This window comes from Bufo gargarizans, unplaced genomic scaffold (assembly GCF_014858855.1).
Source record: "Bufo gargarizans isolate SCDJY-AF-19 unplaced genomic scaffold, ASM1485885v1 original_scaffold_1054_pilon, whole genome shotgun sequence".
In the NCBI taxonomy this organism is placed as follows: Eukaryota; Metazoa; Chordata; class Amphibia; order Anura; family Bufonidae; genus Bufo; species Bufo gargarizans.
In genome coordinates this window covers 1-71156 of record NW_025334213.1, presented here as the reverse complement: position 1 = coordinate 71156, position 71156 = coordinate 1, and the positions used below count along the sequence as shown (strand labels likewise).

Sequence of the window (71156 nt, the reverse complement as noted above, 5' to 3'; positions counted from 1 at the left end):
TCGGCACCCAGGCAGAGGAGAGAGGTCCCGTAACAGAGAATCAGTTTTCATGTCAGCAGAAATCAGTCTACATTATATAGCAGAGAATCTGGCTTCACGTCACCCACCACTGGAACATTCCATTGTCAGATGATTAGGCCCAGGCACCCAGGCAGAGGAGAGAGGTCCCATAGCAGAGAATCTGGCCTCATATCATAGCAGAGAATCAGGCTTCACGTCAGCCACCACTGTAACAGTCCATTGTCATATATTTAGGCCCCGGCACCAAGGCAGAGGAGAGAGGTCCCGTAACAGAGAATCTGGCTTCATGTCAGCAGAGAATCAGTCTTCATATCATAGCATAGAATCAGGCTTCACATCACCCACCACTGTAACAGTCCATTGTCATATATTTAGGCCCCGGCACCCAGGCAGAGAAGAGAGGTCCCGTATAGTGATGAGCAGCAGGGGTCATATTCGCATTCGCGATATTTCGCGAATATTTTTTAGAATATTCGCGAAAATTCGAAAATTCGCGATTATTTTTTTACTTGAAAAATCGGCAAGGTAATGATTGTATAATATGCGAATTTTCGTAATTCGAATTTCGAATTCGAATTTTTATTGCGAATTTTTCAACTTACAACTACTAGACAAAGAAGATTATAGCACTATATTAGCTAAATTGCTCTATATTCGATTTTTTTTCTAATATTCGCTATATTGCTATAACTTCGTTTTTTTGAATATTCGTAATATTCTAAAAATAATATATAGCTATATAGCGAATATTCGAAAAAAACGAATATAGAGCAAATTCGCAAACACTACTACTCCTAAAGTCAAGTATATTGCAGCCTTCTTATTGGCCCACAAGCTAGAAGCAGGGAGGGATCATGTGTACTGATTTAAAAAAAAAAAATTAATAAAAAAAAAAAAAATGAAAAAAAAAAATCGAATATTCGAAATTACGAATATATATAACTATATTCGAAATTTTCGCGAATTTTCGAAGTACCTATATTCGCGATAAAAATTCGAAATTCGAATATTCGTGATCAACACTAGTCCCGTAACAGAGAATCTGGCTTCATGTCAGCAGAGAATCAGTCTTCATATCATAGCAGAGAATCATGCTTCACGTCACCCAACACTGGAACAGTCCATTGTCATAATTTAGGTCCCCGGCACCCAGGCAGAGGAGAGAGGTCCCGTAACAGAGAATCTGGCTTCATGTCAGCAGAGAATCAGTCTTCATATCATAGCATAGAATTATGCTTTACGTCACCCAACACTGGTATAGTCCAGACTGTTGGCACCATCAGGAATGGGGAAGGGGTACTCCAATCCTACCTCTGGCCCCCGCATACCAACCCCATCTAAACCCCTTTAATAACGACACTGACATCGTTCAACTTTCAACCCTTTATTTTGTTGGGTGGTAATCGGCCACAGCTTTATTCAAACGGCAAACCGTAACTTTGAACCGTGCTCTCAGCGGGCGGATTCGCCCATTTTTCTCCAACACCTTTAAGCTGTAATAACTTGCCGCCACGGAGGAGAACCGCCCTCAAACGGGGCTCCGACCACCACCCAACAAAAACATGGCGTGCTCCACCCCATCTTGAAGACCTGAAAGGAAAATATCCAAGCCGATATCCGTCAGATGCACCCCGTCAGGCCTCATCAATGAGCGATTATCGCCCTCCAGCTGCCGGTGTCTGACCACCACACCACCCCGGGACCGAACAAAACGGGAGATACGGGCATTAATCGTCCTCCTACACCTCTCCACCGCCTCCCCACCCTGCCATACCACCCGAGGGACAACCTCGGACCACACCAGGACCACCTCACGGAAAAATGAAGGGAAACGCTCCAAATCCGACCTAATGAGGGCCAACAATTCCACCAGGGGCACAGAACCTATATCGTTTCCCCCTGCATGTAAAACCAGAATCACCGGGCCACTGGCCTGCAAACCAATGTCGACCACTTGGGACAGGAGCTGAGTCCATCGCAACCCACGGATTCCTCTCCAGGACACATCCACCTCACGGAAGCCGAGGGATCTCCCACCGGGCCGGCAATCGGCTCTCTGGGCCGCCCAGAACACATACGAATGGCCGAGAATCCACACGGCCGGACGCCCAGGACCATGGGCCTGCCAAGTAGCCGGGGAAATCGATGATCAGACCAACGACATCAGCTCCTGTCCACCAGGTCCCACAGGTACGACGGGCACGTCCTGCCCTCCAAATCCGCTCCCGGAAGAAAGGACCTGAAATCCTGCCAGCGAAAACGGGAGAGAGCATCAGCAATCTTGTTATCAACTCCTGGAACGTGACGAGCCCTAAAATAGATATTACATTCGAGGCACCGAAGGACGAGATGACGAAGCAAAGATAGAACCGGGAGGGAAGAGGAAGACAAGCTGTTGACAGCATAAACCACACTCAAATTGTCAGTCCAAAACGAAACATGCTTATTGGCCAACCGGTCCCCCCATAACTCCACCGACACAACAATCGGAAACAACTCCAACAACGTGAGGTTCTTGCACAAACCAGCGGATCGCCAAGTGGCAGGCCACTCACCGGCACACCACTCAAACCCCAAAATCGTACCAAAACCACACGACCCGGAAGCATCCGAAAACAGAGACAGCTCGGAATTAGGGGTCACCTCAGACATGTAGCAGGTATGACCATTGAAAGAGTGCAGAAAAGCCTTCCACACCCGCAAATCCTCCTTCAGAGACGCAGTGATCCGAATGCGATGACGGGGAGACTGCACACCCCTGGTAGCTAGAGACAAACGCCGGGCGAAAACCCGACCCATGGGCATCACCCTGCATGCAAAGCACAAGAGACCCAAGAGAGACTGCATCTGCAGGAGGGAAACCTTCCTGACCGCCAGGAACCCATCAATTAAACTCACAAGCTTCTGAAGCATATCACGTGGCAACCGGAAAACCATATTGACAGTGTCAATTTCAATACCCAGAAAAGACAAACACGTAACCGGGCCCTCCGTTTTCTCCATAGAAATCGGGACCCCAAACTGAGCCATCCGCTCCAAAAACAGATTCAGCAAGAACAAGCAACCATCCCCAGACCCTGGAGAAACAAAAAGAAAGTCGTCCAAATAATGCAAAACTGACGTAGAGCCCGACTCATAACGAACGACCCATTCCAGAAAGGAACCAAACAACTCAAAATAGTGACACGAAATGGAGCAACCCATAGGAAGACAGGTATCATAGTAAAACCTACCGTCCACACAGCAACCCAGCAAATGAAAACAATCTGGGTGAACAGGAAGCAGGCGGAAAGCCGACTCAATATCCGATTTGGCCAAGAGAGCCCCCTGGCCCGCCTCCCTAACCAAAGCGACCGCACGGTCAAAGGAGACGTAAGACACCGAAGCATTCTCTGGACTAATGGCGTCATTAACTGACGAACCCTTTGGGTGGGACAAATGATGAATCAACCTGAACTTACCCGGTTCTTTCTTAGGAACCACGCCAAGCGGAGAAACCCGCAAATTAGGGAAAGGCAACACCTCAAACGGACCCCTAATCCTACCCAACGAAACCTCCTTAGCGACCTTCTCCCGAAGAACCTCCGGTAACTCCCGGGCAGACTTCAAGTTATCAGAAAAAACCGGAAAGCGGTTAAGCACAAAAGGGATAAAAAACCCAAAGGAAAAGCCAAAACGGAGCTGAGCAGCAGCCCGTTTATTGGGATACCTGTCTAACCAGGGGCCCATCTCTGCCACGCTCACCGGGGTCCTTAACTCCCCCTTGGACAAACTGCCTGGAAGGCCCAATCGCGGGGCGGGAGCATTTACCAGCCGGGTGAGGGCCGCCACAGGCGGAGCACTCATGCTTGAATCTGCACAATCCGGCAAACCTGCAGTTCCCCTCGTTGAACAACCAACAAGACCCGGGGCGGCGGACGGCCACCGGTCCATGGGAAGGTGATCCCCCTGAACCAGCGGCCGCCGCTGGAAAGGGAGAGGGCCTCTGCGCGACCATTAACCGCAACCACACATCCGTCGCCTTCACCCCCCACCCCATCTCCGGATGTAACGCCAACCGACGCCGGAACTCCTCATCGTACCGCCACCATGCACTGCCCCCGTGCGATTTATAGGCACTATAAATAATATCCTGATAGACGAACAGCTCAGCACAACGCTCAGGATGACGCTGTCCCATAACACAACCCAAAACAGAAAAGGCCTGCAACCAATTGTTCATGGTCTTGGCCACCCGGGGTCTATGCTCAGAAGGTCTATCTGAGAAACGCCGTTCCTTATCAACCGTGTGTTGGTCAACCGATATGAGGGACCAAACATCCACATACTGGTTAGCCCACACCTTCTCCTTAACAGCCCCATCCAGGTGGGCCCCCAGGAGGCTAACCCCACAATAGCACGAATCCTTGTGCACCCCCGCCAGAACAGGCGCCTGCTTAACACTGGGAGGAGGGGGATCCGGAACCGGGGCAGGCGGCTGCAAACGATCCAACAACATCTGCAACAACTCGGCCGCGTTCGCATCCCCCACCCTCTTTGAGAAATCGCCCGTGCTCGCATCCCCTGCTCCCGCCCCCAACACACCCACAGAATGGTACTCACCGGACGCAGAAACAGGAACCACCGGAAGAACAGGCATCGGAACCTCAGACTGAACAGCCGCCGCAGGAGCCAGGCAACGGACCCTGGATGAGTGACGCCGCGACCGTCCACTGCGACGCGAACGTGCTACACGACCAGACTCCCCCGACGCAGCCAGCGACCCCTCAGAGGAGGACGGCGAGCGCCACCTGGAGGATCTGGAGCGCCTGCTCCACGCCGAGCCACCAGACCTGCGGCGGGAGTGACGTCTGCGGGAACCGCGGCGACCACGTCTCCTGCTCTCCGGAGAGGAGGACGACGAGCTGGACCGAACCCTGCGCCGGCGTGACCCCTGGGGAAGGGAGGGGGGGGTGGCAGGGAGAAAGAATTGACAGCAGGGGCAGAAGGAGGGTCCACCCGCACCACATCATCATTGTGAGCAGGGGGAGGGACCACTTCCACAACTGCCGCAGATGGCAGAGCCCCATCCACCTGCAGCTGCTCATGGGGGACAGGAGGGGGCAAGGGCTGAGAAGCTGGAGGAGTGGGAGGGAGACTATGGGAGGAGGAGCTGCTGGCCTGAGCTCCCATCACTAAACCGCCGCTCCACGCCGCAGTTACACAAGCGGCAGCAGGACGGGACACGAGGTGAGAGGGAACAGGAAGGGGCGGAGCCACCGCCGACTCGATAGCACAGGGGACCTGCCGGCGAGCCTGGGAAGCGCTAGCGCCGGCTGCAGCAGACAAGGTAAGGGGAACTGGAGGGGGGGGTGCGCCCGAACCGAGCGGGGGGGCGGATGTGCCGAGCAGACCGCCTGCCCCCCACCACAGTACCGGGATCCGGAGACATTACCTCCCCAGGGGGACACGCCGAGCCAGGGGAGGAGGGAGGCTGAGGGGAACCGAGGCTGCTCAAGAATGAGCGCAGCCATCCCTCACCCCCCTCCGCCATTCTCGCCCTCAAAGCCTCCATCAGGGGGACATCAGAGGCGGACATCTTCCTGCGGACAGAGCGCACCAAATTGCTTCCGCACAAAGAGGAAGAGGAGAGGCGGGACAGCGGCATATAAGCCCTCCTAGACGCCCGCCTCCTCTCCCAACCGGATCAGCAGATTAACCCCTAACTGCCCACACAAAACGGGTGCCAGTGGGAAAACCAGACAAAGGGGGATAAGAAAAAAAGGGGGGGGGGACCACCAGTCCCTGCCCACCCTCCCTAAGCTGTCGGGTGGCCACCAGACTGTTGGCACCATCAGGAATGGGGAAGGGGTACTCCAATCCTACCTCTGGCCCCCGCATACCAACCCCATCTAAACCCCTTTAATAACGACACTGACACCGTTCAACTTTCAACCCTTTATTTTGTTGGGTGGTAATCGGCCACAGCTTTATTCAAACGGCAAACCGTAACTTTGAACCGTGCTCTCCGCCAGCCGCTGGTCTCCCAGCGGGCGGATTCGCCCATTTTTCTCCAACACCTTTAAGCTGTAATAACTTGCCGCCACGGAGGAGAACCGCCCTCAAACGGGGCTCCGACCACCACCCAACAAAAACATGGCGTGCTCCACCCCATCTTGAAGACCTGAAAGGAAAATATCCAAGCCGATATCCGTCAGATGCACCCCGTCAGGCCTCATCAATGAGCGATTATCGCCCTCCAGCTGCCGGTGTCTGACCACCACACCACCCCGGGACCGAACAAAACGGGAGATACGGGCATTAATCGTCCTCCTACACCTCTCCACCGCCTCCCCACCCTGCCATACCACCCGAGGGACAACCTCGGACCACACCAGGACCACCTCACGGAAAAATGAAGGGAAACGCTCCAAATCCGACCTAATGAGGGCCAACAATTCCACCAGGGGCACAGAACCTATATCGTTTCCCCCTGCATGTAAAACCAGAATCACCGGGCCACTGGCCTGCAAACCAATGTCGACCACTTGGGACAGGAGCTGAGTCCATCGCAACCCACGGATTCCTCTCCAGGACACATCCACCTCACGGAAGCCGAGGGATCTCCCACCGGGCCGGCAATCGGCTCTCTGGGCCGCCCAGAACACATACGAATGGCCGAGAATCCACACGGCCGGACGCCCAGGACCATGGGCCTGCCAAGTAGCCGGGGAAATCGATGATCGGACCAACGACATCAGCTCCTGTCCACCAGGTCCCACAGGTACGACGGGCACGTCCTGCCCTCCAAATCCGCTCCCGGAAGAAAGGACCTGAAATCCTGCCAACGAAAACGGGAGAGAGCATCAGCAATCTTGTTATCAACTCCTGGAACGTGACGAGCCCTAAAATAGATATTACATTCGAGGCACCGAAGGACGAGATGACGAAGCAAAGATAGAACCGGGAGGGAAGAGGAAGACAAGCTGTTGACAGCATAAACCACACTCAAATTGTCAGTCCAAAACGAAACATGCTTATTGGCCAACCGGTCCCCCCATAACTCCACCGACACAACAATCGGAAACAACTCCAACAACGTGAGGTTCTTGCACAAACCAGCGGATCGCCAAGTGGCAGGCCACTCACCGGCACACCACTCAAACCCCAAAATCGTACCAAAACCACACGACCCGGAAGCATCCGAAAACAGAGACAGCTCGGAATTAGGGGTCACCTCAGACATGTAGCAGGTATGACCATTGAAAGAGTGCAGAAAAGCCTTCCACACCCGCAAATCCTCCTTCAGAGACGCAGTGATCCGAATGCGATGACGGGGAGACTGCACACCCCTGGTAGCTAGAGACAAACGCCGGGCGAAAACCCGACCCATGGGCATCACCCTGCATGCAAAGCACAAGAGACCCAAGAGAGACTGCATCTGCAGGAGGGAAACCTTCCTGACCGCCAGGAACCCATCAATTAAACTCACAAGCTTCTGAAGCATATCACGTGGCAACCGGAAAACCATATTGACAGTGTCAATTTCAATACCCAGAAAAGACAAACACGTAACCGGGCCCTCCGTTTTCTCCATAGAAATCGGGACCCCAAACTGAGCCATCCGCTCCAAAAACAGATTCAGCAAGAACAAGCAACCATCCCCAGACCCTGGAGAAACAAAAAGAAAGTCGTCCAAATAATGCAAAACTGACGTAGAGCCCGACTCATAACGAACGACCCATTCCAGAAAGGAACCAAACAACTCAAAATAGTGACACGAAATGGAGCAACCCATAGGAAGACAGGTATCATAGTAAAACCTACCGTCCACACAGCAACCCAGCAAATGAAAACAATCTGGGTGAACAGGAAGCAGGCGGAAAGCCGACTCAATATCCGATTTGGCCAAGAGAGCCCCCTGGCCCGCCTCCCTAACCAAAGCGACCGCACGGTCAAAGGAGACGTAAGACACCGAAGCATTCTCTGGACTAATGGCGTCATTAACTGACGAACCCTTTGGGTGGGACAAATGATGAATCAACCTGAACTTACCCGGTTCTTTCTTAGGAACCACGCCAAGCGGAGAAACCCGCAAATTAGGGAAAGGCAACACCTCAAACGGACCCCTAATCCTACCCAACGAAACCTCCTTAGCGACCTTCTCCCGAAGAACCTCCGGTAACTCCCGGGCAGACTTCAAGTTATCAGAAAAAACCGGAAAGCGGTTAAGCACAAAAGGGATAAAAAACCCAAAGGAAAAGCCAAAACGGAGCTGAGCAGCAGCCCGTTTATTGGGATACCTGTCTAACCAGGGGCCCATCTCTGCCACGCTCACCGGGGTCCTTAACTCCCCCTTGGACAAACTGCCTGGAAGGCCCAATCGCGGGGCGGGAGCATTTACCAGCCGGGTGAGGGCCGCCACAGGCGGAGCACTCATGCTTGAATCTGCACAATCCGGCAAACCTGCAGTTCCCCTCGTTGAACAACCAACAAGACCCGGGGCGGCGGACGGCCACCGGTCCATGGGAAGGTGATCCCCCTGAACCAGCGGCCGCCGCTGGAAAGGGAGAGGGCCTCTGCGCGACCATTAACCGCAACCACACATCCGTCGCCTTCACCCCCCACCCCATCTCCGGATGTAACGCCAACCGACGCCGGAACTCCTCATCGTACCGCCACCATGCACTGCCCCCGTGCGATTTATAGGCACTATAAATAATATCCTGATAGACGAACAGCTCAGCACAACGCTCAGGATGACGCTGTCCCATAACACAACCCAAAACAGAAAAGGCCTGCAACCAATTGTTCATGGTCTTGGCCACCCGGGGTCTATGCTCAGAAGGTCTATCTGAGAAACGCCGTTCCTTATCAACCGTGTGTTGGTCAACCGATATGAGGGACCAAACATCCACATACTGGTAGAGTTGAGCGAACACCTGGATGTTCGGGTTCGAGAAGTTCGGCCGAACATCCCGGAAATGTTCGGGTTCGGGATCCGAACCCGATCCGAACTTCGTCCCGAACCCGAACCCCATTGAAGTCAATGGGGACCCGAACTTTTCGGCACTAAAAAGGCTGTAAAACAGCCCAGGAAAGAGCTAGAGGGCTGCAAAAGGCAGCAACATGTAGGTAAATCCCCTGCAAACAAATGTGGATAGGGAAATGAATTAAAATAAAAATTAAATAAATAAAAATTAACCAAAATCAATTGGAGAGAGGTTCCATAGCAGAGAATCTGGCTTCCCGTCACCCACCACTGGAACAGTCCATTCTCAGATATTTAGGCCCCGGCACCCAGGCAGAGGAGAGAGGTCCCGTAACAGAGAATCTGGCTTCATGTCAGCAGAGAATCAGTCTTCATGTCATAGCAGAGAATGAGGCTTCACGTCAGCCACCACTGCAACAGTCCATTGGCATATATTTAGGCCCAGCACCCAGGCAGAGGAGAGGAGGTCCCGTAACAGAGAATCTGTCTTCATGTCAGCAGAGAATTAGTCTGCATGTCATAGCAGAGAATGAGGCTTCACGTCACCCAACACTGGTATAGTCCATTGGCATATATTTAGGCCCAGCACACACACAGGCAGAGGAGAGAGGTCCCGTAACAGAGAATCTGGCTTCATGTCAGCAGAGAATCAGTCTGCATGTCATAGCAGAGAATGAGGCTTCACGTCAGCCACCACTGTAACAGTCCATTGGCATATATTTAGGCCCAGCACACAGGCAGAGGAGAGAGGTCCCGTAACAGACAATCTGGCTTCATGTCAGCAGAGAATCAGTCTGCATGTCATAGCAGAGAATGAGGCTTCACGTCAGCCACCACTGCAACAGTCCATTGGCATATATTTAGGCCCAGCACACAGGCAGAGGAGAGAGGTCCCGTAACAGACAATCTGGCTTCATGTCAGCAGAGAATCAGTCTGCATGTCATAGCAGAGAATGAGGCTTCACGTCACCCACCACTGCAACAGTCCATTGGCATATATTTAGGCCTAGCACACAGGCAGAGGAGAGAGGTCCCGTAACAGACAATCTGGCTTCATGACAGCAGAGAATCAGTCTGCATGTCATAGCAGAGAATGAGGCTTCACGTCACCCACCACTGCAACAGTCCATTGGCATATATTTAGGCCTAGCACACAGGCAGAGCAGAGAGGTCCCGTAACAGACGATCTGGCTTCATGTCAGCAGAGAATTAGTCTGCATGTCATAGCAGAGAATGAGGCTTCACGTCACCCACCACTGCAACAGTCCATTGGCATATATTTAGGCCCAGCACCCAGGCAGAGGAGGGAGGTCCCGTAACAGAGAATCTGTCTTCATGTCAGCAGAGAATTAGTCTGCATGTCATAGCAGAGAATGAGGCTTCACGTCAGCCACCACTGCAACAGTCCATTGGCATATATTTAGGCCCAGCACCCAGGCAGAGGAGAGAGGTCCCGTAACAGACAATCTGGCTTCATGTCAGCAGAGAATCAGTCTGCATGTCATAGCAGAGAATGAGGCTTCACGTCAGCCACCACTGCAACAGTCCATTGTCATAAATTTAGGCCCAGCACCCAGGCAGAGGAGAGAGGTCCCGTAACAGACAATCTGGCTTCATGTCAGCAGAGAATCAGTCTGCATGTCATAGCAGAGAATCAGGCTTCACGTCAGCCACCACTGCAACAGTCCATTCTCAGATATTTAGGCCCCGGCACCCAGGCAGAGGAGAGAGGTCCCGTAACAGACAATCTGTCTTCATGTCAGCAGAGAATCAGTCTGCATGTCATAGCAGAGAATCAGGCTTCATGTCAGCCACCACTGCAACAGTCCATTGGCATATATTTAGGCCCCGGCACACAGGCAGAGGAGAGGTTCATTCAACTTTGGGTAGCCTCGCAATATAATGGTAAAATGAAAATAAAAATAGGATTGAATGAGGAAGTGCCCTGGAGTCCAATAATATATGGTTATGGGGAGGTAGTTAATGTCTAATCTGCACAAGGGACGGACAGGTCCTGTGGGATCCATGCCTGGTTCATTTTTATGAACGTCAGCTTGTCCACATTGGCTGTAGACAGGCGGCTGCGTTTGTCTGTAATGACGCCCCCTGCCGTGCTGAATACACGTTCAGACAAAACGCTGGCTGCCGGGCAGGCCAGCACCTCCAAGGCATAAAAGGCTAGCTCTGGCCACGTGGACAATTTAGAGACCCAGAAGTTGAATGGGGCCGAACCATCAGTCAGTACGTGGAGGGGTGTGCACACGTACTGTTCCACCATGTTAGTGAAATGTTGCCTCCTGCTAACACGTTGCGTATCAGGTGGTGGTGCAGTTAGCTGTGGCGTGTTGACAAAACTTTTCCACATCTCTGCCATGCTAACCCTGCCCTCAGAGGAGCTGGCCGTGACACAGCTGCCTTGGCGACCTCTTGCTCCTCCTCTGCCTTGGCCTTGGGCTTCCACTTGTTCCCCTGTGACATTTGGGAATGCTCTCAGTAGCGCGTCTACCAACGTGCGCTTGTACTCGCGCATCTTCCTATCACGCTCCAGTGCAGGAAGTAAGGTGGGCACATTGTCTTTGTAGCGTGGATCCAGCAGGGTGGCAACCCAGTAGTCCGCACAGGTTAAAATGTGGGCAACTCTGCTGTCGTTGCGCAGGCACTGCAGCATGTAGTCGCTCATGTGTGCCAGGCTGCCCAGGGGTAAGGACAAGCTGTCCTCTGTGGGAGGCGTATCGTCATCGTCCTGCCTTTCCCCCCAGCCACGCACCAGTGATGGACCCGAGCTGCGTTGGGTGCCACCCCGCTGTGACCATGCTTCATCCTCATCCTCCTCCACCTCCTCCTCATCCTCGTCCTCCTCGTCCTCCAGTAGTGGGCCCTGGCTGGCCACATTTGTACCTGGCCTCTGCTGTTGCCAAAAACCTCCCTCTGAGTCACTTCGAAGAGACTGGCCTGAAAGTGCTAAAAATGACCCCTCTTCCTCCTCCTTCTCCTCCTCCTCCTGGGCCACCTCCTCTTGCATCATCGCCCTAAGTGTTTTCTCAAGGAGACATAGAAGTGGTATTGTAACGCTGATAACGGTGTCATCGCCACTGGCCATGTTGGTGGAGTACTCGAAACAGCGCAACAGGGCACACAGGTCTCGCATGGAGGCCCAGTCATTGGTGGTGAAGTGGTGCTGTTCCGCAGTGCGACTGACCCGTGCGTGCTGCAGCTGAAACTCCACTATGGCCTGCTGCTGCTCGCACAGTCTGTCCAGCATGTGCAAGGTGGAGTTCCACCTGGTGGGCACGTCGCATATGAGGCGGTGAGCGGGAAGGCCGAAGTTACGCTGTAGCGCAGACAGGCGAGCAGCGGCAGGATGTGAACGCCGGAAGCGCGAACAGACGGCCCGCACTTTATGCAGCAGCTCTGACATGTCGGGGTAGTTGTGAATGAACTTCTGCACCACCAAATTCAGCACATGCGCCAAGCAAGGGATGTGCGTCAAACCGGCTAGTCCCAGAGCTGCAACGAGATTTCGCCCATTATCGCACACCACCAGGCCGGGCTTGAGGCCTCACCGGCAGCAACCACTCGTCGGTCTGTTGTTCAATACCCCGCCACAACTCCTGTGCGGTGTGGGGCCTGTCCCCCAAACATATGAGTTTCAGAATGGCCTGCTGACGTTTACCCCGGGCTGTGCTGAAGTTGGTGGTGAAGGTGTGTGGCTGACTGGATGAGCAGGTGGAAGAAGAGGAGGAGGAAGCCGAGAAGGAGGAGGTGGCAACAGGAGGCAAAGAATGTTGCCCTGCGATCCTTGGCGGCGGAAGGACGTGCGCCAAACAGCTCTCCGCCTGGGGCCCAGCCTGCCACTACATTTACCCAGTGTGCAGTTAGGGAGATATAGCGTCCCTGGCCGTGCTTACTGGTCCACGTATCTGTGGTTAGGTGGACCTTGCCACAGATGGCGTTGCGCAGTGCACACTTGATTTTATCGGATACTTGGTTGTGCAGGGAAGGCACGGCTCTCTTGGAGAAGTAGTGGCGGCTGGGAACAACATACTGTGGGACAGCAAGCGACATGAGCTGTTTGAAGCTGTCTGTGTCCACCAGCCTGAATGACAGCATTTCATAGGCCAGTAGTTTAGAAATGCTGGCATTCAGGGCCAGGGATCGAGGGTGGCTAGGTGGGAATTTACGCTTTCTCTCAAATGTTTGTGAGATGGAGAGCTGAACACTGCCGTGTGACATGGTGGAGATGCTTGGTGACGGAGGTGGTGGTGGTGGTGGTGGTACATCCCCTGTTTGCTGGGCGGCAGGTGCCAACGTTCCTCCAGAGGCGGAGGAAGAGGCCGAGGCGGCAGCAGCAGAATAGGCCGAGGCGCAGCAGCAGAAGAGGCCGAGGCGGCGGCAGCAGAAGAGGCCGAGGCGGCGGCAGCAGAAGAGGCCGAGGCGGCAGCAGCAGAAGAGGCCGAGGCGGCAGCAGCAGAAAAGGCCGAGGCGGCGGCAGCAGAAAAGGCCGAGGCGGCAGCAGCAGAAGAGGCCGAGGCGGCAGCAGCAGAAGAGGCCGAGGCGGCAGCAGCAGAAAAGGCCGAGGCGGCAGCAACAGAAGAGGCCGAGGCGGCAGCAGCAGAAGAGGCCGAGGCAGCAGCAGCAGAAGAGGTAGCAGGGGGAGCCTGAGTGACTTCCTTGGTTTTAAGGTGTTTACTCCACTGCAGTTCATGCTTTGCATGCAGGTGCCTGGTCATGCAGGTTGTGCTCAGGTTCAGAACGTTAATGCCTCGCTTCAGGCTCTGATGGCACAGCGTGCAAACCACTCGGGTCTTGTCGTCAGCACATTGTTTGAAGAAGTGCCATGCCAGGGAACTCCTTGAAGCTGCCTTTGGGGGTGCTCGGTCCCAGATGGCGGCGGTCAGTAGCAGGCGGAGTCTCTTGGCGGCGGGTGTTCTGCTTTTGCCCACTGCTCCCTCTTTTGCTACACTGTTGGCTCGGTCTCACCACTGCCTCTTCCTCCGAACTGTGAAAGTCAGTGGCACGACCTTCATTCCATGTGGGGTCTAGGACCTCATCGTCCCCTGCATCGTCTTCCACCCAGTCTTCCTCCCTGACCTCCTGTTCAGTCTGCACACTGCAGAAAGACGCAGCAGTTGGCACCTGTGTTTCGTCATCATCAGAGACGTGCTGAGGTGGTATTCCCATGTCCTCATCATCAGGAAACATAAGTGGTTGTGCGTCAGTGCATTCTATGTCTTCCACCGCTGGGGAAGGGCTAGGTGGATGCCCTTGGGAAACCCTGCCAGCGGAGTCTTCAAACAGCATAAGAGACTGCTGCATGACTTGAGGCTGAGACAGTTTCCCTGGTATGCATGGGGGTGATGTGACAGACTGATGGGCTTGGTTTTCAGGCGCCATCTGTGCGCTTTCTGCAGAAGACTGGGTGGGAGATAATGTGAACGTGCTGGATCCACTGTCGGCCACCCAATTGACTAATGCCTGTACCTGCTCAGGCCTTACCATCCTTAGAACGGCATTGGGCCCCACCAAATATCGCTGTAGATTATGGCGGCTACTGGGACCTGAGGTAGTTGGTACACTAGGACGTGTGGATGTGGCAGAACGGCCACGTCCTCTCCCAGCACCAGAGGCTCCACCAACACCACCACGACCATGTCCACGTCCGCGTCCCTTACTAGATGTTTTTCTCATTGTTATGGTTCACCAGAATAAGAAAAATATTATTTGGCCCAATGTATTGTATTCAAATTCAGCGGGATATAAATTTGAGGCCTAGTATTTAGGCGCTGGGTGACCGGTATGGATTTACTGACAGAATTAGACTTGGAAATGCACAGAAGCGTGTGTGTGAAGTTATTCTGAATGACCCTATGTGCACCTTGAATATTATATACCCTTTTAGGGATAGATTTCAAATAGCTCTGATATAGCAGAAACCACTAAATTATGAAATTGCTAAATTGGGAATTGTATTTCAACCCAGAACAAAAAATGTGCTTTGACGGACACTAAATAACTTTCCCAGCCACAACAGGACAGCGGTAACGAGAGATTTAGCGGGATATAAATTTGAGGCCTAGTATTTAGGCGCTGGGTGACAGGTATGGGTTTAGTGACAGAATTAGACTGGGATATGGCCAAAAAATAACCACACTATTGCTGGTTAAATGCACTTGGTGTGACAGCTTGACCAACCACACTACTGAGGGTTAAATGCACTTGGTGACGGGCGCAGCTTGCCCCTGATGTAGTATATGGCCAAAAAATGAACAGACTATTGCTGGTTAAATGCACTTGGTGTGATAGCTTGACCAACCACACTACTGAGGGTTAAATGCACTTGGTGTGACAGCTTCACCCTGATGTAGGCTTTAGCCAAAAAACAACCACACCATTGAGGGTTAAATGCACTTGGTCGCAGCTTGTGCTGGCGCACCACAAGACACAAAATGGCCGCCGATCACCCCAGAAAAATGTGACTGACAAACGGTCTGGGCAGCCTAAAAACAGTGAGCAATTGAGGATCAGCAGCTCAATGATCCACAGCTGCAGATCGATCAGTTAATCAAGTCCTTTGGAGGAGTTAATCTGCCTAATCTCGCCCTACTGTCGCAGCCGCAACCTCTCCCTACGCTAATCAGAGCAGAGTGACGGGCGGCGCTATGTGACTCCAGCTTAAAAAGAGGCGGGGTCACATGGTGCTCTGGCCAATCACAGCCATGCCAATAGTAGGCATGGCTGTGATGGCCTCTTGGGGCAAGTAGTATGACGCTTGTTGATTGGCTGCTTTGCAGCCTTTCAAAAAGCGCCAAGAAAGCGTCACAAAAGCGCGAAGAAAGCGACGAACACCGAACCCGAACCCGGACTTTTACGAAAATGTCCGGGTTCGGGTCCGTGTCACGGACACCCCAAAATTCGGTACGAACCCGAACTATACAGTTCGAGTTCGCTCATCCCTACATACTGGTTAGCCCACACCTTCTCCTTTACAGCCCCATCCAGGTGGGCCCCCAGGAGGCTAACCCCACAATAGCACGAATCCTTGTGCACCCCCGCCAGAACAGGCGCCTGCTTAACACTGGGAGGAGGGGGATCCGGAACCGGGGCAGGCGGCTGCAAACGATCCAATAACATCTGCAACAACTCGGCCGCGTTCGCATCCCCCACCCTCTTTGAGAAATCGCCCGTGCTCGCATCCCCTGCTCCCGCCCCCAACACACCCACAGAATGGTACTCACCGGACGCAGAAACAGGAACCACCGGAAGAACAGGCATCGGAACCGCAGACTGAACAGCCGCCGCAGGAGCCAGGCAACGGACCCTGGATGAGTGACGCCGTGACCGTCCACTGCGACGCAAACGTGCTACACGACCAGACTCCCCCGACGCAGCCAGCGACCCCTCAGAGGAGGACGGCGAGCGCCACCTGGAGGATCTGGAGCGCCTGCTCCACGCCGAGCCACCAGACCTGCGGCGGGAGTGACGTCTGCGGGAACCGCGGCGACCACGTCTCCTGCTCTCCGGAGAGGAGGACGACGAGCTGGACCGAACCCTGCGCCGGCGTGACCCCTGAGGAAGGGAGGGGGGGGTGGCAGGGAGAAAGATTCGACAGCAGGGGCAGAAGGAGGGTCCACCTGCACCACATCATCATTGTGAGCAGGGGGAGGGACCACTTCCACAACTGCCGCAGATGGCAGGGCCCCATCCACCTGCAGCTGCTCATGGGGGACAGGAGGGGGCAAGGGCTGAGAAGCTGGAGGAGTGGGAGGGAGACTATGGGAGGAAGAGCTGCTGGCCTGAGCTCCCATCACTAAACCGCCGCTCCACGCCGCAGTCACACAAGCGGCAGCAGGACGGGACACGAGGTGAGAGACAGGAAGGGGCGGAGCTACCGCCGACTCGGCAGCACAGGGGACCTGCCGGCGAGCCTGGGAAGCGCTAGCGCCGGCTGCAGCAGACAAGGTAAGGGGAACTGGAGGGGGGGGTGCGCCCGAACCGAGCGGGGGGGCGGATGTGCCGAGCAGACCGCCTGCCCCCCACCACAGTACCGGGATCCGGAGACATTACCTCCCCAGGGGGACACGCCGAGCCAGGGGAGGAGGGAGGCTGAGGGGAACCGAGGCTGCTCAAGAATGAGCGCAGCCATCCCTCACCCCCCTCCGCCATTCTCGCCCTCAAAGCCTCCATCAGGGGGACATCAGAGGCGGACATCTTCCTGCGGACAGAGCGCACCAAATCGCTTCCGCACAAAGAGGAAGAGGAGAGGCGGGACAGCGGCATATAAGCCCTCCTAGACGCCCGCCTCCTCTCCCAACCGGATCAGCAGATTAACCCCTAACTGCCCACACAAAACGGGTGCCAGTGGGAAAACCAGACAAAGGGGGATAAGAAAAAAAGGGGGGGGGACCACCAGTCCCTGCCCACCCTCCCTAAGCTGTCAGGTGGCCACCAGACTGTTGGCACCATCAGGAATGGGGAAGGGGTACTCCAATCCTACCTCTGGCCCCCGCATACCAACCCCATCTAAACCCCTTTAATAACGACACTGACACCGTTCAACTTTCAACCCTTTATTTTGTTGGGTGGTAATCGGCCACAGCTTTATTCAAACGGCAAACCCTAACTTTGAACCGTGCTCTCCGCCAGCCGCTGGTCTCCCAGCGGGCGGATTCGCCCATTTTTCTCCAACACCTTTAAGCTGTAATAACTTGCCGCCACGGAGGAGAACCGCCCTCAAACGGGGCTCCGACCACCACCCAACAAAAACATGGCGTGCTCCACCCCATCTTGAAGACCTGAAAGGAAAATATCCAAGCCGATATCCGTCAGATGCACCCCGTCAGGCCTCATCAATGAGCGATTATCGCCCTCCAGCTGCCGGTGTCTGACCACCACACCACCCCGGGACCGAACAAAACGGGAGATACGGGCATTAATCGTCCTCCTACACCTCTCCACCGCCTCCCCACCCTGCCATACCACCCGAGGGACAACCTCGGACCACACCAGGACCACCTCACGGAAAAATGAAGGGAAACGCTCCAAATCCGACCTAATGAGGGCCAACAATTCCACCAGGGGCACAGAACCTATATCGTTTCCCCCTGCATGTAAAACCAGAATCACCGGGCCACTGGCCTGCAAACCAATGTCGACCACTTGGGACAGGAGCTGAGTCCATCGCAACCCACGGATTCCTCTCCAGGACACATCCACCTCACGGAAGCCGAGGGATCTCCCACCGGGCCGGCAATCGGCTCTCTGGGCCGCCCAAAACACATACGAATGGCCGAGAATCCACACGGCCGGACGCCCAGGACCATGGGCCTGCCAAGTAGCCGGGGAAATCGATGATCGGACCAACGACATCAGCTCCTGTCCACCAGGTCCCACAGGTACGACGGGCACGTCCTGCCCTCCAAATCCGATCCCGGAAGAAAGGACCTGAAATCCTGCCAACGAAAACGGGAGAGAGCATCAGCAATCTTGTTATCAACTCCTGGAACGTGACGAGCCCTAAAATAGATATTACATTCGAGGCCCCGAAGGACGAGATGACGAAGCAAAGATAGAACCGGGAGGGAAGAGGAAGACAAGCTGTTGACAGCATAAACCACACTCAAATTGTCAGTCCAAAACGAAACATGCTTATTGGACAACCGGTCCCCCCATAACTCCACCGACACAACAATCGGAAACAACTCCAACAACGTGAGGTTCTTGCACAAACCAGCGGATCGCCAAGTGGCAGGCCACTCACCGGCACACCACTCAAACCCCAAAATCGTACCAAAACCACACGACCCGGAAGCATCCGAAAACAGAGACAGCTCGGAATTAGGGGTCACCTCAGACATGTAGCAGGTATGACCATTGAAAGAGTGCAGAAAAGCCTTCCACACCCTAAGCTGTCGGGTGGCCACCATTGTCATAAATTTAGGTCCCGGCACCCAGACAGAGGAGAGAGGTCCCGTAACAGAGAATCTGGCTTCATGTCAGCAGAGAATCAGTCTGCATGTCATAGAAGAGAATCATGCTTCACGTCACCCACCACTGGAACAGTCCATTGTCATAAATTTAGGCCCCTGCACCCAGGCAGAGGAGAGAGGTCCCGTTACAGAGGATCTGGCTTCATGTCAGCAGAGAATCAGTCTTCATATCATAGCAGAGAATCAGGCTTCACATCACCCACCACTGTAACAGTCCATTGTCAGATATTTAGGCCCCGGCACCAAGGCAGAGGAGAGAGGTCCCGTAACAGAGAATCTGGCTTCATGTCAGCAGAAAATCAGTCTGCATGTCATAGCAGAGAATCATGCTTCACGTCACCCAACACTGGAACAGTCCATTGTCAGATATTTAGGCCCAGGCACCCAGGCAGAGGAGAGAGGTACCGTAACAGAGAATCTGGCTTCATGTCAGCAGAGAATCAGGCTTCACGTCACCCACCACTGTAACAGTCCATTGTCATAAATTTAGGCCCCGGCACCCAGGCAGAGGAGAGAGGTCCCGTAACAGAGAATCTGGCTTCATGTCAGCAGAGATTCAGTCTTCATGTCATAGCAGAGAATCAGGCTTCACGTCACCCACCACTGTAACAGTCCATTGTCATAAATTTAGGCCCCGGCACCCAGGCAGAGGAGAGAGGTCCCATAACAGAGAATCTGGCTTCATGTCAGCAGAGATTCAGTCTTCATATCATAGCAGAGAATCATGCTTCACGTCACCCAACACTGGAACAGTCCATTGTCAGATATTTAGGCCCAGGCACCCAGGCAGAGGAGAGAGGTACCGTAACAGAGAATCTGGCTTCATGTCAGCAGAGAATCAGTCTTCATGTCATAGCATAGAATCAGGCTTCACATCACCCACCACTGTAACAGTCCATTGTCAGATATTTAGGCCCCGGCACCCAGGCAGAGGAGATAGGTCCCGTAACAGAGAATCTGGCTTCATGTCAGCAGAGAATCAGTCTTCATATCATAGCAGAGAATCAGGCTTCACGTCACCCAACACTGTAACAGTCCATTGTCAGATATTTAGGCCCAGGCACCCAGGCAGAGGAGAGAGGTCCTGTAACAGAGAATCTGGCTTCATGTCAGCAGAGAATCAGTCTTCATATCATAGCAGAGAATCAGGCTTCACGTCACCCACCACTGTAACAGTCCATTGTCAAATATTTAGGCCCGGCACCCAGGCAGAGGAGAGAGGTCCCGTAACAGAGAATCTGGCTTCATGTCAACAGAGAATCAGTCTTCATATCATAGAAGAGAATCATGCTTCACGTCACCCAACACTGGAACAGTCCATTGTCAGATATTTAGGCCCAGGCACCCAAGCAGAGGAGAGAGGTCCCGTAACAGAGAATCTGGCTTCATATCAGCAGAGAATCAGTCTTCATGTCATAGCAGAGAATCAGGCTTCACGTCAGCCACCACTGTAACAGTCCATTGTCATAAATTTAGGCCCCGGCACCCAGGCAGAGGAGAGAGGTCCCGTAACAGACAATCTGGCTTCATGTCAGCAGAGAATCAGTCTGCATGTCATAGCAGAGAATCAGGCTTCACGTCACCCACCACTGTAACAGTCCATTGTCATAAATTTAGGCCCCGGCACCCAAGCAGAGGAGAGAGGTCCCGTAACAGAGAATCTGGCTTCATGTCAGCAGAGAATCAGTCTTCATATCATAGCAGAGAATCAGGCTTCACGTCACCCAACACTGGAACAGTCCATTGTCAGATATTTAGGCCCAGGCACCCAGGCAGAGGAGAGAGGTCCCGTAACAGAGAATCTGGCTTCATGTCATAGCATAGAATCAGGCTTCACGTCACCCACCACTGTAACAGTCCATTGTCATAAATTTAGGCCCCGGCACCCAGGCAGAGGAGAGAGGTCCCATAACAGAGATTCAGTCTTCATGTCAGCAGAGAATCAGTCTTCATATCATAGCAGAGAATCATGCTTCACGTCACCCAACACTGGAACAGTCCATTGTCAGATATTTAGGCCCAGGCACCCAGGCAGAGGAGAGAGGTCCCGTAACAGAGAATCTGGCTTCATGTCATAGCATAGAATCATGCTTCACGTCACCCAACACTAGTACATTCCATTGTCATAAATTTAGGCCCCGGCACCCAGGCAGAGGAGAGAGGTCCTGTACCAGAGAATCTGGCTTTATGTTACCAGAGAATTAGTCTTCATGTCATAGCATAGAATCAGGCTTCACATCACCCACCACTGGAACAGTCCATTGTCAGATATTTAGGTCCCGGCACCTAGGCATAGGAGAGAGGTCCCGTAACAGAGAATCTGGCTTCATGTCAACAGAGAATCAGTCTTCATATCATAGCAGAGAATCTGGCTTCATGTCACCAGAGAATCAGTCTTCATATCATAGCAGAGAATCAGGCTTCACGTCAGCCACCACTGTAACAGTCCATTGTCATAAATTTAGGCCCCGGCACCCAGGCAGAGGAGAGAGGTCCCATAACAGAGATTCAGTCTTCATGTCAGCAGAGAATCAGTCTTCATGTCATAGCATAGAATCATGCTTTACGTCACCCAACACTGGTATAGTCCATTGTCATAAATTTAGGTCCCGGCACCCAGGCAGAGGAGAGAGGTCCCGTAACAGAGAATCTGGCTTCATGTCAGCAGAGAATCAGTCTTCATATCATAGCAGAGAATCATGCTTCACGTCACCCACCACTGTAACGATCCATTGTCAGATATTTAGGCCCCGGCACCCAGGCAGAGGAGAGAGGTCCCGTAACAGAGAATCTGGCTTCATGTCAGCAGAGAATCAGTCTTCATCTCATAGCATAGAATCATGCTTCACGTCACCCACCACTGTAACAGTCCATTGTCAGATATTTAGGGCCCGGCACCCAGGCAGAGGAGAGAGGTCCCGTAACAGAGAATCTGGCTTCATGTCAGCAGAGAATCAGTCTGCATGTCATTGCAGAGAATCAGGCTTCACGTCACCCACCACTGTAACAGTCCATTGGCATAAATTTAGGCCCCGGCACCCAGGCAGAGGAGAGAGGTCCCGTAACAGAGAATCTGGCTTCATGTCAGCAGAGAATCAGTCTTCATGTCATATCAGAGAATCAGGCTTCACGTCACCCAACACTGGAACAGTCCATTGTCATTAATTTAGGCCCAGGCAGAGGAGAGAGGTCCCGTAACAGAGAATCTGGCTTCATGTCAGCAGAGAATAAGTCTTCATGTCATAGCAAAGAATCAGGCTTCACGTCACCCAACACTGGAACAGTCCATTGTCATAAATTTAGGCCCCGGCACCCAGGCAGAAGAGAGAGGTCCCGTAACAGAGAATCTGGCTTCATGTCACCAGAGAATCAGTCTTCATGTCATAGCATAGAATCAGGCTTCACGTCACCCACCACTGTAACAGTCCATTGCCATAAATTTAGGCCCCGGCACCCAGGCAGAGGAGAGAGGTCCCGTAACAGAGAATCTGGCTTCATGTCAGCAGAGAATCAGTCTTCATGTCATAGCAGAGATTCAGGCTTCACGTCACCCAACACTGGAACAGTCCATTGTCAGATATTTAGGCCCAGGCACCCAGGCAGAGGAGAGAGGTCCCGTAACAGAGAATCAGTCTTCATGTCATAGCAGAGAATCAGGCTTCACGTCACCCAACACTGGAACAGTCCATTGTCATAAATTTAGGCCCCGGCACCCAGGCAGAGGAGAGAGGTCCCGTAACAGAGAATCTGGCTTCATGTCACCAGAGAATCAGTCTTCATGTCATAGCATAGAATCAGGCCTCACGTCACCCACCACTGTAACAGTCCATTGTCATAAATTTAGGCCCCGGCACCCAGGCAGAGGAGAGAGGTCCCGTAACAGAGAATCTGGCTTCATGTCAGCAGAGAATCAGTCTTCATGTCATAGCAGAGAATCAGGCTTCACGTCACCCAACACTGGAACAGTCCATTGTCATAAATTTAGGCCCCGGCACCCAGGCAGAGGAGAGAGGTCCCGTAACAGAGAATCTGGCTTCATGTCACCAGAGAATCAGTCTTCATGTCATAGCATAGAATCAGGCTTCACGTCACCCACCACTGTAACAGTCCATTGTCATAAATTTAGGCCCCGGCACCCAGGCAGAGGAGAGAGGTCCCGTAACAGAGAATCTGGCTTCATGTAAGCAGAGAATCAGTCTTCATATCATAGCAGAGAATCATGCTTCACGTCACCCAACACAGGAACAGTCCATTGTCAGATATTTAGGCCCAGGCACCCAGGCAGAGGAGAGAGGTACCGTAACAGAGAATCTGGCTTCATGTCAGCAGAGAATCAGTCTGCATGTCATAGCAGAGAATCAGGCTTGACGGCACCCACCACTGTAACAGTCCATTGTCATAAATTTAGGCCCCGGCACCCAGGCAGAGGACAGAGGTCCCGTAACAGAGAATCTGGCTTCATGTCAGCAGAGAATCAGTCTTCATGTCATAGCAGAGAATCAGGCTTCACGTCACCCAACACTGGAACAGTCCATTGTCATTAATTTAGGCCCCGGCACCCAGGCAGAGGAGAGAGGTCCCGTAACAGAGAATCTGGCTTTATGTCAGCAGAGAATAAGTCTTCATGTCATAGCAGAGAATCAGGCTTCACGTCACCCAACACTGGAACAGTCCATTGTCATAAATTTAGGCCCCGGCACCCAGGCAGAAGAGAGAGGTCCCGTAACAGAGAATCTGGCTTCATGTCACCAGAGAATCAGTCTTCATGTCATAGCATAGAATCAGGCTTCACGTCACCCACCACTGTAACAGTCCATTGTCATAAATTTAGGCCCCGGCACCCAGGCAGAGGAGAGAGGTCCCGTAACAGAGAATCTGGCTTCATGTCAGCAGAGAATCAGTCTTCATATCATAGCAGAGAATCATGCTTCACGTCACCCAACACAGGAACAGTCCATTGTCAGATATTTAGGCCCAGGCACCCAGGCAGAGGAGAGAGGTCCCGTAACAGAGAATCTGGCTTCATGTCAGCAGAGAATCAGTTTTCATGTCATAGCAGAGAATCAGGCTTCACGGCACCCAACACTGGAACAGTCCTTTGTCAGATATTTAGGCCCAGGCACTCAGGCAGAGGAGAGAGGTACCGTAACAGAGAATCTGGCTTCATGTCAGCAGAGAATCAGTCTTCATGTCATAGCAGAGAATCAGGCTTCACGTCACCCAACACTGGAACAGTCCATTGTCATTAATTTAGGCCCCGGCACCCAGGCAGAAGAGAGAGGTCCCGTAACAGAGAATCTGGCTTCATGTCAGCAGAGAATAAGTCTTCATGTCATAGCAGAGAATCAGGCTTCACGTCACCCAACACTGGAACAGTCCATTGTCATAAATTTAGGCCCCGGCACCCAGGCAGAAGAGAGAGGTCCCGTAACAGAGAATCTGGCTTCATGTCACCAGAGAATCAGTCTTCATATCATAGCATAGAATTATGCTTTACGTCACCCACCATTGGAACAGTCCATTGTCAGATATTTAGGCCCCGGCACCCAGACAGAGGAGAGAGGTCCCGTAACAGAGAATCTGGCTTCATGTCAGCAGAGAATCAGTCTGCATGTCATAGCAGAGAATCATGCTTAACGTCACCCACCACTGTAACAGTCCATTGTCATAAATTTAGGCCCCGGCACCCAGGCAGAGGAGAGAGGTCCCGTAACAGAGAATCTGGCTTCATGTCAGCAGAGAATCAGTCTTCATGTCATAGCAGAGAATCAGGCTTCACGTCACACAACACTGGAACAGTCCATTGTCATTAATTTAGGCCCCGGCACCCAGGCAGAAGAGAGAGGTCCCGTAACAGAGAATCTGGCTTCATGTCAGCAGAGAATAAGTCTTCATGTCATAGCAGAGAATCAGGCTTCACGTCACCCAACACTGGAACAGTCCATTGTCATAAATTTAGGCCCCGGCACCCAGGCAGAAGAGAGAGGTCCCGTAACAGAGAATCTGGCTTCATGTCACCAGAGAATCAGTCTTCATGTCATAGCATAGAATCAGGCTTCACGTCACCCAACACTGGAACAGTCCTTTGTCAGATATTTAGGCCCCGGCACCCAGGCAGAGGAGAGAGGTCCCGTAACAGAGAATCTGGCTTCATGTCAGTAGAGAATCAGTCTTCATATCATAGCATAGAATTATGCTTTACGTCACCCAACACTGGTATAGTCCATTGTCATAAATTTAGGTCCCGGCACCCAGGCAGAGGAGAGAGGTCCCGTAACAGAGAATCTGGCTTCATGTCAGCAGAGAATCAGTCTTCATATCATAGCAGAGAATCATGCTTCACATCACCCACCACTGGAACAGTCCATTGTCATAAATTTAGGCCCCTGCACCCAGGCAGAGGAGAGAGGTCCCGTAACAGAGAATCTGGCTTCATGTCAGCAGAGAATCAGTCTTCATATCATAGCAGAAAATCAGGCTTGATGTCACCCACCACTGTAAAAGTCCATTGTCAGATATTTAGGCCCCGGCACCAAGGCAGAGGAGAGAGGTCCCGTAACAGAGAATCTGGCTTCATGTCAGCTGAGAATCAGTCTTCATGTCGTAGCAGAGAATCAGGCTTCACGTCACCCAACACTGGTATAGTCCATTGTCAGATATTTAGGCCCCGGCACCCAGGCAGAGGAGAGAGGTCCCGTAACAGAGAATCTGGCTTCATGTCAGCAGAGAATCAGTTTTCATGTCATAGCAGAGAATCAGGCTTCACGTCACCCACCACTGTAACAGTCCATTGTCATAAATTTAGGCCCCGGCACCCAGGCAGAGGAGAGAGGTCCTGTAACAGAGATTCTGGCTTCATGTCAGCAGAGAATCAGTCTTCATATCATAGCAGAGAATCATGCTTAATGTCACCCACCACTGTAACAGTCCATTGTCATAAATTTAGGCCCCGGCACCCAGGCAGAGGAGAGAGGTCCCGTAACAGAGAATCTGGCTTCATGTCAGCAGAGAATCAGTCTGCATATCATAGCAGAGAATCAGGCTTCACGGCACCCACCACTGTAACAGTCCATTGTCATAAATTTAGGCCCCGGCACCCAGGCAGAGGAGAGAGGTCCCGTAACAGAGAATCTGGCTTCATGTCAGCAGAGAATCAGTCTTCATGTCATAGCAGAGAATCAGGCTTCACGTCACCCAACACTGGAACAGTCCATTGTCATTAATTTAGGCCCCGGCACCCAGGCAGAAGAGAGAGGTCCCGTAACAGAGAATCTGGCTTCATGTCAGCAGAGAATAAGTCTTCATGTCATAGCAGAGAATCAGGCTTCACGTCACCCAACACTGGAACAGTCCATTGTCATAAATTTAGGCCCCGGCACCCAGGCAGAAGACAGAGGTCCCGTAACAGAGAATCTGGCTTCATGTCACCAGAGAATCAGTCTTCATGTCATAGCATAGAATCAGACTTCACGTCACCCAACACTGGAACAGTCCTTTGTCAGATATTTAGGCCCCGGCACCCAGGCAGAGGAGAGAGGTCCCGTAACAGAGAATCTGGCTTCATGTCAGCAGAGAATCAGTCTTCATATCATAGCATAGAATTATGCTTTACGTCACCCAACACTGGTATAGTCCTTTGTCATAAATTTAGGTCCCGGCACCCAGGCAGAGGAGAGAGGTCCCGTAACAGAGAATCTGGGTTCATGTCAGCAGAGAATCAGTCTTCATATCATAGCATAGAATTATGCTTTACGTCACCCAACACTGGTATAGTCCATTGTCATAAATTTAGGCCCCGGCACCCAGGCAGAGGAGAGAGGTCCCGTAACAGAGAATCTGGCATCATGTCAGCAGAGAATCAGTCTTCATATCATAGCAGAAAATCATGCTTCACGTCACCCAACACTGGTATAGTCCATTGTCAGATATTTAGGCCCCGGCACCCAGGCAGAGGAGAGAGGTCCCGTAACAGAGAATCTGGCTTCATGTCAGCAGAGAATCAGTTTTCATGTCATAGCAGAGAATCAGGCTTCACGTCACCCACCACTGTAACAGTCCATTGTCATAAATTTAGGCCCCGGCACCCAGGCAGAGGAGAGAGGTCCTGTAACAGAGAATCTGGCTTCATGTCAGCAGAGAATCAGTCTTCATATCATAGCAGAGAATCATGCTTAACGTCACCCAACACTGGAACAGTCCATTGTCATAAATTTAGGACCCGGCACCCAGGCAGAGGAGAGAGGTCCCGTAACAGAGAATCTGGCTTCATGTCAGCAGAGAATCAGTCTGCATATCATAGCAGAGAATCAGGCTTCACGGCACCCACCACTGTAACAGTCCATTGTCATAAATTTAGGCCCCGGCACCCAGGCAGAAGAGAGAGGTCCCGTAACAGAGAATCTGGCTTCATGTCAGCAGAGAATCAGTCTGCATGTCATAGCAGAGAATCAGGCTTCATGTCACCCAACATTGGAACAGTCCATTGTCAGAAATTTAAGCCCCGTCACCCAGACAGAGGAGATGTTCATTCAACTTTGGGTAGCCTCGCAATATAATGGTAAAATGAAAATAAAAATAGGATTGAATGAGGAAGTGCCCTGGAGTCCAATAATATATGGTTAAGGGGAGGTAGTTAATGTCTAATCTGCACAAGGGACGGGCAGATCCTGTGGGATCCAGGCCTGGTTCATTTTTATGAACGTCAGCTTGTCCACATTGGCTGTAGACAGGCGGCTGCGTTTGTCTGTAATGACGCCCCCTGCCGTGCTGAATACACGTTCAGACAAATTGCTGGCCGCCGGGCAGGCCAGCACCTCCAAGGCATAAAAGGCTAGCTCTGGCCACGTGGACAATTTAGAGACCCAGAAGTTGAATGGGGCCGAACCATCAGTCAGTACGTGGAGGGGTGTGCACACGTACTGTTCCACCATGTTAGTGAAATGTTGCCTCCTGCTAACACGTTGCGTATCAGGTGGTGGTGCAGTTAACTGTGGCGTGTTGACAAAACTTTTCCACATCTCTGCCATGCTAACCCTGCCCTCAGAGGAGCTGGCCGTGACACAGCTGCCTTGGCGACCTCTTGCTCCTCCTCTGCCTTGGCCTTGGGCTTCCACTTGTTCCCCTGTGACATTTGGGAATGCTCTCAGTAGCGCGTCTACCAACGTGCGCTTGTACTCGCGCATCTTCCTATCACGCTCCAGTGCAGGAAGTAAGGTGGGCACATTGTCTTTGTACCGTGGATCCAGCAGGGTGGCAACCCAGTAGTCCGCACAGGTTAAAATGTGGGCAACTCTGCTGTCGTTGCGCAGGCACTGCAGCATGTAGTCGCTCATGTGTGCCAGGCTGCCCAGGGGTAAGGACAAGCTGTCCTCTGTGGGAGGCGTATCGTCATCGTCCTGCCTTTCCCCCCAGCCACGCACCAGTGATGGACCCGAGCTGCGTTGGGTGCCACCCCGCTGTGACCATGCTTCATCCTCATCCTCATCCTCCTCCACCTCCTCCTCATCCTCGTCCTCCAGTAGTGGGCCCTGGCTGGCCACATTTGAACCTGGCCTCTGCTGTTGCAAAAAACCTCCCTCTGAGTCACTTCGAAGAGACTGGCCTGAAAGTGCTAAAAATGACCCCTCTTCCTCCTCCTCCTCCTCCTCCTCCTGGGCCACCTCCTCTTCCATCATCGCCCTAAGTGTTTTCTCAAGGAGACATAGAAGTGGTATTGTAACGCTGATAACGGCGTCATCGCCACTGGCCATGTTGGTGGAGTACTCGAAACAGCGCAACAGGGCACACAGGTCTCGCATGGAGGCCCAGTCATTGGTGGTGAAGTGGTGCTGTTCCGCAGTGCGACTGACCCGTGCGCGCTGCAGCTGAAACTCCACTATGGCCTGCTGCTGCTCGCACAGTCTGTCCAGCATGTGCAAGGTGGAGTTCCACCTGGTGGGCACGTCGCATATGAGGCAGTGAGCGGGAAGGCCGAAGTTACGCTGTAGCGCAGACAGGCGAGCAGCAGCAGGATGTGAACGCCGTAAGCGCGAACAGACGGCCCGCACTTTATGCAGCAGCTATGCTTGCGCCAAGCAAGGGATGTGCGTCAAACCGGCTAGTCCCAGAGCTGCAACGAGATTTCGCCCATTATCACACACCACCAGGCCGGGCTTGAGGCTCACTGGCACCAACCACTCGTCGGTCTGTTGTTCAAGGCCCGTCCACAGCTCCTGCGCGGTGTGGGGTTTGTCCCCCAAACAGATACGTTTTAGAACTGCCTGCTGACGTTTACCCCGGGCTGTGCTGAAGTTGGTGGTGAAGGTGTTACGCTGACCGCATGAGGAGCCGGTAGAGGAGGAGGAAGCGGAGGAGGAAGCAACAGGAGGCAAACTGAAGCGCCCTGCAATCCTCGGTGGTGGAAGGACATGCGCCAAACTGCTATCCGCCTCAGGCCCAGCCGCCACTGCATTTACCCAGTGTGCTGTTATGGAGATATACCGTGCTTGCTGGTCCACGTATCCGTAGTCAGGTGCACCTTGCCACAGATGGCGTTGCGCAGTGCACACCTGATTTTGTCCCCCACTTGGTTGTGCAGGGAAGGAAAAGTAGTGGCGGCTGGGCACGACGTACTGTGGGACAGCCACCGCCATAAGGACTTTAAAACTCTCCGTCTCCACCAGACGGAATGACAGCATTTCAAAGGCCAGTAATTTAGAAATGCTGGCATTCAGGGCCAGGGATCGCGGGTGGGTAGGGGTTACTTCCTCTTCCGCTCCAGTGTTTGGGAGAAGGAGAGCTCAACGCTTCCGTGGGACATTGTGGAGATGCTTGGTGACCCAGGTGGTGGTGTTGCTGGCAGATCCTCTGTTTGCGGGGTGGCAGGTGGCACTGTCACTCCAGAGGAGGATGAAGAGGCCGGGACTGCAGCAGAAGAGGAAGCAGGAGGAGCCAGAGACCTTTCTTGGTTTTTGAGGTGTCTGTTCCACTGCAGCTCGTGCTTTGCACTTAGACGCTGGTCATGCAGGTTGTGCTCAGGTTGAGAACGTTTATGCCTCGCTTCAGGCTCTGATGGCACAGCGTGCAAACCACTCGTGTCTTGTCGTCAGCACATTGTCTGAAGAACTGCCACGCCAGGGAACTCCTTGGAGCTGGCTTTGGTGTGCTCGGTCCCTTGCTGCGGTGGGCAGTAGCAGGCGTACTGTCTAGAGGACGGCCGCTCCGCTTTTGCACCCTGCTCCCTCTTCTGCTGTGCTGGTGCCTCTGTGCGACCACCACCTCTTCCTCCGAACTACATAGGTCACTCGCATGACCTTGATTCCATGTGGGGTCGAGGACCTCATCGTCCTCCACATCATCTTCCACCCAGTCTTCACCCCTGCCCTCGTTGTTGTTCTGCACACTGCAGAAAGCCCCAGCAGTTGGCACCTGTGTTTCGTCATCATCCGAGACGTGCTGCGATGGTCCTTCCATGTCCTCATCTTGAAAGATAAGTGGTTGGGCATCGGTGCACTCAATCTCTTCCACTTCTGGGGCAGGGCTAGGAGGATGGCCCTGGGAAACCAAAAGAGTCATCAAAAGGCAGAGGAGACTGCTGCATGACTTGGGGCTCAGACTGCTTGGCTGATGTGCAAGGGGGTGAGGTGAAAGACTGATGGACATCGGCTGCAGGTGCCATCTGTGGTCTTTCAGCAGGAGACTGGGTGGGAGACAATGTGAAGGAACTGGAGCCACTGTCAGCAACCCAATCTACTATCACCTGTACTTGTCAGGCCTCACCATTCGTAGAGCCGCATTAGAACAGAGGATTTTGAGAGAACGAGGCCCCTCTCACCAAGGCACAGCAGGGGTTAATACATGGAAAAAGGGGGTACATGTCACCCAGCAATAGAACAGAGGATTTTGAGAGAACGAGGCCCCTGTCACCCAGGCACAGCAGGGGTTAATACACGGCAAAAGGGGGTACATGTCACCCAGCAATAGAACAGAGGAATTTGAGAGATTTAGGCCCCTGTCTCCCAGGCACAGCAGGGGTTAATTCACGGCAAAAGGGGGTTCATGTCACCCAGCAATAGAACAGAGGATTCTGAGAGAACGAGGCCCCTGTCACCCAGGCACAGCAGGGGTTAATTCACGGCAAAAGGGGGTTCATGTCACCCAGCAATAGAACAGAGGATTCTGAGAGAACGAGGCCCCTGTCACCCAGGCACAGCAGGGGTTAATACACGGCAAAAGGGGGTACATGTCACCCAGCAATAGAACAGAGGATTCTGAGAGAACGAGGCCCCTGTCACCCAGGCACAGCAGGGGTTAATACACGGCAAAAGGGGGTTCATGTCACCCAGCAATAAAACAGAGGATTTTGAGAGAACGAGGCCCCTGTCACCCAGGCACAGCAGGGGTTAATTCACGGCAAAAGGGGGTTCATGTCACCCAGCAATAGAACAGAGGATTTTGAGAGAACGAGGCCCCTGTCACCCAGGCACAGCAGGGGTTAATACACGGCAAAAGGGGGTTCATGTGCAGTGTCCCAGGGGGTCAGTAGTGTGTGCTGGGCTTTGTAGTGCAGATTGACCACTAACCTGGGATCCACTGTCGTCTTCAAATCGGGGCGAATGCTGGAACAGGCAGGTAGTTAAAGAGTTCGTGACGCCAGTGTCAATTAAACGGTGACACGCCGTGTAAAGTATGGTGGAAGAATGAAGCAAGCACAGGATAGCCAACAAAAACTGGAACTTTTACTGAATATCAGTCAGGATAATACACGGACACTGGTAGTGCACAGTTCCATAAAAGACGGTTGGTTTTAGAAGAATACAGGTGGTTCTTGACATTACAGGAAGGCCGGTCTTAGCGATGAATTATACAGAGTGTTAATTACAGGAGTTGCAGTACAGGCGGCTTGCACACTATTCCTGACTGGTCCTGCTACATGTGACTTTCCTCCAAGGTCTAATGCCCTTTATCTGGCGTACCCTTGAAGCTGTCCTTATCTAGTACCTCCTCTGTTATCTTGAGTACCTCTCGCTTTATCTGATCGGCCTCTGTGGTAATCTGTGTCTTGGCTTGTGGCTCGCTTATGCTGCTTCAGCTGAACGGATGGTGACTCAGGAGGGGAACCTTTTCCTTGGATCCGGAACCCGGTTACAGGGCCTTTACTACCCTCTCCTAATCGACAGGCTTCAGGCCTGCTATGCTCTCACAGGCCCATAGCCTTGCTTTCTCTCAGACACAGGATCATTTCTGACCTCTGCTTCCCACTGTCTGTCTCCTCTGCTACTACTTCCTGACTGGGCCTTATATAACCTAGGGTTCCCTAGCTCCCTCTAGTGACTCAGAGCTGGAACTACACCCTAGCCGGCCTGCAAAATGCACGTTTCACAGTAACAGGAAAATACATAGCATGACATTATAAGATATTCTATACCAACCTCCCCATAAATACAGGGGGAACGACAATACCCAAGTGACCCTTCAGTAGTGACGGGGTATTACTCTCCCGTACACTACATACCCCGCTGCTTTAAGCTGAGTACGACCTCGTACTCCATCAGGGCCCGCCCAACTGGAATCATGACCTGCAATAGAGGAAGACACATGCATACATACATATATGTCATTTACACTCCTATCAGACCCAATTGGAAATGGCGAAGTGCGGTGACAAGGGGCGTCGTTCTCTTTTTCACAGGATAAGTGAGTGGAACGGGGGCGCTGACCTGGCACAGCGGATGCTGAAAGAACCAGGATAGTCCATGACAATAAATAAGTCCATAATAAATTAACATCTCAGAGGCTTGCACATAGGAAGTCCATCTCTGGGCACATAGACGTGAATAAAAACAACCGGTTATTGAACACTGTCAGCAGCACATATATAAAATGACAATACAGGACTCTGACAATACCAGGGCCATGTTATCCTGGCAAGTCCTGCTTACCCTTTAAAATAGTGCTGACATAAAAATGTCTTTTCAACCTGAAATGGGGGTAAAAAGGGAAAAACAGTGCAAAATAAGGCACAACTGGGATTGTAGCAGCAAACCGGATGTCCCAAACAAAACAAAGGCAACTGGAAGCATTGATACACAGTGGCACATTATTTAACTAGGATGCCACCGGCCGTGGGTAACTGGCAGCGAGCTTCACCAGCTCTGCCAAATGGAGGGACAAACGGCCATTAAGGAGATGAACAAGAGGGCAAAAGTACTCACAGACGAGTATCATGTTCCTCCTCAGATGACGAGTCGACATAGGGAACCTGCAGCAATTCTTCTGGCAAGGACGGCCACATTTGGAACCCGTCTCCCCTGACAATTTTTAGAGGGGGAGGTTTGTCTTTCACGGCCTCCATTTCGGCCTCCGTTCTCGGGAATGGAAACCACTGCACTCCTCCAGCGCAGCCAAGGTCCGCCACCCAGTACACCCTCTTGCGCAGGGCCTCTAGTTCAGCTTTCGTGCAGGTCGTCAGGGGTACCGGAGGTTCAGTGACAGTGCTTGCTGGGGTTCCGGTGGCAGCTGCTGCTTGACGTCGGGCCTCTGCGCATTCTTCCGCCCGCTGGCAGCTGTCCAGCCGCTCTCTCTCCTCTTCTCTCACTGGGTGCAAGGACGACACTGGCTCCTCCCACACACTGGGCCGGTCAACCTCCATCTGAGGCCCGCCTCCCAGGCGTAACTCTTCGGGGACGTCAGCCGCATCATCACTTCTCCAGGTGGGTGGCGCTCCAGGACAATCTCCTCCTTCTTCTTGGAGGGTTTCGGCGCCAAATATTCGCGCCTCTGCACATCCTGATGGCGCAGTAAAAAGCCTCATGGCGTCGGCGGCCATTTTAGGTGTCCTGATGCTGCAATTCACTGACAGCAAGCAGGATGATGAAAAGTCCAGTAAAACACAGTCCACAAATGCGATTTTCTCTCTGGGGGTAGCGCAACACAGTATAGCGTCTTTGATTCCTCCCAGGCGCAATTGTAATCCACAGATTTCAGAAATAAAGGTTACAGTCTTTGTAATACGGTGGTGGAGTAATTAAAGCACACAGTTCACACTTCTCTGCACTGTAGAAGTATGCGTATCCTGTTCGTGACGCCAAAAAGAGCGATGCAGTGTCCCAGGGGGTCAGTAGTGTGTGCTGGGCTTTGTAGTGCAGATTGACCACTAACCTGGGATCCACTGTCGTCTTCAAATCGGGGCGAATGCTGGAACAGGCAGGTAGTTAAAGAGTTCGTGACGCCAGTGTCAATTAAACGGTGACACGCCGTGTAAAGTATGGTGGAAGAATGAAGCAAGCACAGGATAGCCAACAAAAACTGGAACTTTTACTGAATATCAGTCAGGATAATACACGGACACTGGTAGTGCACAGTTCCATAAAAGACGGTTGGTTTTAGAAGAATACAGGTGGTTCTTGACATTACAGGAAGGCCGGTCTTAGCGATGAATTATACAGAGTGTTGATTACAGGAGATTGCAGTACAGGCGGCTTGCACACTATTCCTGACTGGTCCTGCTACATGTGACTTTCCTCCAAGGTCTAATGCCCTTTATCTGGCGTACCCTTGAAGCTGTCCTTATCTAGTACCTCCTCTGTTATCTTGAGTACCTCTCGCTTTATCTGATCGGCCTCTGTGGTAATCTGTGTCTTGGCTTGTGGCTCGCTTATGCTGCTTCAGCTGAACGGATGGTGACTCAGGAGGGGAACCTTTTCCTTGGATCCGGAACCCGGTTACAGGGCCTTTACTACCCTCTCCTAATCGACAGGCTTCAGGCCTGCTATGCTCTCACAGGCCCATAGCCTTGCTTTCTCTCAGACACAGGATCATTTCTGACCTCTGCTTCCCACTGTCTGTCTCCTCTGCTACTACTTCCTGACTGGGCCTTATATAACCTAGGGTTCCCTAGCTCCCTCTAGTGACTCAGAGCTGGAACTACACCCTAGCCGGCCTGCAAAATGCACGTTTCACAGTAACAGGAAAATACATAGCATGACATTATAAGATATTCTATACCAACCTCCCCATAAATACAGGGGGAACGACAATACCCAAGTGACCCTTCAGTAGTGACGGGGTATTACTCTCCCGTACACTACACATGTCACCCAGCAATAGAACAGAGGATTCTGAGAGAACGAGGCCCCTGTCACCCAGGCACAGCAGGGGTTAATTCACGGCAAAAGGGGGTTCATGTCACCCAGCAATAGAACAGAGGATTCTGAGAGAACGAGGCCCCTGTCACCCAGGCACAGCAGGGGTTAATTCACGGCAAGAGGGGGTTCATGTCACCCAGCAATAGAACAGAGGATTCTGAGAGAACGAGGCCCCTGTCACCCAGGCACAGCAGGGGTTAATACACGGCAAAAGGGGGTTCATGTCACCCAGCAATAGAACAGAGGATTTTGAGAGAACGAGGCCCCTGTCACCCAGGCACAGCAGGGGTTAATTCACGGCAAAAGGGGGTTCATGTCACCCAGCAATAGAACAGAGGATTCTGAGAGAACGAGGCCCCTGTCACCCAGGCACAGCAGGGGTTAATTCACGGCAAAAGGGGGTTCATGTCACCCAGCAATAGAACAGAGGATTCTGAGAGAACGAGGCCCCTGTCACCCAGGCACAGCAGGGGTTAATACACGGCAAAAGGGGTTCATGTCACCCAGTATTAGAACAGAGGATTCTGAGAGAACGAGGCCCCTGTCACCCAGGCACAGCAGGGGTTAATACACGGCAAAAGGGGGTACATGTCACCCAGCAATAGAACAGAGGATTCTGAGAGAACGAGGCCCCTGTCACCCAGGCACAGCAGGGGTTAATACACGGCAAAAGGGGGTTCATGTCACCCAGCAATAGAACAGAGGATTTTGAGAGAACGAGGCCCCTGTCACCCAGGCACAGCAGGGGTTAATACACGGCAAAAGGGGGTTCATGTCACCCAGCAATAGAACAGAGGATTGTGAGAGATTTAGGCCCCTGTCACCCAGGCACAGCAGGGGTTAATTCACGGCAAAAGGGGGTTCATGTCACCCAGCAATAGAACAGAGGATTTTGAGAGATTTAGGCCCCTGTCACCCAGGCACAGCAGGGGTTAATTCACGGCAAAAGGGGGTTCATGTCACCCAGCAATAGAACAGAGGATTTTGAGAGAACGAGGCCCCTGTCACCCAGGCACAGCAGGGGTTAATACAGGGCAAAAGGGGGTTCATGTCACCCAGCAATAGAACAGAGGATTTTGAGAGAACGAGGCCCCTGTCACCCAGGCACAGCAGGGGTTAATTCACGGCAAAAGGGGGTTCATGTCACCCAGCAATAGAACAGAGGATTCTGAGAGAACGAGGCCCCTGTCACCCAGGCACAGCAGGGGTTAATTCACGGCAAAAGGGGGTTCATGTCACCCAGCAATAGAACAGAGGATTTTGGGAGATTTAGGCCCCTGTCACCCAGGCACAGCAGGGGTTAATTCACGGCAAAAGGGGGTTCATGTCGCCCAGCAATAGAACAGAGGATTTTGAGAGAACGAGGCCCCTGTCACCCAGGCACAGCAGGGGTTAATTCACGGCAAAAGGGGGTTCATGTCACCCAGCAATAGAACAGAGGATTTTGAGAGAACAAGGCCCCTGTCACCCAGGCACAGCAGGGGTTAATTCACGGCAAAAGGGGGTTCATGTCACCCAGCAATAGAACAGAGGATTCTGAGAGAACGAGGCCCCTGTCACCCAGGCACAGCAGGGGTTAATACACGGCAAAAGGGGGTTCATGTCACCCAGCAATAGAACAGAGGATTCTGAGAGAACGAGGCCCCTGTCACCCAGGCACAGCAGGGGTTAATAGACCGCAAAAGGGGGTTCATGTCACCCAGCAATAGAACAGAGGATTTTGAGAGAACGAGGCCCCTGTCACCCAGGCACAGCAGGGGTTAATACACGGCAAAAGGGGGTTCATGTCACCCAGCAATAGAACAGAGGATTGTGAGAGATTTAGGCCCCTGTCACCCAGGCACAGCAGGGGTTAATTCACGGCAAAAGGGGGTTCATGTCACCCAGCAATAGAACAGAGGATTTTGAGAGATTTAGGCCCCTGTCACCCAGGCACAGCAGGGGTTAATTCACGGCAAAAGGGGGTTCATGTCACCCAGCAATAGAACAGAGAATTTTGAGAGAACGAGGCCCCTGTCACCCAGGCACAGCAGGGGTTAATACAGGGCAAAAGGGGGTTCATGTCACCCAGCAATAGAACAGAGGATTTTGAGAGAACGAGGCCCCTGTCACCCAGGCACAGCAGGGGTTAATTCACGGCAAAAGGGGGTTCATGTCACCCAGCAATAGAACAGAGGATTCTGAGAGAACGAGGCCCCTGTCACCCAGGCACAGCAGGGGTTAATTCACGGCAAAAGGGGGTTCATGTCGCCCAGCAATAGAACAGAGGATTTTGAGAGAACGAGGCCCCTGTCACCCAGGCACAGCAGGGGTTAATTCACGGCAAAAGGGGGTTCATGTCACCCAGCAATAGAACAGAGGATTTTAAGAGAACAAGGCCCCTGTCACCCAGGCACAGCAGGGGTTAATACACGGCAAAAGGGGGTTCATGTCACCCAGCAATAGAACAGAGGATTCTGAGAGAACGAGGCCCCTGTCACCCAGGCACAGCAGGGGTTAATAGACCGCAAAAGGGGGTTCATGTCACCCAGCAATAGAACAGAGGATTTTGAGAGAACAAGGCCCCTGTCACCCAGGCACAGCAGGGGTTAATACAGGTATGGACCCCGCTTTACTGACCCCCGGAAACATTCTGGGGAGTAAGAAATGTGGAGAAAACTGCCCCTATAATCCCCCTCATTGCACCTCCGTAATCTCAGGACAATACGGCAAAGTACAGTATAGTATAGTACAGTATAGTACAGTATAGTACAGTATAGTATAGTACAGTATAGTACAGTATAGTACAGTATAGAATAGTATAGTACAGCACAGTATAGTATAGTATAGTACAGCAAAGTATAGCATAGTACAGCACAGTATAGTACAGCACAGTATATTATAGTATAGTACAGCACAGTATAGCATAGTACAGCACAGTATAGTACAGCACAGTATATTATAGTATAGTACAGCACAGTATATTATAGTATAGTACAGCACAGTATAGTACAGCACAGTATATTATAGTATAGTACAGCACAGTATAGTACAGCACAGTATAGTATAGTACAGCACAGTATAGTATAGTACAGCACAGTATATTATAGTATAGTACAGCACAGTATAGTACAGCACAGTATAGTATAGTATAGTACAGCACAGTATATTATAGTATAGTACAGCACAGTATAGTACAGCACAGTATAGTATAGTACAGCACAGTATATTATAGTATAGTACAGCACAGTATATTATAGTATAGTACAGCACAGTATAGTACAGCACAGTATAGTATAGTACAGCACAGTATAGTATAGTACAGCACAGTATATTATAGTATAGTACAGCACAGTATAGTACAGCACAGTATAGTACAGCACAGTATATTATAGTATAGTACAGCACAGTATAGTACAGCACAGTATAGTACAGCACAGTATAGTACAGCACAGTATAGTACAGCACAGTATAGTACAGCACAGTATAGTACAACACAGTATAGTATAGTACAGCACAGTATATTATAGTATAGTACAGCACAGTATAGTACAGCACAGTATAGTACAGCACAGTATATTATAGTATAGTACAGCACAGTATAGTATAGTACAGCACAGTATAGTATAGTACAGCACAATATAGTACAGTATATTATAGTATAGTATAGTACAGCACAGTATAGTATAGTGCAGCACAATATAGTACAGTATATTATAGTATAGTATAGTAAGGCAAAGTATAGTATAGTGCAGCACAATTTAGTACAGTATATTATAGTATAGTATAGCACAGTATATTATAGTATAGTATAGCACAGTATATTATAGTATAGTACAGCACAGTATAGTATAGTACAGCACAGTATATTATAGTATAGTATAGCACAGTATATTATAGTATAGTACAGCACAGTATAGTATAGTACAGCACAGTATAGTATAGTACAGCACAGTATATTATAGTATAGTACAGCACAGTATAGTACAGCACAGTATATTATAGTATAGTACAGCACAGTATAGTATAGTACAGCACAGTATATTATAGTATAGTACAGCACAGTATAGTATAGTACAGCACAGTGTAGCATAGTACAGCACAGTATAGTATAGTACAGCAAAGTATAGTACAGCACAGTATAGTATAGTACAGCACAGTATAGTACAGCAAAGTATAGTATAGTGCAGCACAATATAGTACAGTATAGTACAGCACAGTTTAGTATATTATAGTATAGTACAGCACAGTATATTATAGCACAGTATATTATAGTATAGTACGGTACAGCACAGTATATTATAGAACAGTATATTATAGTATAGTACAGCACAGTATATTATAGCACAGTATATTATAGTATAGTATGGAATAGTATAGCATAGTACAGCAAAGTATAGTATAGTGCAGCACAGTTTAGTATAGTACAGTATATTATAGTATAGTATAGTACAGCACAGTATATTATAGTATAGTACAGCACAGTATATTATAGCACAGTATATTATAGCACAGTATATTATAGTATAGTATAGCACAGTATATTATAGTATAGTACAGCACAGTATATTATAGTATAGTATATTATAGCACAGTATATTATAGTATAGTACAGCACAGTATATTATAGTATAGTACAGCACAGTATATTATAGCACAGTATATTATAGCACAGTATATTATAGCACAGTATAGCACAGTATATTATAGTATAGTACAGCACAGTATATTATAGCACAGTATATTATAGTATAGTATGGAATAGTATAGCATAGTACAGCAAAGTATAGTATAGTGCAGCACAGTTTAGTATAGTACAGTATATTATAGTATAGTATAGTACAGCACAGTATATTATAGTATAGTACAGCACAGTATATTATAGCACAGTATATTATAGCACAGTATATTATAGTATAGTATAGCACAGTATATTATAGTATAGTACAGCACAGTATATTATAGTATAGTATATTATAGCACAGTATATTATAGTATAGTACAGCACAGTATATTATAGTATAGTACAGCACAGTATATTATAGCACAGTATATTATAGCACAGTATATTATAGTATAGTATAGCACAGTATATTATAGTATAGTACGGTATAGTATAGCATAGTACAGCACAGTATAGTATAGTACAGCAAAGTATAGTATAGTACAGCACAGTATAGTACAGCAAAGTATAGTACAGTGCAGTATAGTATAGTATAGCACAGTATATTATAGTATAGTACAGCACAGTATAGTACAGCACAGTATATTATAGTATAGTATAGCACAGTATATTATAGTATAGTACAGCACAGTATAGTATAGTACAGCACAGTATAGTATAGTACAGCACAATATAGTACAGTATATTATAGTATAGTATAGTACAGCACAGTATAGTATAGTGCAGCACAATATAGTACAGTATATTATAGTATAGTATAGTAAGGCAAAGTATAGTATAGTGCAGCACAATTTAGTACAGTATATTATAGTATAGTATAGCACAGTATATTATAGTATAGTATAGCACAGTATATTATAGTATAGTACAGCACAGTATAGTATAGTACAGCACAGTATATTATAGTATAGTATAGCACAGTATATTATAGTATAGTACAGCACAGTATAGTATAGTACAGCACAGTATAGTATAGTACAGCACAATATAGTACAGTATATTATAGTATAGTATAGTACAGCACAGTATAGTATAGTACAGCACAATATAGTACAGTATATTATAGTATAGTATAGTACAGCACAGTATAGTATAGTGCAGCACAATATAGTACAGTATATTATAGTATAGTATAGTACAGCACAGTATATTATAGTATAGTACAGCACAGTATAGTATAGTACAGCACAGTATAGTACAGCAAAGTATAGTATAGTGCAGCACAATATAGTACAGTATATTATAGTATAGTATAGTACAGCACAGTATAGTATAGTGCAGCACAATATAGTACAGTATATTATAGTATAGTATAGTACAGCACAGTATATTATAGTATAGTACAGCACAGTATAGTATAGTACAGCACAGTATAGTACAGCAAAGTATAGTATAGTGCAGCACAATATAGTACAGTATATTATAGTATAGTATAGTACAGCACAGTATATTATAGTATAGTATAGCACAGTATATTATAGTATAGCACAGTATATTATAGTATAGTACGGTATAGTATAGCATAGTACAGCACAGTATAGTATAGTACAGCACAGTATAGTATAGTACAGCACAGTATAGTACAGCAAAGTATAGTATAGTGCAGCACAATATAGTACAGTATATTATAGTATAGTATAGTATAGCACAGTATATTATAGTATAGTATAGCACAGTATATTATAGTATAGTATAGCACAGTATATTATAGTATAGTATAGCACAGTATATTATATTATAGCACAGTATATTATAGTTTAGTACGGTAGAATATAGCATAGTACAGCACAGTATAGTATAGTACAGCACAGTATAGTATAGTACAGCACAGTATAGTATAGGACAGTATAGTATGTAGGCTGGTAATATAATGTGGAGGCTGGTAATATCATGTAAAGGCTATAATATAATGTGGAGGCTGTAATAGCATGTGGAGGCTGTAATATAATGTGGACGCTGTAATATAATGTGGAAGCTTTAATGTAGAGGCCCATAATATGGAGGCTGTCATATAATGTGGAGGCCGGTAATATAATATGGAGGCTGTAATGTAATGTAGAGGCGGGTAATATTGAGGCTGTCATATAATGTAGAGGCTGGTAATATAATACAGAGGCTATAATGTAATGTTGAGGTTGGTAATATAGAGGCTGTAATATAATGTGGAGGCTACAATGTAATGTAGAGGCTGGTAATGTGGAGGCTAGTTATATGGAGGCTGTCATATAATGTGAAGGCTGAAAATATGGAGGCTGTAACATAATGTTTAGGCTGTGATGGAATGTAGAGAACGGCAATATGGAGTCTGTAATATAATGTGGAGGCTGGTAATGTAACACGTAGACTGTAATGTAGAGGCCATTAATACAGAGGCTGTAATATAACATGGAGGCCGGCAATGTTAAATGGAGGCTGTAATATAATGTGGAGGCTGTGATGTAATGTGGAGGCTGGTAGTATAGAGACTGTAATTTAGAGGCTAGTAATATGGAGGCTGAAAATATGGAGGCTGTAGAGGACGATAATATGAAGTCTGTAATATAATGTGGAGGCCGGTAATGTAACATAGAGACTGTAATGTAGAGGCGGTCATACGGAGGCTGTAATATTATGTGGATGCCGGTAATGTTACATAGAGGCCGGTAATCTTAAGTAGAGGCTGGTAATATGGAGTCTGTAATATAATTTGGAGAATGGCAGTATAGAGGCTGTAATTTAGAGGATAGTAATATGGAGGCTGTAACATAATGTTTAGGCTGTGATGTAATGTAGAGGACGGTAATATGGAGTCAGTAATATAATGTGGAGGCTGGTAATGTAACATGGAGACTGTAATGTAGAGGCCGGTAATATGTAGGCTGGAAATGTAACATGGAGGCTGTAATATAATGTGGAGGCTGGCAATATGGAGGCTGTTATATAATGTGGACGTTGGTAATGTAATATGGAGGCTGTAATATAATGTGGATGCTCTAATGTAGATGCCCATAATATGGAGGCTGTCATATAATGTGGAGGCTGTAATGTAGAGGCCGGTAATATTGAGGCTGTCATATAATGTAGAGTCTGGCAATATAATACAGAGGCTGTAATGTAATGTGGAGGTTGGTAATATAGATGCTGTAATATAATGTGGAGGCTATAATGTAATGTAGAGGCTGGTAATGTGGAATCTAGTTATATGGAGGCTGAAAATATGGAGGCTGTAGCATAATGTTTAGGCTGTGATGTAATGTAGAGGACGGTAATATGGAGTCTGTAATATAATGTGGAGGCTGGTAATGTAACATGTAGACTGTAATGTAGAGGCCAGTAATACAGAGGCTGTAATGTAACATGGAGGCCGGTAATGTAACATAGAGACAGGTAATGTTAAGTGGAGGCTGGTAATATGGAGGCTGTAATATAATTTGGATGCTGTAATTTAATGCAGAGGCTGGTAATATGAAGGCTGTAATATATTGTGGAAGCAGTGATGCAATGTGGAGAACGGTAATATGGAGGCTTGTAATGTAACATGTAGACTGTAATGTAGAGGCCAGTAATACAGAGGCTGTAATATAACACGGAGGCCGGTAATGTAACATAGAGACAGGTAATGTTAAGTGGAGGCTGTAATATAGTTTGGATGCTTTAATGTAATGCAGAAGCTGGTAATATGAAGGCTGTAATATATTGTGGATGCAGTGATGCAATGTGGAGAACGGTAATATGGAGTCTGTAATTTAATGTGGAGGCTGGTAATGTAACATGTAGACTGTAATGTAGAGGCCATTAATAAGGAGGCTGTAATATAACACGGAGGCCGGTAATTTTAAATGTAGGCTGGTAATATGGAGGCTGTAATATAATGTGGAGGCTGGTAGTATAGAGACTGTAATGTAATGTAGAGGCTAGCAATATGGAGGCTGAAAATATGGAGGCTGTAACATAATGTTTAGGCTGTGATGTAATGTAGAGGCTGATAATATGAAATCTGTAATATAATGTGGAGGCCGGTAATGTAACATGGAGACTGTAATGTAGAGGCCGGTAATTATGAAAGCTGGAAATGTAACATGGAGGCTGTAATCTAATGTGTAGGCTGGTAATATAGAGGCTGTAATATGATGTGGAGGCTATAATGTAATGTAGAGGCTGAAAATATGAAGGCTGCAATATAATGCTGAGGTTGATAATATAAAATGGAGGCTGAAATGTAATATAGAAGCTGCAATGTAATGTGGAGGCTGGTAGTATGGAGGCTGTAATGTACTGTGGAGGCTGTAATGTACTGTGGAGGCTGGTAGTATGAAGGCTGAAATGTAATGTAGAGGCTTATAATATGGAGGCTGTGATGAAATGTGGAGGCTGAAAATATGGAGACTGTAATGTAGAGGCCGGTAATAGGGAGCAGTAATATAATGTGGAGGCGGGTAATGTAATATTGAGGCTGTAATGTAATGCAGAGGCCGGTAATATGAAGGATGTAATATAATGTGGAGGCTGTAATATAATATGGAGGCTGTTATATATTGTGGAGGCTGGTAATGTAATATGAAGGCTGTAATGTAATGTAGAGGCCGGTAATGTTATGACTGTTAATATAATATGGAGGCTGTAATATAATATAGATACTTTAATATAATGCGGAGGCTATAATGTGCAGGCCGGTAATGTTATATGGAGGCTGTAATATAATTTGGAGTCTGTAATGTAATGTGGAGGCTGGTAGTATGGAGGCTGTAATGTAATTTACAGGCTGGTAATATGGAGGCTGTAATATAATATGGACGCTGGTAATATAATATGGAGGCTGTAATGTAATGCAGAGGCTGGTAGTATGGAGGCTGTAATATAATGTTGAGGTTGATAATAAAATATAGATGTTTTAATATAATGTGGAGGATATGATGTAATTTACAGGCTGGTAATATGGAGGCTGTAATGTAATATGGACGCCGGTAATATAATATGGAGGCTGTAATGTAATGCAGAGGCTGTAATGTAAGGTGGAGGCTGTAATGTAATGCAGAGGCTGGTAGTATGGAGGCTGTAATATAATGTGGAGGCTATAATGTTGAGGTTGATAATATATTATAGAGGCTTTAATCTTTAATATAATGTAATTTACAGGCTGGTAATACGGGGGCTGGAAAATGAAAACCACCAGCACTTCTGAGCTCAGCCAATCAGAGCGGGAGGGCGGGGCCTGGAGTTCAGGAACAGTCCCGCCCCCAGCCTCTCCGTGCAGTTCTCCTCCAGGTCCGCCCATGCTCCATATAAAGGAGGGCTCTGGGCTGAGCAGTCACTGCTTTCTGCTCACACCTAGAAGATGTCTGGTCGCGGTAAAGGAGGGAAAGGGCTCGGGAAAGGCGGCGCCAAGCGGCACAGGAAGGTGCTCCGCGATAACATCCAGGGCATCACCAAGCCTGCCATCCGCCGTCTAGCTCGCAGGGGAGGCGTCAAGCGCATCTCCGGCCTCATCTATGAGGAGACCCGCGGGGTGCTGAAAGTCTTCCTGGAGAACGTCATCCGGGACGCCGTCACCTACACCGAGCACGCCAAGAGGAAGACCGTCACCGCCATGGACGTGGTCTACGCGCTCAAGCGCCAGGGCCGCACTCTCTACGGCTTCGGGGGTTAATGCTGCCTCCGTCCTCACAGCACAAAGGCTCTTCTCAGAGCCGCCCACATCTTCCCGGGGAGAAGCTACAATTCCTTCTGCGCTCAGCCACTGAGGGGTTAACACCGCCCGCACATCAGGGGGCGGAGAGCCGGACAATTGGCCGAGATCAGCGGCGCCCTGTGCTCAGTACAGCCAGAGGTCTACAATACAGAAAGCCCCAGTAATGTAAATCCCGAGCCCCGGGTGTTCTCCACCGCTCCTGTCCCCGCAGCCACAAGACGAGCTGTGCTCGGAGACTGAGGGGTTAATCCGAGCTGCAGAGACAATGACGCCAATGAGCGGCGCTGATACAGGTCACATGACCGGCTCCTCCTGTAGATTAGCAGCTCGGCGGGAAATTCAAATGAGCGACGAGATGCTGAACACTCCCAGCAAATAGGAGCAGAGCTCTGGAGCCCCTCAGCCGTTATGTGCCCGTAGGAGCGGAGCCTCGTCCTCCACTGAGCGGCAGCAGAGCTCAGCCTCCCCTCAGGGAGGATGATAGGAGTAGTGAACGGACATGGAGCAGGATGAGGGGAGCTTGTATTGTAACTTCCACTAGCGTTACCGCATCTCATCTAGCTGACAGTGAGGAAAACCGCAGCCACTGTGAGAACGGGGAGCAGCTCTGCTGGAGACAGGGTGGGGGCTCTGAGAAGAGCCTTTGGGTCCGGAGAGCGGGGGGCGCTCACTTGGCGCTGGTGTACTTGGTGACGGCCTTGGTGCCCTCGGAGACGGCGTGCTTGGCCAGCTCTCCGGGCAGCAGCAGGCGCACGGCGGTCTGGATCTCCCGGGAGGTGATGGTGGAGCGCTTGTTGTAGTGAGCCAGGCGGGAGGCTTCCCCTGCGATGCGCTCGAAGATGTCGTTGACGAAGGAGTTCATGATGCCCATGGCCTTGGAGGAGATGCCGGTGTCGGGGTGCACCTGCTTCAGCACCTTGTAGACGTAGATGGCATAGCTCTCCTTCCTGCTCTTCCTCCGCTTCTTGCCGTCCTTCTTCTGGACCTTGGTGACGGCTTTCTTGGAGCCCTTCTTGGGCGCTGGGGCGGACTTGGCGGGCTCGGGCATTCTGACTGAAGACACAATCTCGTCTGTTCTCCTCCTCCCTCCGCTGCGGTATTTATACACGGGCCATGCAAATGAGCTGCTGCTGACTGCGCGCCGATCTACTGGAGGAGAGGGTCACGTGGTGTCTCCACTTCTCCCAATTGGCAGCGTCACATCCATCCAGCTGAGCCGGGGGCGGAGCAACAGAAGAGGCGTGGTTCACATCCATCCAGCTGAGCCGGGGGCGGGGCTCACATCCATTCATTCAGATGAGCCGGGGCGGAGCAAACAGAGGGGCGGGGCTCACATCCATCCATTCAGATGAGCCGGGGGGCGGAGCAGCAGGAAGGGCATAACTCACATCCATCCATTAAGCTGAGCCGGGGGGCGGAGAGGCGGGGCTAACATCTCTCTTCAGTCTATCTGGGCCTCTCTGCTCGGCTGATACCCGCCCCGCCCCTCACTGCGCCCCGCCCCCTGCTGGTAGTGATGCCGCCGCTGAGTTTACTGTGCGTGCAGGGGGGTCGTGCGCTCTATCCCTGGACACCAGCGCAGCGATGGAGCCGCTCTTCTCCTCACAGTGAATACCGGACTGTTCTCCCCTTCTCCGGTGGGGAGCGGGAGAAGGCGGCCTGCAGAGCTGGCGCCGCTGATCTCCGCTGTGGAGGCGTCCTGTGCTCTGATGGTCCGGGCGTCACACAGGGGCACTTACCGCACCTGACATTGCTGCTGCAGAGGGTTCGTCCCCTGTGTGTAATGGACTGCTCCTCCACGGCCGCTGAACGGTAATTGAGCGGGAATTTCAAAAGCCAGAGATCAGCCAATCACTGTAACGTAGTTGTTCTGTAGCTCCGCCCTCTTCTCCCGCTCCCCACGACCTTCCTACCGGAGAACAGTCCCGTATTCACTGTGCGGAGAAGAGCGGCTCCATCGCTGCGCTGGTGTCCAGGGATAGAGCGCACGACCCCCCTGCACAGTACACTCAGCGGCGGCATCACTACCAGCAGAGGGCGGGGCGGGTATCAGCCGAGCAGAGAGGCCCTGATAGACTGAAGAGAGCGGCGCTGACAGGGTTAACCCTATTCCTTCACGCAGAGGAGCCGGAGCCCCGCCCGCTGTGAGCGGAGAACGAGGGCTGAAGGGCGGAGTGGAGCTCGTCTGAGGAGGTGGGAAGGGACTGACCGCACGCATTATGTAGGAGGGGCTTATTACCTGGAGACACGCCCATCAGCTGGGACTGGCGGATAGGATGAGGTTGGGCCCCACCTCTTGTGAACGGTGATTGGTAACGGAAGTTTTGGCGGGCACATCACTGTACGAATAAACCAATAGGGATGTAGGGGTGTGGTTTACATGAGCCAATGAGGACGAGGCCAGGAGTATAAATGATCTGCACGGTCCGCTCCTCACCTCATTCACTTGCTGTGTACAGATCTCTGCAGAGCCATGGCCAGAACCAAGCAGACAGCGCGTAAGTCCACCGGCGGGAAAGCTCCCCGCAAGCAGCTGGCCACTAAGGCCGCCAGGAAGAGCGCCCCCGCCACTGGCGGAGTCAAGAAGCCTCACCGCTACCGGCCCGGGACCGTCGCTCTCCGGGAGATCCGGCGCTACCAGAAGTCCACCGAGCTGCTCATCCGGAAGCTGCCCTTCCAGCGCCTGGTCAGAGAGATCGCCCAGGACTTCAAGACCGACCTTCGCTTCCAGAGCTCGGCCGTCATGGCCCTGCAGGAGGCCAGCGAGGCTTACCTGGTCGGGCTCTTCGAGGACACCAACCTCTGCGCCATCCACGCCAAGCGGGTCACCATCATGCCCAAGGATATCCAGCTGGCCCGCAGGATCCGTGGGGAGAGGGCTTAGATCTGCGCCCCGCACCCAACAAAGGCTCTTCTCAGAGCCGCCACCTCCTCCTCAGACGAGCTCCACTCCGCCCTTCACCTCTGCTCACAGCGTGCGGGTTAACCCTTTCAGCACTGTGATTAGTAAGAGCAGTTCCTTTATCCAGAAGGCGCTCTCTCTGTATGTCCCCCGTCTATCAGGGACTCGCTGACCGTGACCGATAACCGCCTCCATCCTCCCTGCCCACCGCCATCTCCACTCAGCGCTGCGGGAGAAGGGGGCGGAGCTATAGAGCAAGTGCTTTACAGTGATTGGCTGATCTCTGGCTTTTGAAATTCCCGCTCAATTACAGTCCGGTTAGAAATCAGCGGCCAAACCCTCTCCAGCAGCAATGTCTGCCGCACTATGTCCGGAGTAGTGCTGTCCGATCCATGTCAGAGCAGCAGGGAGGAGCGGAGGCGCACACAGGACAGGGGGTCGTGCGCTGAGGCTAAGAATCCCATCATCCTACTTACTTATAGACTCCTCCTATTCTCTGAGTCACTAGAGCAGCACACGGAGTCTAGGACCAGGCTGCAGCGGTATAAAGCCCTCCCAGTGCTGTACATATAATAGGGCGCCTCCAGCAGTGCCCCCCACTCAGTATAATGCCCAGACCAGTGCCCCCAGCTCCCCCTCTAGTCCTCCGTCAGGGCACCACTGGTCTAACACTTATTACCTATCCGGGTCACTGGTCAGCCCGAGTCAGCGACTGAAGCCAAAGACTCCATTCATGTAAAAGATCCCATCTCTAGTCAGGAGCGGTAAGTGCCCCTGTGTGACGCCTCCACAGCGGAGATCAGCGGCATCGCCAGCTCAGTCGTACAGACCATGTGGGCGGCTCTTAGAAGAGCCTTTGGTTTGGGGCGGGGCAGAGCCGGGCTCACTTGCTCTTGGCCGGCTTGCTGCTCTCGGTCTTCTTGGGCAGCAGCACGGCCTGGATGTTGGGCAGGACGCCTCCCTGGGCGATGGTGACGCCGCCCAGCAGCTTGTTGAGCTCCTCGTCGTTGCGCACGGCCAGCTGCAGGTGACGGGGGATGATGCGGGTCTTCTTGTTGTCGCGGGCGGCATTGCCGGCCAGCTCCAGGATCTCGGCGGTGAGATACTCGAGCACAGCGGCCAAGTAGACGGGAGCGCCGGCGCCCACCCTCTGGGCGTAGTTGCCCTTGCGGAGGAGCCTGTGCACACGGCCGACCGGGAACTGGAGCCCTGCCCGGGATGAGCGGGTCTTGGCCTTAGCCCGCACTTTGCCTCCTTGTTTGCCGCGTCCAGACATCGTTCTCTGCAGAGCACAAACCAGCAACGAAGACTCTGCTGTGTGTGATCCGGAGGAGCCGCCGCCTGCCGCCTTTATAAGCTGCTGCTCCGCCCCCAGCGCCGCTCATTGGGTGGATTAGAAGCCTCCACCGGAGACAAGACTCGTGGAGAAGCCAATGAGCGGCGCTGGGCGTGGCTTATGACACAGGTACAGGTCACATGACCGGCTCCTCCTGTAGATCAGCAGCTCATTTGCAGTTGGGAACTATAGGCGGGAAATTCAAATGAGCGACGAGATCCTGAGCTCTCCCAGCCAATAGGAGCAGAGCTCAGGCCCCCTCCCTCAGCCGTTATGTGCCCGTAGGAGCAGAGCCTCGTCCTCCCGCCCTGCACTGAGCAGCCGCACAGCTCGCTGATGCGCAGCCATTCATAGCGGGAGCAGAGCTCAGCTGCAGCGTATAAGGGGAGCAGTGATCGGGCACCAAGTATGAGGGAAGTAGTTATATGCTATTGAGGATGATGAGGGGAGTAGTGGTCAGCCAGTGAGGAAAATGACGGAAGTGTGATCTGCTATTAATGAGGGGAGTGGTGATTGGGCACTGGGGAGGATAAGGGGAGCACTGGTAATGTAATGTGGAGGCTGTAAATATGAAGGCTGTAATGCAGAGGCTGGTAGTATGGAGGCTGTAATGTAATGCAGAGGCTGGTAGTATGGAGGCTGTAATATAATGTTGAGGTTGATAATATAATATAGAGGCTTTAATATAATGCGGAGGATATAATGTAATTTGCAGGCTGGTAATATGGAGTCTGTCAATTAAGGTGGAGGTGGTAATGTAATATGGAGGCTAATATAATTTGGAGTCTGTAATGTAATGCAGAGGCTGGTAATATTATGTGGAGGCTGGTAGTATGGAGGCTGTAATGTAATGTAGAGGCTAGTAATATAATGTGAAGGCTGTAATATAATGTGCAGGCTGGTAATGTAATATGGAGGCTGTAATATAATTTGGAGTCTGTAATGTAATGCAGAGGCTGGTAATATGAAGGCTGTAATATAATGTAGAGGCCTGTAATGTGGAGGCTGTAATGTGGAGGCTGAAAATATGGAGGCTGTAACATAATGTTTATGCTGTGATGTAATGTAGATGACGGTAATATAATATGGAGGCTATAATGTAATGTAGAGGCTGAAAATATGAAGGCTGTAATATAATGTTGAGATTGATAATACAAAATGGAGGCTGTAATGTAATGTGGAGGCTGTGATGTAATGTGGAGGTTGGTAATGTAATGTGGAGGCTGTAATATAATGTGGAGGCTGTAATATAATGTGGAGGCTATAATGTTGAGGTTGATAATATATTATAGAGGCTTTAATCTTTAATATAATGTAATTTACAGGCTGGTAATACGGAGGCTGGAAAATGAAATCTCCGAGGGCACCAAGGCCGTCACCAAGTACACCAGCGCCAAGTGAGCGCCCCCCGCTCTCCGGACCCAAAGGCTCTTCTCAGAGCCCCCACCCTGTCTCCAGCGGAGCTGCTCCCGCGTCTCCCCGTTCTCACAGTGGCTGCGGTTTCCCTCACTGTCAGCTAGATGAGATGCGGTACCGCTAGTGGGAGTTACAATACAAGCTATCCTGCTCCGTGCCCATTCACTACTCCCATCATCCTCCTCCATGCTCATTCACTACTCCCATCATCCTCCTCCATGCCCATTACATCACAGCCTCCACATTATATTACTAGCCTCTACATTACATACCAGCCTCCACATTACATCACAGCCTCAACATTATATTACAGCCTTCATATTACCAGCCTCTGTATTACATTACAGACTCCAAATTATATTACAGCCTCCATATTACATTACCGGCCTGCACATTATATTACAGCCTCCACATTATATTACTAGCCTCTACATGATATTACAGCCTTTATATTACCGGCCTCCACATTATATTACAACCTCTACATTATATTACAGCCTCCATATTTCATTTCAAGCGTCCACATTACATTACAGCGTCCACATTACAGCCTCCACATGATATTACAGCCTCCACATGATATTACAGCCTCCACATGATATTACAGCCTCCACATGATATTACAGCCTCCACATGATATTACAGCCTCCACATGATATTACCAGCCTCCACATGATATTACCAGCCTCCACATGATATTACCAGCCTCCACATGATATTACCAGCCTCCACATGATATTACCAGCCTCCACATGATATTACCAGCCTCCACATGATATTACCAGCCTCCACATGATATTACCAGCCTCCACATGATATTACCAGCCTCCACATGATATTACCAGCCTCCACATTACATCACAGCGTCCTCATTACATCACAGCGTCCTCATTATATCACAGCGTCCTCATTATATCACAGCGTCCTCATTATATCACAGCGTCCTCATTATATTGCAGCCTCCACATTATATTACAGCCTCCACAATACATTACAGCCTTTACTTTATATTACGGCCTCCATATTATATTACAGCCTACAGATTTCAGCCTTCACACTATAGTACAGCCTCCATATTACCAGCCGGTCCTCATTAAGGTCTTACTGGGGGGGGAGGTAGAAGCATCACCAGCTCCATATGCAACAACTTCCGTCTATAATGAGCAGCTTTCTTCAGCCTCCCTCTGAAGACACCACCCGGCTCCAGCAGCAGGACCTCCAGCAGAACCTGACCCAGCAGGCGGTGACAGACTTGGTCCTGAGGGATCCAGGCCTGGTTCATGTTAATGACCGTGAGCTTGGCCACATTGGCTGCGGACAGGCGGCTGCGCTTGTCTGTAGAGATGTCGCGAACATAACATTTTCCATTTGCGAACGGGCATTGACTTCAATAGGCAGGCGAATTTTAAAACCCACAGGGACTCTTTCTGGCCACAATAGTGATGGAAAAGTTGTTTCAAGGGACCTGGACTGTGGCATGCCGGAGGGCAGGGCCGCCATCAGGGGGGTACAGCCGATACCAGTAAGGGGCCCGGACCCTGGGGGGGGCCAGGCCATTTCCAATTTAATACTTTTATTTTTTTGTGTCTGCAGGGGGGCAATTGATTGTTCCTGGCCCCGTTGCCCGGCCCCCCCCCCCCCCCCCCCCCCCCGCTCCGCTGATTCGGCCGCCGCATTGCTGTGTTACTACAACCTAACCTGCGGACGGTATTCTGGCTGCATTCCCCTTTAAAAGGCTTTGGAGCCGCTGCGCAGAGGAACGTAGCTGCGCAGCGGCAGGTGACGTCAGACGCTGTGCCTGTCGCTGCCTGCTGCTGCCCCACGCCGGGACGCCGCCGGCATTCAGATTAGCGCGGCGGGAACTTGAACTTCTGTTCTTGCAGTGCGGTCTGTGGTCACTGGTCTCGTCTGACTGGTCTGTCTGGCCTCTGGCTAGTGGCTGGGAGTGGGAGCCTGGGGCGGACTGCCTGGCCCTGGTGGTAAACTAATCAAATCTGGACTGGAAAAAATAATTTGTGGAGGTAACTTGTGGTCTGGAAGCCTGCCCAGCTGCCCCAGTGCCCTCACCCCCTCCTCCATCACACACATGATCTTGGACGGACCCCCCCTAATAATTCATTAGGTCCAGATAATATAATTATCACAGGCAGAGAAAGACAGTTTTATAAAACATCACAAGAACCCCAAAACATGCAATAACCCCAAAACATATCCTCGGGAACCGGGGGATCTGGGTGACCACATGTCCAAAATTCCCCCAGATCCGTTCAGTAGTCTGGAAGATACAGTGTAATGCAGATTCCGCAGAACATATACAGGCTATATCTAACATAATCACTGTATAATGTGTCCCCTGTTCTATAGTTTACAACTACTGCCCGATGTCTCTGGGCACCAAATACCGGCGAGATGGCACCGTGTAGAAAAGTCCGAACCGTGTCTGTGAGTTAAAAATGGCCGCCATCCATTGTTCTCACCGTGTGCGCCATCCATTGTTCTCACCGTGTGCTCCATCCATTGTTCTCACCGTGTGCTCCATCCATTGTTCTCACCGTGTGCTCCATCCATTGTTCTCACCGTGTGCTCCATCCATTGTTCTCACCGTGTGCTCCATCCATTGTTCTCACCGTGTGCTCCATCCATTGTTCTCACCGTGTGCTCCATCCATTGTTCTCACCGTGTGCTCCATCCATTGTACTCACCGTGTGCTCCATCCATTGTACTCACCGTGTGCTCCATCCATTGTACTCACCGTGTGCTCCATCCATTGTTCTCACCGTGTGCTCCATCCATTGTTCTCACCGTGTGCTCCATCCATTGTTCTCACCGTGTGCTCCATCCATTGTTCTCTCCGTGTGCTCCATCCATTGTACTCACTGTGTGCTCCATCCATTGTTCTCACCGTGTGCTCCATCCATGTTCTCTCCGTGTGCTCCATCCATTGTTCTCTCCGTGTGCTCCATCCATTGTTCTCTCCGTGTGCTCCATCCATTGTTCTCTCCGTGTGCTCCATCCATTGTTCTCTCCGTGTGCTCCATCATTGTTCTCCCGTGTGCTCCATCCATTGTTCTCACCGTGTGCTCCATCCATTGTTCTCACCGTGTGCTCCATCCATTGTTCTCACCGTGTGCTCCATCCATTGTTCTCTCCGTGTGCTCCATCCATTGTTCTCACCGTGTGCTCCATCCATTGTTCTCACCGTGTGCTCCATCCATTGTACTCACCGTGTGCTCCATCCATTGTACTCACCGTGTGCTCCATCCATTGTACTCACCGTGTGCTCCATCCATTGTTCTCTCCGTGTGCTCCATCCATTGTTCTCTCCGTGTGCTCCATCCATTGTTCTCTCCGTGTGCTCCATCCATTGTTCTCTCCGTGTGCTCCATCCATTGTTCTCTCCGTGTGCTCCATCCATTGTTCTCTCCGTGTGCTCCATCCATTGTTCTCTCCGTGTGCTCCATCCATTGTTCTCTCCGTGTGCTCCATCCATTGTTCTCACCGTGTGCTCCATCCTATTGTTCTCACCGTGTGCTCCATCCATTGTTCTCACCGTGTGCTCCATCCATTGTTCTCACCGTGTGCTCCATCCATTGTTCTCACCGTGTGCTCCATCCATTGTTCTCACCGTGTGCTCCATCCATTGTTCTCACCGTGTGCTCCATCCATTGTACTCACCGTGTGCTCCATCCATTGTACTCACCGTGTGCTCCAATCCATTGTTACTCACCGTGTGCTCCATCCATTGTTCTCTCCGTGTGCTCCATCCATTGTTCTCTCCGTGTGCTCCATCCATTGTTCTCTCCGTGTGCTCCATCCATTGTTCTCTCCGTGTGCTCCATCCATTGTTCTCTCCGTGTGCTCCATCCATTGTTCTCTCCGTGTGCTCCATCCATTGTTCTCTCGTGTGCTCCATCCATTGTTCTCACCGTGTGCTCCATCCATTGTTCTCACCGTGCGCTCCATCCATTGTTCTCACCGTGCGCGCCATCCATTGTTCTCACCGTGCGCGCCATCCATTGTTCTCACCGTGCGCTCCATCCATTGTTCTCACCGTGTGCTCCATCCATTGTTCTCTCCGTGTGCTCCATCCATTGTTCTCTCCGTGTGCTCCATCCATTGTTCTCTCCGTGTGCTCCATCCATTGTTCTCTCCGTGTGCTCCATCCATTGTTCTCTCCGTGTGCTCCATCCATTGTTCTCACCGTGTGCTCCATCCATTGTTCCCTTTCGTCCTTACAGCAGCCCAAGTGGGGTATTTGCCCCTGTGAAGCTGGTCAGGACAGGCGGAATTTTTATTGAACAAAAAATTTCTGCCTAAGTATCCTAATTAGTAAATAACTAATTAAGCCCCTACCCCATATAACCCGTTCCCTAACTGGACGGGGTTGCTTTTTTATTGTCCTGTGGACTCCAGGACAGGCTAGACTCCTTACTGGAGTCTCCCATTGTTATACTTGTAGTATTATAATATTATAATGTTTAATTCTGCCTTCTCTTATCTTCTAGGAGCAGTGTCCTGCCCTCTCCTGCCTCAGGTGGATGACTTCTGGGCCCATCTACTCTTCCAGGCATCGTTGGATTATATTCCAGTCACAGTGCCATGCTTTCTTACCTCGGCTGTGGATCTTCAGAAGCAGTCGCTTCCGCGCTCCTCCGTCGTCTCGCAAGAACCGGAAGTGCGTCATTGACGTCAATTCCGGTCCCCGGCTCCGTCCTCCAGCGCTGTCTTCAGCGCTTCTCTTGTATAAAGTCTTCATAGGTCCGTGCCCTCAGGTAGGACAAGGGGGCCTAACTGGGGGACATGGAGAAATTATATTATTTTAATTAAGGTTGCGATTTTAAGTCTGGAGACCCACCCCCAGGGAGGGAGAGTGGCTATAGCTCCTCCCCCTTGCACTATTTAAGGCACCTGTGTGAGGCAGGTCAGTGTTGCTCTCAGTTTTCTGAGCTCAACTGACATCTGCTGTTTGGCTGCTCCTGCGCTCAGGAAGTTCCTTGAAGTCACCTTGCTTTTTCTTTCTAAGATGGCATTGCCACCTCATGGTAAGGTACTGCTCTCTTTTTAGAGCCATTCTTGGGTCCAAATTCTTATCCTGTTGTCTGTTTCTTAGGCAAATCCACTCAGAAGCAGAAACCTCTCGCCTGCTCCAGCTGCAGCACCCCGTTGCCGGATTCGTACGAATTCCACCGATGCCCAGGCTGCCGACCCAGACCAACGGACCCAGAACCAACGGTGGTGGAGATGTTTTCCTGGATGAAGCAGTTCATGGATACGTCCATTGCCGAGATTAAGGGAGCAGTCTCTAACAAGAGACCCAGACAGGCTTCTCCTGGTCCTGCACCCATGTCTGAAGACGTCATCTCCATTGAGGATAATCCTTCCTCTGAGGAAGAGAGTTCGGCCTCCCTCTTTCCGGCCGAAAAAAACAAAAGACTGTTGCGCTCCATCAGGTCGAGGGACCATGATGTTGAGCAAGGGGAAGCTCCACAGTCCACCTCTAGGGGGCCAAGGGCCTTTAAAGTGGACGAGTCTTTAACCACCTCCCGACCGCTGTACGCAGATATGCGTCCGGGAGGTGGTTGCTTTACTCCTCCTGGACGCATATACGCGTCATCTCGCGAGACGCGAGATTTCCTGTGAAGGCGCGCGCGCTCACAGGAACGGAAGGTAAGCGAGTGGATCTCCAGCCTGCCAGCGGCGATCGCTCTCTGGCAGGCTGGAGATCCGAATTTTTTAACCCCTAACAGGTATATTAGACGCTGTTTTCATAACAGCGTCTAATATACCTCCTACCTGGTCCTCTGGTGGTCCCTTTTGTTAGGATCGACCACCAGAGGACTCAGGTAGGTCAGTACAGTCGCACCAAACACTACACTACACTACACCCCCCCCCCCCCGTCACTTATTAACCCCTTATAAACCCCTGATCACCCATGATCACCCCATATAAACTCCCTGATCACCCCCCTGTCATTGATCACCGCCCTGTCATTGATCACCCCCCTGTCAGGCTCCGTTCAGACGTCCGTATGATTTTTACGGATCCACGGATACATGGATCGGATCCGCAAAAATCATACGGACGTCTGAATGGAGCCTTACAGGGGGGTGATCAATGACAGGCGGGTGATCACCCATATACACTCCCTGATCACCCCCTGTCATTGATCACCGCCCTGTCACTGATCACCCCCCCTGTAAGGCTCCATTCAGACGTCCGCATGATTTTTACGGATACATGGATCGGATCCGCAAAACACATGCGGACGTCTGAATGGAGCCTTACAGGGGGTGATCAATGACAGGCGGGTGATCACCCATATACACTCCCTGATCACCCCCCTGTCATTGATAACCCCCCTGTAAGGCTCCATTTAGACGTCCGCATGTGTTTTGTGGATCCGATCCATGGATCCGTAAAAAATCATGCGGATGTCTGAATGGAACCTTACAGGGGGGGTGATCAGTGACGGGGGGGTGATCACCCCCTGTCATTGATAACCCCCCCTGTAAGGCTCCATTCAGACGTCCGCATGTGTTTTGTGGATCCGATCCATGGATCCGTAAAAAATCATGCGGATGTCTGAATGGAGCCTTACAGGGGGGGTGATCAGTGACAGGGGGGTGATCACCCTGATCACCCCCTGTCATTGATAACCCCCCTGTAAGGCTCCATTCAGACGTCCGCATGTGTTTTGTGGATCCGATCCATGTATCCATGGATCCGTAAAAAATCATGCGGATGTCTGAATGGAACCTTACAGGGGGGGGTGATCATTGATAGGGGGGTGATCACCCTGATCACCCCCTGTCATTGATAACCCCCCTGTAAGGCTCCATTCAGACGTCCGCATGTGTTTTGTGGATCCGATCCATGTATCCATGGATCCGTAAAAAATCATGCGGATGTCTGAATGGAACCTTACAGGGGGGGTGATCACCCTGATCACCCCCTGTCATTGATAACCCCCCTGTAAGGCTCCATTCAGACGTCCGCATGTGTTTTGCGGATCCGATCCATGGATCCGTAAAAATTATACGGACGTCTGAACGGAGCCTGACAGGGGGGTGATCAATGACAGGGCGGTGATCAATGACAGGGGGGTGATCAGGGAGTTTATATGGGGTGATCATGGGTGATCAGGGGTTTATAAGGGGTTAATAAGTGACGGGGGGGGGGGGTGTAGTGTAGTGTTTGGTGCGACTGTACTGACCTACCTGAGTCCTCTGGTGGTCGATCCTAACAAAAGGGACCACCAGAGGACCAGGTAGGAAACATAGAATGTGTCGGCAGATAAGAACCATTTGGCCCATCTAGTCTGCCCAATATATCTGAATCCTATGAATAGCCCCGGCCCTATCTTATATGAAGGATGGCCTTATGCCTATCCCATGCATGCTTAACCTCCTTCACTGTATTTGCAGCTACCACTTCTGCAGGAAGGCTATTCCATGCATCCACTACCCTCTCAGTAAAGTAATACTTCCTTATATTACTTTTAAACCTTTGCCCCTCTAATTTAAAACTGTGTCCTCTTGTGGTAGTTTTTCTTCTTGTAAATCTTCTCTCCTCCTTTACCGAGTTGATTCCCTTTATGTATTTAAAAGTTTCTATCATATCCCCTCGGTCTCTCCTTTCTTCCAAGCTCTACATGTTAAGGTCCTTTAACCTTTCCTGGTAAGTTTTATCCTGCAATCCATGGACCAGTTTAGTAGCTCTTCTCTGAACTCTCTCTAGAGTATCTATATCCTTCTGGAGATATGGCCTCCAGTACTGCGCACAATACTCCAAGTGAGGTCTCACCAGTGTTCTGTACAGCGGCATAAGCACTTCACTCTTTCTACTGCTTATACCTCTCCCTATACATCCAAGCATTCTGCTAGCATCTCCTGCTGCTTTATTACATTGTCTTCCCACCTTTAAGTCTTCTGAAATAATTACTCCTAAATCCCTTTCCTCAGATACTGAGGTCAGGACTGTGTCGATTATTCTATATTCTGCCCTTGGGTTTTTACGCCCCAGGTGCATTATCTTGCACTTATCCACATTAAATTTCAGTTGCCAGAGTTCTGACCATTCTTCTAGTTTTCCTAAGTCCTTTTCCATTTGGCGTTTCCCTCCAGGAACATCAACCCTGTTACATATCTTTGTGTCATCAGCAAAAAGACCCACCTTACCATCGAGGCCTTTTGCAATATCACTTATGAAGATATTAAACAAAATTGGTCCCAGTACAGATCCCTGTGGAACCCCACTGGTAACATGACCTTGTTTTGAATGTTCTCCATTGACTACAACCCTCTGTTGCCTGTCACTCAGCCACTGCCTAATCCACTCAACAATATGGGAGTCCATGCTCAATGACTGCAGTTTATTGATAAGTCTTCTGTGTGGGACAGTGTCAAAAGCCTTACTAAAATCCAGATAAGCGATGTCTACTGCACCTCCACCGTCTATTATTTTAGTCACCCAGTCAAGGAGGTATATTAGACGCTGTTATGAAAACAGCGTCTAATATACCTGTTAGGGGTTAAAAAATTCGGATCTCCAGCCTGCCAGAGAGCGATCGCCGCTGGCAGGCTGGAGATCCACTCGCTTACCTTCCGTTCCTGTGAGCGCGCGCGCCTTCACAGGAAATCTCGCGTCTCGCGAGATGACGCGTATATGCGTCCAGGAGGAGTAAAGCAACCACCTCCCGGACGCATATCTGCGTACAGCGGTCGGGAGGTGGTTAAAGACTCGTCCACTTTAAAGGCCCTTGGCCCCCTAGAGGTGGACTGTGGAGCTTCCCCTTGCTCAACATCATGGTCCCTCGACCTGATGGAGCGCAACAGTCTTTGGGTTTTTTCGGCCGGAAAGAGGAAGGCCGAACTCTCTTCCTCAGAGGAAGAATTATCCTCAATGGAGATGACGTCTTCAGACATGGGTGCAGGACCAGGAGAAGCCTGTCTGGGTCTCTTGTTAGAGACCGCTCCCTTAATCTCGGCAATGGACGTATCCATGAACTGCTTCATCCAGGAAAACATCTCCACCACCGTTGGTTCTGGGTCCGTTGGTCTGGGTCGGCAGCCTGGGCATCGGTGGAATTCGTACGAATCCGGCAACGGGGTGCTGCAGCTGGAGCAGGCGAGATGTTTCTGCTTCTGAGTGGATTTGCCTAAGAAACAGACAACAGGATAAGAATTTGGACCCAAGAATGGCTCTAAAAAGAGAGCAGTACCTTACCATGAGGTGGCAATGCCATCTTAGAAAGAAAAAGCAAGGTGACTTCAAGGAACTTCCTGAGCGCAGGAGTAACCAAACACTGACCTGCCTCACACAGGTGCCTTAAATAGTGCAAGGGGAGGAGCTATAGCCACTCTCCCTCCCTGGGGGTGGATCTCCAGACTTAAAATCGCAACCTTAATTAAAATAATATAAACTCTCCATTTCCCCCAGTTAGGTCCCCTTGTCCTACCTGAGGGCACGGACCTATGAAGACTTTATACAAGAGAAGCGCTGAAGACAGCGCTGGAGGACGGAGCCGGGGACCGGAATTGACGTCAATGACGCACTTCCGGTTCTTGCGAGACGACGGAGGAGAGCGGAAGCGACTGCTTCTGAAGATCCACAGCGGCGGTAAGAAAGCATGGCACTGTGACTGGAATATAATCCAACGATGCCTGGAAGAGTAGATGGGCCCAGAAGTCATCCACCTGAGGCAGGAGAGGGCAGGACACCGCTCCTAGAAGATAAGAGAAGGCAGAATTAAACATTATAATATTATAATACTACAAGTATAACAATGGGAGACTCCAGTAAGGAGTCTAGCCTGTCCTGGAGTCCACAGGACAATAAAAAAGCAACCCCGTCCAGTTAGGGAACGGGTTATATGGGGTAAGGGCTTAATTAGTTATTTACTAATTAGGATACTTAGGCAGAAATTTTTTGTTCAATAAAAATTCCGCCTGTCCTGACCAGCTTCACAGGGGCAAATACCCCACTTGGGCTGCTGTAAGGACGAAAGGGAACAATGGATGGAGCACACGGTGAGAACAATGGATGGAGCGCACGGTGAGAACAATGGATGGAGCACACGGAGAGAACAATGGATGGAGCTCACGGTGAGTACAATGGATGGAGCACACGGTGAGAACAATGGATGGAGCGCACGGTGAGAACAATGGATGGAGCGCACGGTGAGAACAATGGATGGAGCGCACGGTGAGAACAATGGATGGAGCGCACGGTGAGAACAATGGATGGAGCGCACGGTGAGAACAATGGATGGAGCACACTGTGAGAACAATGGATGGAGCACACGGTGAGAACAATGGATGGAGCACACGGTGAGAACAATGGATGGAGCACACGGAGAGAACAATGGATGGAGCACACGGAGAGAACAATGGATGGAGCACACGGAGAGAACAATGGATGGAGCACACGGAGAGAACAATGGAGAGAGCACACGGAGAGAACAATGGATGGAGCACACGGAGAGAACAATGGATGGAGCACACGGAGAGAACAATGGATGGAGCACACGGTGAGAACAATGGATGGAGCACACGGAGAGAACAATGGATGGAGCACACGGAGAGAACAATGGATGGAGCACACGGAGAGAACAATGGATGGAGCACACGGAGAGAACAATGGATGGAGCACACGGAGAGAACAATGGATGGAGCACACGGAGAGAACAATGGATGGAGCACACGGCGAGAACAATGGATGGAGCGCAGGGTGAGAACAATGGATGGAGCACACGGAGAGAACAATGGATGGAGCGCACGGTGAGAACAATGGATGGAGCGCACGGTGAGAACAATGGATGGAGCGCACGGTGATAACAATGGATGGAGCACACGGTGATAACAATGGATGGAGCACACGGTGAGAACAATGGATGGAGCACACGGTGAGAACAATGGATGGAGCACACGGTGAGAACAATGGATGGAGCACACGGTGAGAACAATGGATGGCGGCCATTTTTAACTCACAGACACGGTTCGGACTTTTCTACACGGTGCCATCTCGCCGGTATTTGGTGCCCAGAGACATCGGGCAGTAGTTGTAAACTATAGAACAGGGGACACATTATACAGTGATTATGTTAGATATAGCCTGTATATGTTCTGCGGAATCTGCATTACACTGTATCTTCCAGGCTACTGAACGGATCTGGGGGAATTTTGGACATGTGGTCACCCAGATCCCCCGGTTCCCGAGGATATGTTTTGGGGTTATTGCATGTTTTGGGGTTCCTGTGATGTTTTATAAAACTGTCTTTCTCTGCCTGTGATAATTATATTATCTGGACCTAATGAATTATTAGGGGGGGTCCGTCCAAGATCATGTGTGTGATGGAGGAGGGGGTGAGGGCACTGGGGCAGCTGGGCAGGCTTCCAGACCACCACAGACCACAAGTTACCTCCACAAATTATTTTTTCCAGTCCAGATTTGATTAGTTTACCACCAGGGCCAGGCAGTCCGCCCCAGGCTCCCACTCCCAGCCACTAGGCAGAGGCCAGACAGACCAGTCAGACGAGACCAGTGACCACAGACCGTACTGCAAGAACAGAAGTTCAAGTTCCCGCCGCGCTAATCTGAATGCCGGCGGCGTCCCGGCGTGGGGCAGCAGCAGGCAGCGACAGGCACAGCGTCTGACGTCACCTGCCGCTGCGCAGCTACGTTCCTCTGCGCAGCGGCTCCAAAGCCTTTTAAAGGGGAATGCAGCCGGAATACCGTCCGCAGGTTAGGTTGTAGTAACACAGCAATGCGGCGGCCGAATCAGCGGAGCGGGGGGGGGGGGGTCGGGCAACGGGGCCAGGAACAATCAATTGCCCCCCTGCAGACACAAAAAAATAAAAGTATTAAATTGGAACTGGCCTGGCCCCCCCCAGGGTCCGGGCCCCTTACTGGTATCGGCTGTACCCCCCTGATGGCGGCCCTGCCCTCCGGCATGCCACAGTCCAGGTCCCTTGAAACAACTTTTCCATCACTATTGTGGCCAGAAAGAGTCCCTGTGGGTTTTAAAATTCGCCTGCCTATTGAAGTCAATGGCGGTTCGCGAATGGAAAATGTTATGTTCGCGACATCTCTACAGACAAGCGCAGCCGCCTGTCCGCAGCCAATGTGGCCAAGCTCACGGTCATTAACATGACCCAGGCCTGGATCCCTCAGGACCAAGTCTGTCACCGCCTGCTGGGTCAGGTTCTGCTGGAGGTCCTGCTGCTGGAGCCGGGTGGTGTCTTCAGAGGGAGGCTGAAGAAAGCTGCTCATTGCATATGGAGCTGGTGATGCTTCTACCCCCCCCCCCCTCCCCCAGTATGACCTTAATGAGGACCGGCTGGTAATATGGAGGCTGTACTATAGTGTGGAGGCTGAAATCTGTAGGCTGTAATGTAATGTAATGTGGAGGCTGTAATATAATATGGAGGCCGTAATATAAAGTAAAGGCTGTAATGTATTGTGGAGGCTGTATTATAATGTGGAGGCTGCAATATAATGAGGACGCTGTGATAGAATGTGGAGGCTGTAATAGAATATGGATGCTGTAATGTAATGTGGAGGCTGTAATGTAGAGGCTGGTAATATCATGTGGAGGCTGGTAATATCATGTGGAGGCTGGTAATATCATGTGGAGGCTGTAATATAATGTGGAGGCTGTAATGTGGACGCTGTAATGTAATGTGGACGCTTGAAATGAAATATGGAGGCTGTAATATAATGTGGAGGCCGGTAATATAGAGGCTGTTATATAATGTAGAGTCTGTAATATAAAGGCTGTTATATCATGTAGAGGCTAGTAATATAATGTGGAGGCTGTAATATAATGTGCAGGCCGGTAATGTAATATGGAGGCTGTAATATAATTTGGAGTCTGTAATGTAATGCAGAGGCTGGTAATATGAAGGCTGTAATATAATGTTGAGGCTGTGATGTAATGTGGAGGCTGTAATGTAGAGGCTGGTAATATCATGTGGAGGCTGGTAATATCATGTGGAGGCTGGTAATATCATGTGGAGGCTGGTAATATCATGTGGAGGCTGTAATATAATGTGGAGGCTGTAATGTGGACGCTGTAATGTAATGTGGACGCTTGAAATGAAATATGGAGGCTGTAATATAATGTGGAGGCCGGTAATATAGAGGCTGTTATATAATGTAGAGTCTGTAATATAAAGGCTGTTATATCATGTAGAGGCTAGTAATATAATGTGGAGGCTGTAATATAATGTGCAGGCCGGTAATGTAATATGGAGGCTGTAATATAATTTGGAGTCTGTAATGTAATGCAGAGGCTGGTAATATGAAGGCTGTAATATAATGTTGAGGCTGTGATGTAATGTGGAGGCTGTTATGTAATGTAGAGGCTGTGATGTAATGTGGAGGCTGAAAATATGGAGGCTGTAACATAATGTTTATGCTGTGATGTAATGTAGATTATGGTAATATAATGTGGAGGCCGGTAATGTAACATGGAGGCTGTAATATAATATAGAGGCTGTGATATAATGTGGAGGCTGGTAGTATGGAGGCTGTAATATAATGTGGAGGCTGTAATGTAATGTGGACGCTTGAAATGAAATATGGAGGCTGTAATATAATGTAGAGGTTGTAATATAATGTGGAGGCCGGTAATATAGAGGCTGTTATATAATGTAGAGTCTGTAATATAAAGGCTGTAATATCATGTAGAGGCTAGTAATATAATGTGGAGGCTGTAATATAATGTGCAGGCCGGTAATGTAATATGGAGGCTGTAATATAATTTGGAGTCTGTAATGTAATACAGAGGCTGGTAATATGAAGGCTGTAATATAATGTTGAGGCTGTGATGTAATGTGGAGGCTGGTATGTAATGTAGAGGCTAGTAATATAATGTGGAGGCTGTGATGTAATGGGCATGGAGGAGGATGATGGGAGTAGTGAATGAGCATGGAGGAGGATGATGGGAGTAGTGAATGGGCATGGAGGAGGGTAGCTTGTATTGTAACTTCCACTAGCGGTACCGCATCTCATCTAGCTGACAGTGAGGGAAACCGCAGCCACTGTGAGAACGGGGAGACGCGGGAGCAGCTCCGCTGGAGACAGGGTGGGGGCTCTGAGAAGAGCCTTTGGGTCCGGAGAGCGGGGGGCGCTCACTTGGCGCTGGTGTACTTGGTGACGGCCTTGGTGCCCTCGGAGATTTCATTTTCCAGCCTCCGTATTACCAGCCTGTAAATTACATTATATTAAAGATTAAAGCCTCTATAATATATTATCAACCTCAACATTATAGCCTCCACATTATATTACAGCCTCCACATTACATTACCAACCTCCACATTACATCACAGCCTCCACATATTATCAGCCTCCATACTACCAGCCTCCACATTACATTACAGCCTCCATTTTGTATTATCAATCTCAACATTATATTACAGCCTTCATATTTTCAGCCTCTACATTACATTATAGCCTCCATATTATATTACAGCCTCCACATTATATTACCGTCATCTACATTACATCACAGCATAAACATTATGTTACAGCCTCCATATTTTCAGCCTCCACATTACTAGCCTCTACATTACAGCCTCCACATTACATGCCTCTACATTATATTACAGCCTTCATATTACCAGCCTCTGCATTACATTACAGACTCCAAATTATATTACAGCCTCCATATTACATTACCGGCCTGCACATTATATTACAGCCTTCATATTTTCAGCCTCTACATTACATTATAGCCTCCATATTATATTACAGCCTCCACATTATATTACCGTCATCTACATTACATCACAGCATAAACATTATGTTACAGCCTCCATATTTTCAGCCTCCACATTACTAGCCTCTACATTACAGCCTCCACATTATATTACAGCCTTCATATTACCAGCCTCTGCATTACATTACAGACTCCAAATTATATTACAGCCTCCATATTACATTACCGGCCTGCACATTATATTACAGCCTTCACATTATATTACTAGCCTCTACATTACATTACAGCCTCCATACTACCAGCCTCCACATTACATTACAGACTCCAAATTATATTAGCCTCCATATTACATTACCACCTCCACCTTAATTGACAGACTCCATATTACCAGCCTGCAAATTACATTATATCCTCCGCATTATATTAAAGCCTCTATATTATATTATCAACCTCCACATTATATTACAGCCTCCATACTACCAGCCTCTGCATTACATTACAGCCTCCATACTACCAGCCTCTGCATTACATTACAGCCTTCATATTTACAGCCTCCACATTACATTACCAGTGCTCCCCTTATCCTCCCCAGTGCCCAATCACCACTCCCCTCATTAATAGCAGATCACACTTCCGTCATTTTCCTCACTGGCTGACCACTACTCCCCTCATCATCCTCAATAGCATATAACTACTTCCCTCATACTTGGTGTCCGATCACTGCTCCCCTTATACGCTGCAGCTGAGCTCTGCTCCCGCTATGAATGGCTGCTCAGTGCAGGGCGGGAGGACGAGGCTCTGCTCCTACGGGCACATAACGGCTGAGGGAGGGGGCCTGAGCTCTGCTCCTATTGGCTGGGAGAGCTCAGGATCTCGTCGCTCATTTGAATTTCCCGCCTATAGTTCCAAACTGCAAATGAGCTGCTGATCTACAGGAGGAGCCGGTCATGTGACCTGTACCCGTGTCATAAGCCACGCCCAGCGCCGCTCATTGGCTTCTCCACGAGTCTTGTCTCCGGTGGAGGCTTCTAATCCACCCAATGAGCGGCGCTGGGGGCGGAGCAGCAGCTTATAAAGGCGGCAGGCGGCGGCTCCTCCGGATCACACACAGCAGAGTCTTCGTTGCTGGTTTGTGCTCTGCAGAGAACGATGTCTGGACGCGGCAAACAAGGAGGCAAAGTGCGGGCTAAGGCCAAGACCCGCTCATCCCGGGCAGGGCTCCAGTTCCCGGTCGGCCGTGTGCACAGGCTCCTCCGCAAGGGCAACTACGCCCAGAGGGTGGGCGCCGGTGCTCCCGTCTACTTGGCCGCTGTGCTCGAGTATCTCACCGCCGAGATCCTGGAGCTGGCCGGCAATGCCGCCCGCGACAACAAGAAGACCCGCATCATCCCCCGTCACCTGCAGCTGGCCGTGCGCAACGACGAGGAGCTCAACAAGCTGCTGGGCGGCGTCACCATCGCCCAGGGAGGCGTCCTGCCCAACATCCAGGCCGTGCTGCTGCCCAAGAAGACCGAGAGCAGCAAGCCGGCCAAGAGCAAGTGAGCCCGGCTCTGCCCCCGCCCCAAACCAAAGGCTCTTCTAAGAGCCGCCCACATGGTCTGTACGACTGAGCTGGCGATGCCGCTGATCTCCGCTGTGGAGGCGTCACACAGGGGCACTTACCGCTCCTGACTAGAGATGGGATCTTTTACATGAATTATAAGTAAGTAGGATGATGGGATTCTTAGCCTCAGCGCACGACCCCCTGTCCTGTGTGCGCCTCCGCTCCTCCCTGCTGCTCTGACATGGATCGGACAGCACTACTCCGGACATAGTGCGGCAGACATTGCTGCTGGAGAGGGTTTGGCCGCTGATTTCTAACCGGACTGTAATTGAGCGGGAATTTCAAAAGCCAGAGATCAGCCAATCACTGTAAAGCACTTGCTCTATAGCTCCGCCCCCTTCTCCCGCAGCGCTGAGTGGAGATGGCGGTGGGCAGGGAGGATGGAGGCGGTTATCGGTCACGGTCAGCGAGTCCCAGATAGACGGGGGAGATGCAGAGAGCGCCTTCTGGATAAAGGAACTGCTCTTACTAATCACAGGGCTGAAAGGGTTAACCCGCCTCCTGTGAGCAGAGGTGAAGGGCGGAGTGGAGCTCGTCTGAGGAGGAGGTGGTGGCTCTGAGAAGAGCCTTTGTTGGGTGCGGGGCGCAGATCTAAGCCCTCTCCCCACGGATCCTGCGGGCCAGCTGGATATCCTTGGGCATGATGGTGACCCGCTTGGCGTGGATGGCGCAGAGGTTGGTGTCCTCGAAGAGCCCGACCAGGTAAGCCTCGCTGGCCTCCTGCAGGGGCCATGACGGCCGAGCTCTGGAAGCGAAGGTCGGTCTTGAAGTCCTGGGCGATCTCTCTGACCAGGCGCTGGAAGGGCAGCTTCCGGATGAGCAGCTCGGTGGACTTCTGGTAGCGCCGGATCTCCCGGAGAGCGACGGTCCCGGGGCGGTAGCGGTGAGGCTTCTTGACTCCGCCAGTGGCGGGGGCGCTCTTCCTGGCGGCCTTAGTGGCCAGCTGCTTGCGGGGAGCTTTCCCGCCGGTGGACTTACGCGCTGTCTGCTTGGTTCTGGCCATGGCTCTGCAGAGATCTGTACACAGCAAGAGAATGAGGCGAGGAGCGGACCGTGCAGATCATTTATACTCCTGGCCTCGTCCTCATTGGCTCATGTAAACCACACCCCTACATCCCTATTGGTTTATTCGTACAGTGATGTGCCCGCCAAAACTTCCGTTACCAATCACCGTTCACAAGAGGTGGGGCCCAACCTCATCCTATCCGCCAGTCCCAGCTGATGGGCGTGTCTCCAGGTAATAAGCCCCTCCTACATAATGCGTGCGGTCAGTCCCTTCCCACCTCCTCAGACGAGCTCCACTCCGCCCTTCAGCCCTCGTTCTCCGCTCACAGCGGGCGGGGCTCCGGCTCCTCTGCGTGAAGGAATAGGGTTAACCCTGTCAGCGCCGCTCTCTTCAGTCTATCAGGGCCTCTCTGCTCGGCTGATACCCGCCCCGCCCCTCACTGCGCCCCGCCCTCTGCTGGTAGTGATGCCGCCGCTGAGTGTACTGTGCAGGGGGGTCGTGCGCTCTATCCCTGGACACCAGCGCAGCGATGGAGCCGCTCTTCTCCGCACAGTGAATACGGGACTGTTCTCCGGTAGGAAGGTCGTGGGGAGCGGGAGAAGAGGGCGGAGCTACAGAACAACTACGTTACAGTGATTGGCTGATCTCTGGCTTTTGAAATTCCCGCTCAATTACCGTTCAGCGGCCGTGGAGGAGCAGTCCATTACACACAGGGGACGAACCCTCTGCAGCAGCAATGTCAGGTGCGGTAAGTGCCCCTGTGTGACGCCCGGACCATCAAAGCACAGGACGCCTCCACAGCGGAGATCAGCGGCGCCAGCTCTGCAGGCCGCCTTCTCCCGCTCCCCACCGGAGAAGGGGAGAACAGTCCGGTATTCACTGTGAGGAGAAGAGCGGCTCCATCGCTGCGCTGGTGTCCAGGGATAGAGCGCACGACCCCCCTGCACGCACAGTAAACTCAGCGGCGGCATCACTACCAGCAGGGGGCGGGGCGGGTATCAGCCGAGCAGAGAGGCCCAGATAGACTGAAGAGAGATGTTAGCCCCGCCTCTCCGCCCCCCGGCTCAGCTTAATGGATGGATGTGAGTTATGCCCTTCCTGCTGCTCCGCCCCCCGGCTCATCTGAATGGATGGATGTGAGCCCCGCCCCTCTGTTTGCTCCGCCCCGGCTCATCTGAATGAATGGATGTGAGCCCCGCCCCCGGCTCAGCTGGATGGATGTGAGGCTGCCAATTGGGAGAAGTGGAGACACCACGTGACCCTCTCCTCCAGTAGATCGGCGCGCAGTCCGCAGCAGCTCATTTGCATGGCCCGTGTATAAATACCGCTGCGGAGGGAGGAGGAGAACAGACGAGATTGTGTCTTCAGTCAGAATGCCCGAGCCAGCCAAGTCCGCCCCAGCGCCCAAGAAGGGCTCCAAGAAAGCCGTCACCAAGGTCCAGAAGAAGGACGGCAAGAAGCGGAGGAAGAGCAGGAAGGAGAGCTATGCCATCTACGTCTACAAGGTGCTGAAGCAGGTGCACCCCGACACCGGCATCTCCTCCAAGGCCATGGGCATCATGAACTCCTTCGTCAACGACATCTTCGAGCGCATCGCAGGGGAAGCCTCCCCGCCTGGCTCACTACAACAAGCGCTCCACCATCACCTCCCGGGAGATCCAGACCGCCGTGCGCCTGCTGCTGCCCGGAGAGCTGGCCAAGCACGCCGTCTCCGAGGGCACCAAGGCCGTCACCAAGTACAACCAGCGCCAAGTGAGCGCCCCCCGCTCTCCGGACCCAAAGGCTCTTCTCAGAGCCCCCACCCTGTCTCCAGCAGAGCTGCTCCCCGTTCTCACAGTGGCTGCGGTTTTCCTCACTGTCAGCTAGATGAGATGCGGTAACGCTAGTGGAAGTTACAATACAAGCTCCCCTCATCCTGCTCCATGTCCGTTCACTACTCCTATCATCCTCCCTGAGGGGAGGCTGAGCTCTGCTGCCGCTCAGTGGAGGACGAGGCTCCGCTCCTACGGGCACATAACGGCTGAGGGGTCCAGAGCTCTGCTCCTATTTGCTGGGAGTGTTCAGCATCTCGTCGCTCATTGGCTCATTTGAATTTCCCGCCGAGCTGCTGATCTACAGGAGGAGCCGGTCATGTGACCCGTACCAGCGCCGCTCATTGGCGTCTTTGTCTGCAGCTCGGATTAACCCCTCAGTCTCCGAGCACAGCTCGTCTTGTAGCTGCGGGGACAGGAGCGGTGGAGAACACCCGGGGCTCGGGATTTACATTACTGGGGCTTTCTGTATTGTAGACCTCCGGCTGTACTGAGCACAGGGCGCCGCTGATCTCGGCCAATTGTCCGGCTCTCCGCCCCTGATGTGCGGGCGGTGTTAACCCCTCAGTGGCTGAGCGCAGAAGGAATTGTAGCTTCTCCCCGGGAAGATGTGGGCGGCTCTGAGAAGAGCCTTTGTGCTGTGAGGACGGAGGCAGCATTAACCCCCGAAGCCGTAGAGAGTGCGGCCCTGGCGCTTGAGCGCGTAGACCACGTCCATGGCGGTGACGGTCTTCCTCTTGGCGTGCTCGGTGTAGGTGACGGCGTCCCGGATGACGTTCTCCAGGAAGACTTTCAGCACCCCGCGGGTCTCCTCATAGATGAGGCCGGAGATGCGCTTGACGCCTCCCCTGCGAGCTAGACGGCGGATGGCAGGCTTGGTGATGCCCTGGATGTTATCACGGAGCACCTTCCTGTGCCGCTTGGCGCCG

At 50.9% G+C, this 71156-nt stretch overlaps 7 protein-coding genes and 1 pseudogene across 7 annotated transcripts; 4 read left to right on the top strand and 4 right to left on the bottom strand.

Annotated features, from left to right (window-relative positions):
- The first annotated feature begins 43698 nt into the window (after window positions 1–43698).
- LOC122922911 (histone H4) lies at window positions 43699–45957 on the top strand. The gene is made up of 2 exons (XM_044273680.1): window positions 43699–44465; window positions 44757–45957. The coding sequence occupies exon 2, from the start codon at window positions 45080–45082 to the stop codon at window positions 45389–45391; it is 312 nt and encodes a 103-aa protein (XP_044129615.1). The 5' UTR covers window positions 43699–44465; window positions 44757–45079; the 3' UTR covers window positions 45392–45957.
- A 105-nt stretch (window positions 45958–46062) lies between these two features.
- On the bottom strand, window positions 46063–46512 carry LOC122922910 (histone H2B 1.1). Its single transcript, XM_044273678.1, has one exon. The coding sequence runs from the start codon at window positions 46479–46481 to the stop codon at window positions 46101–46103; it is 381 nt and encodes a 126-aa protein (XP_044129613.1). The 5' UTR covers window positions 46482–46512; the 3' UTR covers window positions 46063–46100.
- A 1258-nt stretch (window positions 46513–47770) lies between these two features.
- Window positions 47771–48484, top strand: LOC122922906 (histone H3). The gene has a single exon (XM_044273675.1). The coding sequence runs from the start codon at window positions 47907–47909 to the stop codon at window positions 48315–48317; it is 411 nt and encodes a 136-aa protein (XP_044129610.1). The 5' UTR covers window positions 47771–47906; the 3' UTR covers window positions 48318–48484.
- Window positions 48485–49078: 594 nt separating this feature from the next.
- LOC122922912 (histone H2A type 1-like) lies at window positions 49079–49849 on the bottom strand. The gene has a single exon (XM_044273681.1). It carries the CDS (start codon window positions 49609–49611, stop codon window positions 49219–49221), a length of 393 nt encoding a protein of 130 aa, XP_044129616.1. The 5' UTR covers window positions 49612–49849; the 3' UTR covers window positions 49079–49218.
- Window positions 49850–66754: 16905 nt separating this feature from the next.
- Window positions 66755–67349, top strand: LOC122922913 (histone H2A type 1-like). Its single transcript, XM_044273682.1, has one exon. It carries the CDS (start codon window positions 66957–66959, stop codon window positions 67347–67349), a length of 393 nt encoding a protein of 130 aa, XP_044129617.1. The 5' UTR covers window positions 66755–66956.
- Window positions 67350–67562: 213 nt separating this feature from the next.
- Window positions 67563–68524, bottom strand: LOC122922908 (histone H3-like). The gene is given in 2 exon segments (XM_044273676.1): window positions 67563–68136; window positions 68138–68524. Coding segments are annotated over 2 exon segments (411 nt in total). The 5' UTR covers window positions 68414–68524; the 3' UTR covers window positions 67563–68001.
- An 877-nt stretch (window positions 68525–69401) lies between these two features.
- Window positions 69402–70282, top strand: LOC122922905 (annotated as a pseudogene).
- A 558-nt stretch (window positions 70283–70840) lies between these two features.
- LOC122922914 (histone H4-like) lies at window positions 70841–71152 on the bottom strand (the record flags this gene model as incomplete). Its single annotated transcript, XM_044273683.1, has 1 exon — window positions 70841–71152. A coding segment is annotated over one exon (267 nt), but the record flags the coding sequence as incomplete, so codon positions are not given.
- Between the last annotated feature and the right edge of the window lie 4 nt (window positions 71153–71156).

Coding starts and splice junctions, on each gene's coding strand:
- LOC122922911 (XM_044273680.1), top strand. CDS start 45,080: ATGTCTGGTCGCGGTAAAGGAGGGAAAGGGCTCGGGAAAGGCGGCGCC.
- LOC122922910 (XM_044273678.1), bottom strand. CDS start 46,481: ATGCCCGAGCCCGCCAAGTCCGCCCCAGCGCCCAAGAAGGGCTCCAAG.
- LOC122922906 (XM_044273675.1), top strand. CDS start 47,907: ATGGCCAGAACCAAGCAGACAGCGCGTAAGTCCACCGGCGGGAAAGCT.
- LOC122922912 (XM_044273681.1), bottom strand. CDS start 49,611: ATGTCTGGACGCGGCAAACAAGGAGGCAAAGTGCGGGCTAAGGCCAAG.
- LOC122922913 (XM_044273682.1), top strand. CDS start 66,957: ATGTCTGGACGCGGCAAACAAGGAGGCAAAGTGCGGGCTAAGGCCAAG.